The sequence below is a fragment of the Musca vetustissima genome, unplaced genomic scaffold (genome assembly GCF_032173495.1).
Source record: "Musca vetustissima isolate MV318-11 ecotype Yass unplaced genomic scaffold, APGP_CSIRO_Mvet_v1 utg66675, whole genome shotgun sequence".
NCBI lineage: Eukaryota > Metazoa > Arthropoda > Insecta > Diptera > Muscidae > Musca > Musca vetustissima.
In genome coordinates, this window is record NW_026877686.1 from 110,505 (window position 1) to 182,593 (window position 72,089).

Below are 72,089 nucleotides of genomic sequence, written 5' to 3' on the forward strand. Positions count from 1 at the left end.
TTAATTTAAAATTTATTAATTTTTTAAATTTATTTTTGTTGTTGTTGTTGGTTTCTTCATTTTTTTCTTTTCTCTTGAATATTTTTTTGTTTTTTGTTTAAAACTTACAGACTACAGGTAGAGAAGACGCTAACTAAACACAAAAGGAAATAAAAAAGATTTGCAGTAGAAAAAATTAAAACATTAAATAAAAATATTTCGTATTTTTATTTACTTAAAAACAACAAAAAGAAAGAATTTAATTAATTATAATTATAATAATAATAATTTTAGGCTAAACAAAAAAGCTATAATAGATAGGAAAAAATTAATGTACAAAAGTATAGTAATATATATAGGATAATTTTTTAAAGAGTATAATTAGGTTTTACACAAATTAGAATTTTGTTCATTAAGTTTTTTTTATGATAATAAAATTCCATTAAATATCAACAGTATACGAGAAGTATCATCCTTTTTTTATGTGGGAGGGGTGTTGTTTTTTGAGATTTTGTAATTTATTTATAACATTTATATTAAAACTAATAAAAAAAATTAAAAAAAATAATAATAATATTAAACTTAATAAAAATTAAAAAATAAAAATTAACTAAAAATTAATTTGCACAGGTTTTGTTTTACTTATTATTGTTGTTTGTATTTTTTAAATTACGTATATATTTACTCTTAAACTATAGCAACTATTTATAAAGGCATGTAATATGCCTAATATTGTTTTTAGGGTTTTTTCTGTTTTTTTTTTGTTTTTGTAAAAATAATAATAAATTAATTTAAAGCAAACAAAAATTGCAATTAAGTTGAGAGTTTGAGTTTCTTTTTTTACGCTTAAGTTTCTGTTCATTTTTTATAAACTTTTTTTCGTTTCTTTTTTGTTTTTGTTTAAGTATACAATATAGTATCATTTTGTTTAGATTTTAAGATTAAACCTAAAGAGAAGATTTGTTTTTGTTTTACTTGCTTCTTTGTAAGATCAATTAAAATGAGTAAGTAGTAGGTATGGGTGTCTTGTTGTGTGTGTTGGTGTGTGTGAGAGAGTAAGTGTGTGTGATTGAGTTAGTTCTCAGTAACAACAAATGCAAATGGCGAATATCCTTTCACTGGGCCTTCTGGGGGGTTTTTGTTTTTGGAGGGGTAGGATTCTTATCAGTTATGGGTGGGACTTGAAATGTGAATTTCTTTACATTTTGTATTTGGAGTTCATAGAGACGAGTTTGGTATGATAATGCTGTTAATAAAAAAATATATAATTTTTGGTTAATAACTAATTTAAATGATTTCTTTTTTTTTAAGAAAAGCTTACCATTTGTTTTCCAATTTGTACAGCCTTCAAACATTTTATGGCTGGCTGTTTGATGAAAATTCTATTTGCTGCTGATGATCACTGACATTTGTGGGCTTGTTGTTGCTGATCACCACACTTCTACTGCTGCTGCTGCGGCCGCGACCACCACCACCCATTACTATAACATTTATGCTCCTCATCTCCTCTAGTATTGTTATTGTTATTATTTGTAATATTATTATTATTATCATTATGCTGCATACTATAATTATAATAATAATTTAGAATTTTTTCCTAATTTTATTCGCCTAAATGTTGTGCTGCCGCCGCCGCTGCTGCCGCCTTCTGGGCTTGAGCCTGTTTCTCTTGTTCGTTCAATTCTTTGATGGCCTGGATTTCTTTTTTCAATTTCATTCGTCGATTCTGGAACCAGATTTTTATTTGTCTTTCTGTCAGGCAGAGGGCATGTGCCATTTCAATTCTTCGTCGGCGGGTTAGATAGTGATTGGTGTGGAATTCTTTCTCTAATTCGAGTGTTTGATAGCGGGTATATGTTTGGCGACCACGTCTTCGTAGACCATTTGTACCTGGAAGAAATGTGGATCACACGGGAAATGGAATGTAAATATTAGAATGTTCAAACAATGTGTATAAATTTTTGAATATAATTAAATACATACTTCAAAATTGAAGCTGCACGGTTAATTTTTTTTTAATTTAATTTTTTTTGTTTTTGTAATTTTTTTGTTAATTAAAATGAAAATCGTTTAACATAACCTCATTAATAATGTAACGTTAGTAATAACAATTTCTAGAAAATTAAAATAATTATTTCTATTTCATTCACTAAATTTATAACTAAGTTAATTTTCGTAAAAAAAACATTATGTGGGAATGACCCCGCTCTCGAAATGGCAATTAAAATTTAATAGAATCCTCACAATTCATAATGGTGAGGGTATAACTAATTTTTGGTTTTAAAAACCGAGTATATATTACAAATAATTGATCAGGGTGAGATCCTCCCTGTATTACACGATATTTGATATGAATGGCGTTGTTAATTACGAGAGGTGGTTCAAAATGTGTTTATATATTATTATTATTTTTTTTTGAAAACGTTTTTAAAAAATCCCAAAATATCCGCTATTTTTAATGGAGCTTTTATACAAAATTTTTCATTTTTAATGAGCTTTTTGTGTTCTTAACATTTCTAAAAGATGGCGTTATTTTTAGATCGTTCTTGAAACCAAGAGAAGATTTAAAGCCAATATCACAGATGAAACAAACGAAGAGCTTTTATGTGGTCACACTGAGAGAAAGTATGGGGAGATTATCTACTCAATACGAACCCAAAATACTATTATTATAACCAATTTGATAAAAACGTGCCCAAACTGCCGAATATTGAAGGTAGCGTTATGTGGGACTATACCAATCAAAGCTATATATATACTATATCAAAGCTATATCTTTAATATGGCGAGTTACGTCGTTATTTCAACAGACAGACGGACCTGGCTAAATCGAGATAGGATTGTATTTTGAACAATAATATAAAACGGAATGATAATATACACCTTACCATAAAGTGGAGGGTAACAAATTCGAAGGTTAGAGGTCTTATGCTGATTTTTAAGAAACAAATCGGCATAAATTATATTTAAGATTTCAGTGTAGAATTATTAAATCTTAGCCCATTATATTCCATTTGTTATTTAAAAAAACTATTTTGATTTCGTTTGCCATGATTTAAATTTAGATTTAATTTCCCTTTAGGCACAAAATCAATTTTGAGGCTATAACAAATTGATGTTTACAGGTTATACTGATTTTGGAGAAAAACAATTCGGTGTTATATTTTGTTTAAGATTTCTGATAAATTATATATTATAGTACGTTTACATTTAACTGGATTTCGTTAACCCAATGGGTTTCAATTGTCAATCCCTTTGCATATATGTCAAATAAATCCTCGTAAAGTAGGTTAACCCGGTAAAAAAGTTCTAATGTATATGCCGTTTTAGCCAAATATGTCACATTTGCATTTTTTTTAAAATATTTAGATTTCGATTTTTATGATTTAAATTTAGATTTTTTCTTCCAAGATTTGGATTTTACCCCAAGACCAAATTTTCCTTAAAGAACAACATCATTCTACTCCTTTATATTATGCTGAAATAAAATTTTTTGTCATATTCTTTGATGTATTTCTAATTGAATTTTAATACCCATTTTATTTCACATTTTTCTCTGTGTACTACAACCGCCTAATGATTTAAAGATTACTTTATCAGCGAAAACATTTTCGGAGGTTTAGCTATGAATTATGTTCGTGTATACATAATGAATGATACAGCATGGTATTTATGTACGAATGAGTATGTATGTCCGTGTGTCTCTCCTTCACCCAACCCCAACCATAGGCCGTAAAACACATCCCGTAACACATTTTGGGGCTATAACAATGTGTTTTAATGGGGTTTTATGGGAATAAATGCGTGTGTTTACGACTCAGAGAGACCCTATATGATAAATGTTCACCGCTGTTCGAAGTTGTTTTGCTTTCTCGTTCTAGCTTATATCTTCTTCACTTATTCTACGTTCATTGGCATTTGCAGTTGAATGAGTTATAATCGAGCCCAAAAAAAAAAAACACGAACAAAAAGAAAAAAGAACAACCGCCAAACGAGAATCGAGAACCAGAACAAACCCTAAAAACATAGCAGCAAAAATTGGGGCATTTTATTTTCTTGTTCTTTACGTTCCTTTCATTTGGCTGTTTGCTGGTGCCTGAAGGTAAGGCGAGAGAGCCATAAGGGGGGTTGTTATTCTCAAGCCCAGCATACCAAATTATATATTTCAAGAAATTAGACACACACGCACATAGCTGCTGGCAGCCAGTTAGCCCACTATTCAAGTAACGGTGTGTCACACTATAAAGATGTAAAATAGCAAATGATGATGATTTCCATCGTTCTGCCCACATAAATTATTTAATATTTCTTATCAACAGCAACAACAAGAAGATGAGAGACCGAAAATAAATATGAAAGAATGGAGAAAAAAACTGTGAACGAAATAAATAAGAAATTTTTGCTGATAAGGAAATTATGATTTCTTTCGGGTATTTCTATTTCTATTTTTTTCTTGAGTGGTAAATGTTTATTGAGATAATAATGGTTTCATATAGCCAATAGAAATTGTATGAATGTTTTTGATTTATGACAGAAGCCTAGATTCTTGTTTTTTTAATCAATGCATTTGGGAGGATGAGGAGTAGTATTTTTAAAGTTGTGGGGTCGGGGTAGAATTATTCGAGAGGCTCGCAAGGTGGACCATTGTGAATGTATGTTTAATTTTTGTTTTACTTAGAGGTGTTTTGCTTCATCATAGATTTTGTGTCAAAATTGTTGAGAACCATGGCATCTACATAGCCCTGGAGATTTTGAATTTAGTCTGTGTCGATTATTATCTGCTTTAGAGCAAACTACCCCTTGACGATTCTTGGATTCATGATTATTGCAGAAAAAAATCCAAAATTGTAAAAGAAGAACATTTCGGCCGAATGAAAGGTTTTTACTCAGAGAATTCTTCGCTAGCTTTACCATTGTAAATCATGCCTTCTGGCCAATGGCTTTAATGGTCAATTAACATTGTTGCCCATAACTTATTTCCCAGAAATATTGAACAAAGATTAATTTTAAAACATCTTAATTCCTTTGAGTGCGAAGAATCAAAATTTAATTAAAATGTTCATTTGGTTATTGTTTAGAACATGTCATCCATTTTTTGGCATAGAGTTTATTTCTGGATCTGGAAATTTCACAGCTGAATGATTTTATTTAATATTTGTATTTCGTGTTGTTATTTCAATTTGTAAATTTTTCACAAAAAACAGAAGGATGTTATTTTTTAAAAATGTGTTAGGCATTGTATTTTTGTAAAAAAGTGTATATGTGTTAGATATTTGTTTTTATCGGTATTTTCAATTTTATAAAATTTTTTCATTTTGCCTTTTTATCTTCCTTCGTATTTTTGTGTATTTTGTGAGAAATCAGGATTTTTCTCTTTAACAAACGTTTAACAGCAAATAAAGGTCATTGTAATGTTGTCTATGTAATCTTTAAGTACAGTGGTGTTGAAAAGTAATTGTAATTTTTTTTTTTAATTTCAAAATTTTTGAATAATAATTTGAATAACTGATTTTAAAAATTGGAATAAATTTTACATAAAATTTGAAATATACAAAATTTAATATTTTTTCTTTTTTGGAAAAAAGGGGTGGAATGTAGAAAACATGAAATATTTTGGTGAAAAAAAAAAAAAACAGAGAAGGAAAACAAACAATAACGAAAAATATTTGAAGCATGCCAAAACATTCAAAAGTCTTTTGGCTTAGAAAACCTTAAAACAACTCATGTAAAAATTTCAAGTTCGGCCGGGACGAACCCTACATCGTGAAGTGGTCATTTAAAATACATCAAAAATCGATAGAGTTTCTTATATAAAGGCCACGCTATAGACAATTTTTCATTTTAAATCAAAGCCAATTCAACGTACCAAAATTACGGAATAATGGGGTGGGATACTATTATTTTGTAGAGATGAGTAAAGATCCGAAGTCCAAATTATCACATGTCGCTGACTGTTTTTTTTTTGTCTCTCCCGTACAATTTTAAAATATGCACTTATTGCCTTTACATGATAAGGCAATAAACTTTATAGGGTCTCAGGTGAATATTTCGCGATGTTTCAAATGGAATTATATTTAAATTGTCGGAAGTCAAAATTTCTATTTCTATTTGAATTCTCGAAAAATATTCGAGTTTCAAAGTCATGCACTCTCATTTATTATGAAATTTCTTTCAGGTTAAAAATTTTCACTACAATTTAAAAAAAATAATTTTTTATTATGTCTTATAAATTCTTTCCTACATTCCTCATACCTACACTTTTCTGCCTTACTGTACCGCAAAAAATGTTGGCATTTAGTTACACACACATTTAGTACACAAAATTCATGCATATTAATCAAAAACAATATCCTGCGTAAAAAGGTGTGTTGGGTTTGATCTGAATTGTTTTTTTTTCCTCTTTTTTTTCATATTCCCTTTGCCCCGCCAGCAAAAATATTTGGCACTACTTTTTAGCAGAGTGTGTTTATGTGCTACAAAAAATCTTATATATACAAACATATAAACTTCACATGTATGTATAAATGTAGTGTGTTTGTATGAATTGTTTTTAACAGAGAAAACACATAAATCAAATAAAATTTATACGCTTTCATCTGCTGAATTTGCAAAAAATTGGCTTTTATGTAAATCCTTTACAAAGTCCTTTTTGCTGCTGAACACACACAACAATAATAACAAAGAGCGGCAGTTGTTGTAAAACGCTATGACCGCCCACCCATAGGCCATGATTCACAGTTTCGATGGCATCCCTTGAAAAGTTGTTAGCCGTTTTATTTTTTGTTGTTGCTGTTGTTGTTGGTTAATGGCAGCCAGCATTGAAAGGTTTGTTAGGTGGTTGGTTGTTTGCTTAAATGGTTATAAATGCCTTAACATCGAAAAAATTTTTGGTAACTGGGTAATTGTGCTATTTTTGTATATATAAAGGAATGTATAGATGTACATAAAGACGGCAGGAATAAAATGGCCAAATACAATACACGAGAAAAAAAATCAATAACTGGGCCGCATTTCTTCTTCTTTGGGTAATTCACAAAAGAAGGCCATAACAAATTATATATGGCATTTACTTTCAGGGCCGTTCAAAAAAGAAGAAAAATCGAGCCGAACTTGGAACAGTGGAAAAGAAGTATTAAGTGATAACACCACAGCAGCTAATGATTTAAGGACATATATTTTTCTGCTGACATCTAACGTGGGCTGGGGGTAAGAGAACATTTGGTGAAAGTTTCCAAATGCTTCGTTGCTCTCTTTTGTTGTATTTCCCTTTAATTGGTTGGCTACCTTTCGAAGGAAGATGAAAGTGTGTGGCGTGTATATACAAACATACACTTTTTGGGGAGTTAAAACTACTTAAAGGCGTATAAAAGTGTTAATTGCTGGGGGGCTTAAGTTGTACTTTTGGTGTTGGGTTGGTTGATGGTATAGTTTATACCTTTTAATTGCTTTGTTTCCTTTGGAATTAATTTGTTTGTTTCTTTTTGTAGGTTAGCTGTTGTAATATAGCAATATGTAGGCTATACACACACAATTAAAGTAAAAGTTTGCTTGAAGTCATTAACACTGGGTTGCAATAGCTGTTTGATGTGCCCAATTAACAACCTTGCCTCTTTTCATGATAATCTCATGGACCCAGACTTTTGTATGAAAAGTAGCAAATTTTACATTCTACGACGTATATATTTACTTCTGAAGAACATCGAACCGAGAAGTTGATAGTATTTTCAGGAGGAATGGTTGACCTTTTAATTGATATTAATTCTATTGTACTCAGATGTGGGAGTTATACGAAAATATTTACTGGTGTGTACGTATTTTGATATTGTTTAGAGAGAAGCTGCTGGCCTCCAACCGGTCAAAAGGGTGCAAACATCGCGAAATATTGTCCAGGCTCGGAATATAGATCCGCAGAAAGTTCGAGTTCCATGGTAGTTGTGTAGGGTGTCATATGGTCGGCCCCGTCCAACTTTATTTCTCCGCTCATTATAATATCCGAAAATTACAAATTCTATTTAAAACTCATCAATCAACACCCTTTAGGTGTTTAAACAGGAAAAACTTTTAATTTTAATTTGTATACTTTTCACCATTAAGGGGAGTGTAAATTAAATATGTCTTTCCATTTGCAAACCCTCAATAGAATTCTATGTCGGTTTATCCATGTCCATGTCCCTTGAAAATTTGCACATACATTGTTACGTCTCCTTGGGTTTATTTTTCTATTCTGGGTATTCTATTTTTGCTTTCCAACTTGATTTTGTCATGATTTTACATGTTTTTGTAGATGATCATTTTTCGAAGTCCATTATTTCAGACCACAGACTTTCTTTTAATATTGGAAAAAATATTTAGCAATTTTTTTTTTGATGAAATTGCAAAATTTTCAATTCGCTCATGGGAAACTCATTTCTGCTACCCTTTTTTTGTAATGCCTTAACGGCAATATCCCCTTTTTAATAAATTAGCTCTGCAACCCCCGCAAAACACTAAATCTTCCGTAACACTTTAAGGAAACCCGGAAGGGAGATTCAACCCCTATTAAAATCAACAACAAACAATAAAGGCAATTTTTGTTGATGTTCAAAAAAATAAACACACACGAAATAAATTGATTAAATTCTATTTGCTAAAAATGTACCATGATGGGCCACCCTAAAATCAATAATTTAATGCCAAATAAAGACATGGACAGACAAGACAAAACCGCACACACACATATGATACAGTGGTGAGCAAAAGGAAAGGAGAAATGTTCATTTCTTCAAGAAAAGAGATTGACAAAAATCTCTCGTTTTTTCTCTATTTTGGTAGATCGAAGGTTGGATGGCTGGTTGAAAAGCCTTACAAAATTTATTACTTTGATTTTATTTATTTTTTCCAAATGTAAATGAGAAAGTTTACTAAGCAATTTTTTAATTTGTTTCAACCGATTTTTTTCTTACTGGCTTTTGTGGTTTCTATGAGCTCAATAATTTACTGTCCATGTACTAATAGATGCCATTTTCCAGGATTTTCCATTTATGTATATCGATATATGCCAGCTAGGCTATTCATTGTTAATAAGTATAAAATCATCATAAATTTATTTTATTTGTCGTTTTTACGTTTTTTGGGATATACTCGTGTGTAGGCCTGCTGAGGAAGTACAAATGAATTGGCTGGGAAAATAAATTGCCTTGGGTTTGCAAAAGACAGTTTTATTATTCTTATTTTGAATGAATTATATTTTAGTGTTGCAAAGCAAAGCCTGAGATATAAAATGAAATTTTTGTAAAAAAAATATTTTTTCTGACATTTTTCTACAATAGAGTTTTGATTTAATAAATTTACAAGAATATGAATTTTTCTTTCTTTCTTCCTTTCCATAATTCTGTTGAATTGTTTATTCGACACGCACACACAAAGAGTAGTATAACAAGTGCGAAAGTTTTCCGGCGGAAATCGAGAAACAGTTTTTCAATTTTATTATTTATTACTACATGTTTACAACAATTTATATTTGTGTAATTGTTGTTATTATTATATGTGTGTTGTTATTATTATATGTGTGTTATGTTGTTGTTTTTGTTTTGTTTTCGTCTTTCATTCATTCGTCAGGAAGTCATTAAAAAGCAACAAATTTGTTTTTGTATGTAAATGCCCCTGTGATAAATATGAATTATGATTGGTAATATATATCCGAAAAAAAAACGTGTAGAGATGTCTGTATAGACAGTTTATGAGTTGGCCTTTGGCAACAGAAATAGAAATCACACAATTCATTCTTCATTTGGCCAAGAGAAGACGAAGATTTATTGATTTTTTCTTTTATGAATATTTAAAAATTATGAATATTTAAAAACTGTTTGTCATTATTTTCATATGAAGTAATTTCAATCTGGCGTATAATTGTAGTTATTCAGTTAACACTTTATTTTAAGCATAGTTACAATGTTTTATTTTTCTTTACTGAAATTTTAATTACAACAAATCATAACATTTTGATTTACAAAGTGTGAACATGTTTTGTTTTGAATTATATATATGTTTGTATTTATATATATGATATATTATAACTATTTGCACTCAATGTTTGTTTAATGCTGTAATGCATGTAACTTAATTTAGTATATCTATGGTCGCACAGTGGGACTTGTGGGAGTTCAAAGTAAAACAAAAATATTTTTTTTGTTTAACGACATAAATGTAGCATAAATGTGGACAGTGTGCTATATAAAAGATTTCCATAATATGAAGGCCTATCTAAAAAATTTATGAAAGTAAAAATATTTCTCCATAGTAAAAATATTTCTTATATCCTTCACCATATTATTTAAAAATTTCCTTTTGTTTCCAGCATTTCTATATAGTCATCGGAGCCCCCTAAAGTCTATGACAGTCTGTTTAAACCCTGCACATACTTTCATACCACTCCTAGGAAGCTCAGTATTGAAAATGGGGTATATCATAAAAAGTTTTCACATAGCTTCCATATAATGATATATTGGATATTTTGTTCATATTGAAATTTGAACCGATTTAAACAAAGTTTGTCAAACGTCATTCTAGGTTAATTTCGAAGTTTATGTCAATCGGGCAAAACTGAACCGATTGCAATTCTAGTTTCAATACGGCAATCCATGCCAATCGGAGAAATGTTGAATGTTTGGTTCACCACTTCTTTAAAATCAGACAAAAATGTATCAATAATTTCAAAATGATTTAGTTTTGATGCTAAAATTACACGACCTTGGCCAAGATCACCCATATCTGTCCCAAGAGGTTAACAAGTGGCAAAGAATCTTGGGTTTAAGTTTTGAAAAGGGTGTTGCCCGATTTGTTTTAATTCATTTTTTTTCAGTCCTTTGAAATTATAGAAAATTTCCCATTTTTTATTACATTGCCCCACTGTATACCACACACACACACACACAAATTGTTGCAAGGAAATACAAATGCATGCGTGAAAATAGTTACACTGTTAAACTTGCAACAGTGTAGCAGCGAATAACAAAAAAAAAAAAAAAAAAAACGAAAAAGAAAAACAAGATTTTTTTTTATATATTTGTTACTCGTATTTAATATTTTTTTATATGTTGCGTGTCAATGTAACATCAAATATAAGTATGTATGTATATAAATAAGTAATTGTATTATGGATTTGAATGGAAGTGTTTTGTTTTTGGTTTGTTAGTTACAATACAATAATACATAGCGGATAATTCACCGTGTGTGAAAATGAAAATTTGCTATATATGTCTTAATAACATTGAAAATATATGCGGAATTTATGTACACCTATTTAAAAAGGGGGTGGAAGGGATATATAATTATGTTGGAAGTTATGGAACATGCACATGCTGCTTGGTTTTTTATTTTTTTGGAAAATTCTCTTGGATATATCATTATGGGCATATTTTCTAAATATTATTAAGAAAAAGAATAGGGAATTAAAATCACAACATCTATCACAAGACATTCATTTACATTCTGGTTTACCTCCTTTCTGTTTAGCTCACTTGGATAGCTTACACGCTCTCCCTTCTCTGGCTAATATCCTCACATGTTCGAGACTTGATATTGGTTTAAATAAATTAAAATTTGTTTAAACTTTGTAACAAAATTATACAAAAATGAAAATCATATTGTTATTGTTTTTTCTTTCGAAAAAAATACCACAGGGGATTATTTTTTCCAAAAACAATAACCACAAAAATCAAAAGTTGGGGAGTTTCATGGGGGAATTTCCATACAAAAAGCTCTTCTAAAAAATTGCCAATTTAATTTTAGGAATATTTCTTTTTTAACAAGGCGGGGAATATTTTTTTTTTTCAAAATCAAAATCCTTTTTCTAGTTTCTTTTTCGGCCAATTAATTTTCATATATTTTTTTCAAAAACTAATACTAGTTACACACAATTATTAGCAACTTAAATACAAAAATTTGGGGGTTACAAAAAACAAAACCAAAAAATAAAACTTATCAAAAATAAAATACAAAAAACTTAAATGTAAAAAATTATATATAAAAACAAAAAACATAATTTGTTTTGTGTACTTACCTAACCAATCTGGTAGTAATGAGCCCGCAAGAGATTCTGAGTATCTCTTACCTGTAACAAAAGAAGACAGAAATAACAAATTGGTTAATTATTTTTGTAAAAAAAAACATTTCAAATATATAATTAAGGATGCTATTAGTAAGACATATAACATTACACCATTTATAGGAGAAACAACTCCTCCTTTCAAAACCTCTTTGCCCTATTTAACTGCCAAACTAACTGTTCGAAATTTGGAAACCAAAAGAAACAATACTTACTGGGATCAATTATGGAGTTCCTTTTTTCATTCAGCCCATTCATATTTCCATCAGTTTGTCCATGTTTGCCTGTAATTAAAATTCAGGCCATGAGGTGATTTTTTGAAGATTTTTTTGTGGTGTGGCAAATCATAAAGCCCTACCATGGGTTTCGAAATTAATGGAAAACATAAATTCTCAAGCTAATCTAATCAATCAAAATAAATAAATTACAGGCAAAAATTCTAAACTCAAATATTAACCGGCCAATAGGAATAAATAAAAAAATTAAACTTATTGAAATAAAAATTAAAGGAAACAAAATTCAAAGGGAAAATTTTAAAATTTGAACGAAAATATTAACCAAAAAATATATATTATTTTTTAAATAATTTCAACAAAAATAAGCAAAACTATCTAAACACTGGACCATTCTTTGAAGGAGAAATATTTTGTTTTGCATTTGTACCAAATGGTATGGGTTCTCATTTTATTTTATTTCTCATATCGAGAGTAGATTTAGAATGTCGTTAATTTGAAAATTTCCATCGAAGTTATATGTGATGTATGTCTACTCCCATCAATTACCCATTTAAATTTTAAAAAATTGTTAAAACTCCCAAAAAAATAAAAATATAAATTGAGAGATTGAAACTAATTTCCTAATTCCCATGATTTATTGATAATTTATTTATTTGTTGTTTTTGGATATTCAAAAAATATGTATACAGAAAATTTGAATATATATGTGTTCATTTTTAAATATATATTATTTATTTTTAATTTGGAGTAACAGCACTTCTCCTATATGGTGTAATGTTTAGAATATTGTTATGTAAATTAAATTCGTTATAAAATAAAATAAAGAAAAATTAAAAATAAGAAAATAATAATAATAAATTAAAAGGAATGAAATTAATTGACAAAATGTTAAATATTAAACAAATAAGTAGCTAAAACATATTTCTTTTTATTCCTAAAACTAAAAAAATACAAAATATTGATTTTTATTTTCCACAAAAAGAATTTATTATTTTTTACTATTTTATTTTTTTTTTTTTGTATTATTTTATGGAATAAAAAATATTTTTTTTAAGTTTTCTATTTATTAAAAAAAATATATATATATATATATATATATATATATATATATATATAATATAAAAAATTTAATTTGAATATATAGCTCAAATTAACAACCACAAAATTAATTAAATCAGACTTGACTTTTAAAAACATAATTTTTTTCTCATTTAATTTTTTTATCAAAAATAAATGTTTCATTAGGCATTAATAACAATTATTTTTGAGGAACATTTAACAGAAAAATTAAAAAATCGCAATCTTTTTCATAAAAATATTTTATAAATATTTTTGACAAACAAAATTATTTAATTTATTTTTGTGTAAAAATTAATATTTTTTGTAAAAACAAATTTTAAACAATATTTCAGATATTTAATATACAATTTTTAATCAGATTGAGTCTTTTAATTGTTAATATTTTAATTTCTTTTTAGAACAAAAATTATTTTTGTTTATTAATTTATTTTTCTTTTCAAAAAAATTTTAAAAATATTTTATATATTTAATGTTACATATAAAAATTGTTTTTGTATTTGGGAATATGTTATATGTTGCATAGAATTTTAAAATATTTTTTTTAATTTTTTCTTTACAAAAAATAAGAGTATTAATTATTTTTTTTGTTTTCTTTATATATTTTTTTAAAGTAATTATTAAAAAAATATTAAATATAAAACATAAAATAATATTTTGAGATCTTGTAATATATCAATTTCATTCCCTTCAAATAAATAAAGCATGCCAATAAATAAATTTTATAAAAAAATAATATTAGTAAATTTTGCAATGAAAAAATGAAAACCAAATAAAAATTGTTGAGGTTATTAACACAATTTGGAAAAATACACATTAATATGTCAAGCAATTTTTGTTTTGCTAATTAACAAAAAATGCATAAACTTAGGGCATATAAAAATTAAACAATATGTTATTGAATTTATTGTATGTATATTTTTAGAAAATAAACACAAATAGTTATGCCGAGCAAAATATTATTTGACAATAAAAGACACATAAACACATATAAAAATATTGTAAATATATTTTAAGAAATTTTCCACTTTAATAAAATGAAAATAATTTTTTTTGTTAGCAACAAAAATATATGAAAATTTAGTAAAAATATTGTATTGTTTTTTATTTATTATATATGAATTTTATTAAATAAAATATTGTTTTTTTTTTTTTGTATGATTTTGGTTTAAGTATTGTTTTTTTTTATTTATTACATATGCATTTGATTTATAAGAATATATGTTTTTTAATATAAATGATTTTTGTTGAGTTTTCTTTCTATTGTACAAGCTTACCATCTGTTATCGTTAACCGAACAAAAGTATCAATGCAATTGGAGGTTGTAAATAAAAAAATACAACAAAAACTCAAAAGAGAGGGTTGGACTTAACTTGCACTTAGCAATAACAAAATAATAAATACATCCCCTCATTCGCATTTACTCACATACATAAATTCTCAAACCAAAAAAAAAAAACATATGTTGTATTCGCAAATACTCACACTCACATACATATCTCACATACATTTGAACAGAACAATTGTATATAAAAATACGTGACATTAAGAGTGATTGTTATTGTTGATATTTTGTCAAATGAAAACAGATAAATATACAATTACACACTTAAGTGATTCTGCGGCTCGTAAATGTAAACATATTTACACAACTCACACTTGTATTGGTCAGAAAAAGAATAAAACACCAACAAAGTGTACAAATGGTCATACCATGCAAACCAATTGAAGCGAGAAATAATAAAGAGCAACTAAGGCTAATAAGCTGGGGAGGTCAGGAATGGAACTGGGAAAAAGTGCAATATTAGCACTAATATATAATTGAGAAATATTGGCGGGAATAAAAAATCGAAATGGTATACAAATATATAGACCGTGGAACCTCCATTATAATAAGTGTCAAGGACCAAAGGGAAGTTTTTGAGTCAAGGGATAGGAATTATGTACAAATTAGGGAGTTTAAAAAGATTTCAAATAATTTTGAAAATTAAAAATTTAATTAGGTACCTCAAAACAATTTTGAGATTTTTTAAGAATATTAAAATGACCAGCATTTTTTAACTCTGGTCCTAAATAACAAATTTCCTTGAATGTGTTAATGCTTTAGAACTACATCAATCCGTATCCTTTTGTGCCCTTTAAAAATACTTTTGCTGGGTTATGATGATATACCTTAAAAATCCAACAACAAATAAAGCTCCACTTCAACACCCAAATGACATATGGATGTTGAGTGGGCAAAGTCCAGAAAAACGGGATATAAATATACCATGTTGTTGTACATTGTTATCCTTAGTGTTATTTGTTTGTTTTCAAAAAGGATTTGCCATATATTGCAAATGTTTGTCTCTGTATGTGTGTATGTGTGTGATCCAACATATGTATGTCCATTTACAGTTGATGTTAAAACCCTGGTGAATGAATGCATGAATATATCCATATAATAAAAATAAAATGAATAAATACATTTTATTTTATTTGTTTATCCTTTAACAAGGGACCATTCTCTATACCCTGGACATCAAAAGTCATTGATATACCAGAAGGAGATTCATTATGCTGTCGATAAACATAAATTGCTTTTAGTTTATAATAAATTTCAATTCATGGAGCTTGAAAAACAAAAACAAATGCTGAAAACAAAACAGAGCCAATGAAATTAGTATTCGATTTGGTATGAAAGGGTATGTTGTGTGTGGTGGTGTTGGGAGGATTTAATGGATCTCAACAACCCCTTTTACTGTGACAAACATACACATAAACACATGTGTTATACTAGGGAATATGTGTTATCCTCCTGCTGCCCTTTTGTGTTTTTGGAGAACTTTTACACTTTTAAACACGTTCTTGTTGTTGTATTTAATTTCAGTTTTTCGTATTGTTATTGTTGTACAGGTTCATTTGTTGTTGTTTTTGTGTGCATAGAGCCCGGGTATTACTTTAATTTATTTATTGGCCTTTCATTGGCGGATTTATTTACACACATGCACAAACATACACACACTCTGCTACACCGAAAAAACTAAAGCTTGCGTATGCCCATAGCCGCCGCTTACCATTCAGGCGATAAATTTAGTTAAAATGTGAAAATTGTGCATTTTCACACAGCATGCCTTTCACGCTGATAAAACAAAATGGATGAGTTTTTGGTATTATTCAGGGCCGTATATACACACATTGACAGTCGGCGAGAAAAGAAAAAAAGATATATTGCAGTATGCCACTGCAGTGCAGTGGAAAACAATAACAACAAAAAGGGATTTTCATTATAAAATATCACACGGCAGCAATATGGATGACATGCCAGGCTCAATTCGTAATATATCCTAGGAAAATTTATAACAAAAAAATCAGGATTTTTGCACTCAGCCTCACAATTTTCTCTTCAAATACAATATAAAAAAAATTGCCAATGAAAAAAAAATAAATTAAAATAACTTTGCAAACAAAAAAATTTTGCCACTGCATCATTTTGCAGCAGCCCGAAAAAAACACACACACAAACTCTTCATGACAAATAGTGTGAGCCTTAATATATGAGACTGCATGCATTCACATGAATCTGTTTTATTTGCCATTCGAGTCGGCTATTTTTTCATCTTTTTTTTTTTTTGCTGTCGCAGCTACCGTGCAAGTGTATTTATAAGCCAACATACTGCCAGAAAAAATTTTTTAAGTGCACATACACACGTTTATACATATATATTTATGTATGTTTATATTCGCAGCATACATGAAATGCTTTTTTTGATAGGCCTATGTTTGAATTGTGCGACTTATGGCTGTACAATAAAGATTTATGCGATTACAAATGGCAGAGCACTTTAAAATAAAATTATCAAAAAATTAAACAAAAAATTTAAAATATATAAAAAGGCGTAGAGAAAAGGAAAACATGGAAACATTTCAAGGAATTTAAAAAAAAGTCACAAAGTACCACAGCGTGTTGAAGGATATACTATATGAAAAATGAAATAAAAAGGGATAAAGAAGAAGAAAACAATATACTTATGTGTCAAATTATTTATTATTTATTAATTTTTCCTTGTTTTTCTATGTTTTGTTTTTATTCATTTATTTTTTTAATTACTAATCAATCAAAAAATTTATATCCTAAACATCCTGTCAACTATTTTCTTCCCGAAGTTTTCATTCTTAAAGAACTTTTACGCATGCAAACATAATTTGTCTTCTAAACAATGGCTAACATTATGTTTTTACATGAAATTTATGTAAATTTTACATGTTTTACTTAAGACCATAAAAAATTCCCTCAACACAGAAATATCTCAAAGTGGTAGGGAAAACGTGGTTACAAAATGCGTGGTGTGAGAAAAAATCCCTATACAAGAAGATTTGTGGAAAAGTTTTCTCCTGAAGAACAGAAGGAGAATGGTGCTAAAAGAAAACTGCGCCAATAAAGCATATTATTTAAAACTTTATAAAATGTGCACACCTGACGCACATTTACGTTGTTGAGAGTGATGCACCAAAAAAACAAAAAAAAATGCCATAAAGTACTATATCATATGCCATGGTTGTCCAGGTGTGTGTATGGAGGAGAAGATGAAGATGATGGTGTTGGTGTTGGAATGTCTTACGTGGCTACAAAACTGCTACTGATGTTGTTTACCAAAGGTTTTTTTTGCATTTTTTTCTCATGGTATGGGGTGTAGTATTTCCCTTCGGATTTCTTTAAATATATTCTCCTACCTTATCACCCATACTTGCGATTTGAGTCTGTGTGTGTTAGTGGAGTTGTGCGTTTTAACGTGTATAGCGTTTAATGCAAATAAATCCTCTGACATTTTAAAAGTTATTAGATTAGCATTATAATATATGAGTGTGTATGTCTGTGTGTTTGTGTGTAGGTGTTGGCATATATTAGGTGTGGGTGTTTTTTCCTCAATCTCTCAACAATTTACATCTTAAGCACTTCAAGTGCCATACACCCTAGAACGCTTTCCATAGATCTTTTTTGTGCAATAACGACTTGATTTAAATATTTTCGTTTTTCTATGAGCGTAAATCTTCTCAGTGGATTGATGCTAGCTAGCGTGTCGTATGTCGATTTTTTTTTTTTTGTTTGTTGGTTGGTTTAGCTAAGCGAACATATGTTGCATTGCAAACCATTGAATTTGATTTATTATTCTTGTTCTTGTTGAAATTTACATAAATTTTGTTAAATTTGCATTTTATAAATGGTGGCAGTTGTGGTGGAAATAAGAAACAAGAGAAGGGAAAGGGAAGGTAAAATAAAAAAATTGAGTTGGGGGTATAAATAAATTCCATATAATCTCTAAGGAATTTAAAGGTGCAGTTTTTTTCAAAAAGTATAAATAAAGTATTTAATCCCAGAGGGAATTAAATTGATTGATAGAAGAAAATGTATGTGAAGTTTTTTTTTATAAAGGAGTGTATTTTCTATGGGGCTCACAAAGGAATTAATTTGAAATATTATTGAAATGTATATTTAATACATTACTAAAATAATAATTGTTGGCATTATGAAGCCAATTACAATGACCTAATAGTCCAATTGAAATCAATCACAATGACCCAATAGTCCCTTTGAATAATGATGCTATAAGGCATTTTTATACAAAAAAGGTAGTATAAAAATGTCTTATATGTATCATTATTCAAAGGGACTATCAGGTCATTGTAATTGACTTCATAATGTCAACAATTATTTTAGGGTATTTTATCCACTATGATTCGCCTTAAAATATGTATTTTCTAAAAAAAATCACTGATCCTCTATGTCCGCAAATTTAGTCATATTTGCGCCCAATAAAACCCTTTTTCTAACAGACCCACTAGGAATTTCTCTCACTTCCTTTCATACCCTGCCTCTCACATGCAACGCATAAAAATATGTGCACTTCCAGTACCATTTTCAAATCGAATATTTGTGTGCAGTTAGTTATACGTACGTACAGCATTGTTTACTTTTTGACCTTAACGGTATTATCTAGATAAAATAAAAATGACACACAGCTATACATACTCACACATTTAAACCCGGCCAATTCATCTGTATTTGTATATTTGTGTTTGGACAATCCATTCAAACCCGAGACATCTCCTGGCTGTATTATCGTCGTCGATGTTGATGTTGTTATTGTTGGTATCCCAACTCAAATGTACATAAATACATAGAAAACTCTACACATTGACAGTTAATTTTGCAATTGTATTTCAATAACAATAAATTTCAAGCATTCGACATAAAATACGAGTCTACAGACTCGCACATACACAGAACACTGGGTTACATACATAGATATATGTATGGATGGACTTGCACATTGAACAGAACGGTAGTACATGAATCGAGTGGTAGTTGTAGTAGTTGAGAATAAATGCATTGCAGTATTGGCAATGTTTAGGTATTTTGTTGTTGTTTTTTTGCCGGTCTGTCATCCATTCAGTTACAATGGAAAAGGGGCCCTAAATGGTTTGACTGCTACGAAAACGTATTTAGTTATGTGCCACAGTGTAAAAGGAAGTGAAATCAGTCGGGGGAAAAAAGACTAAATGAGACAGGAGAGAAAGTTGTTCTTGGAAATAGGGAGAGATTTCTCTCTCCTATTATGAATCTAAGCAAGAACAAAATAAAACCTGTCTTTTATTTTCGAAAATAATCTTAATCTCAATCAATTTTATAAATTCGGAAATATTTTGAATGGGGAAGAAAATTCTCCTCAATAAAAAATTTTGAATAAGAAATAAATACAAAAAATTATTATTTTGGATGAAAATGTCCAAGAAAATCTTTGTCATTTTTAATTCCAGATCAATAAAATTTCGAGGCAGCGGTTGGCAATTATAAAATATTAGACAGTGAGATTTTGGTAATGGAAATAAATATAGGTGTCTCTAGTCCACGTTCAAGTTCGTCAGACCAACGGAAGAACCATAATTGGTATCATGAGCATATCCTTGGAAATAATAAAATTATAACTTCGAGCCTGGCCTAATTTCTATATATTTTACCAGGAAAACTGTATAATGTATTTATTATATCCACCATGAAAAACCATGTTGAAAACTCCAATGGTGGATTTCCTGATTCTTGAAGCATTATAAACCTCTTCATAAGCCGAATAAAAACATATTTTTATATATTTGAATTGATGATCATTTAAATTATAATTTTTTTTTTTTTAAGGGAACCCCACCCATTCTCGATTTTAATTTTTCAAGATTTTCAATGGGCTGGTAAATCAATACCAATGCTAGTTAAGGTTTGTAACTTTGCACATATATATTTGAAGATTTAAAAAAGATGAAAAGTAATTTACAAAAAATGTTTGTTATTGCTTTGTTGTTGTTTTTTGTAATTAAAGAAAAGCCCTTATTTTTGATGGCGGGCATGAAACTCCTCACTGGAACATCGGAATCCGAAAATTCCAACGGTGTTAGAAAGAGTACATGTCTGGCTCTCGTATGAACTAGGATTATTGACTTCGCTCTAAAATTAACAAAATGGTGGACCTTTGAAAAAATATTTTTGGAAAATCGCGGATTTTTTACCAAAACCCGAGTTAAAAAATAAAGAAGATATTCACCGATTAGCCTTATCCTAGTTCATACGATAGCTATACACTCACTGAGAAACGTGTAAAAATTTTAAATCGATTGGGTTATTAGTTTTTGAGTTATCGTGCCCGCCATTCGCAAAAAAATGTTTAGAGAAAAACGCGTTTAAAATTTGAGAAGCCCTTCAGCCGTCACTTGATGCTGGCACAATAAATCGGCTATATCTTCAAGAGTTCTTGAGATTTTCATTTGGAATTTTGTAGGGACATTTTTTAATTAGTGTAGATTCGAATTATGTCACCACAAATTTTGACCCCGAGAATGGGGGGGTCCCCTTAAGTCAGTTTTTTCTCTTTCGATTTTATTATATATTTTATTAAAAAATATACCCATCAACATTTTTTTCTCCCAACCTGATCACACCTCCGCTCGTCCAATGTTTGACTATTTTTGTGTGAAAAATATATGTACGTACATATATATTTGTATATCTTTAGATATATTGCAACAACATAGCTATAGTATTACAAATGGATAACGAATAGCATAGAAGGAGGGAAAGGGGAGAATGGCGTGGAACATTTCGGCAACATTGCAAATGTGTGATTGTGAGTGTGTGTGTGTGTGTAAAAGCCAAAAGTGCAATTGAACACACAATAAAACCAAGTTATAGTACGTAAATATAAATATTAAATAAACATTCTTACACTCTTACACTCCATATTATCTTGAAGCCAACACTCTTTCTCTGGAAACGAACTTAAAACCTATACACATTCCTACAAACATATGTAGGTATGTATGTGTGTGCGTGTTTAAAAATGTCTATTGGTTATATGAAACCATATGTATGTTAAGTAAATTGTAATTAAATTTTAGCAATGGGGTTTTAAATAAACATTTATTTATTTGCTTTTCCGTACAACAACAGCAACAACAACATCATGTTAACCTATTTGAATATGTAACCCCTTTCTATTAGACATTTCATTGGGGAGAGGGGATTTTAAGCCATGGGGGATATCTGTCTCTCGGGTGGTTTGTTTGTTTGTTTACTCTAGACTTTATAACTTCGCAGTGCTATGCAAATACATTGATCAATTAACAAGCAATATTTTCATTTGTCAAAGTGTTACTTTATGGCAAAGATTTAAATTGCCATTTATAAATCTTAATAGCCGTCGGCATTTTTTTCGATTCTCAATATCCCCATTAACACTTTCCTAGTGAGAATGTATACACAGAAAAAAATCATTGCTTGATCAGCAGCCATCATAACTCAAGATCCAATCAAATGATGGAATTATAATTATAATGGATGTCGGCCAAGCAAACAACAACTATGGCCGACAGGTGCAGCCATAATGCATCATACCGTCCGGCCATTATTATGAGCAGAGAAAGAGAAAAAAATGTGTTGTAAACAACAACAAGAGCGATGTTTAAAATTTTAGGGGATGATGGCGTTGTTGTTATTATGGCTGAAAGAAAGTAGTAAAACATGTTTTAATGCGTGACAAGAAGGCGCTGGAAGAAAAGTGGTGTGTTGTAAAAGGGGGTGGGTTAAATTGCGAAATTTGTCACAAATTTTAATGAATGGGGTTGTAGGTGTGTGCGTGTGTGTGTCCATGTATGAACATCTGGGACAAGGCATAAATCACGTGGACGAAAAATTGGCGAAGTTATTTTTTCACATGGAAAAATTTGGAAAAATTAGAACATTGGAAAAACAAATCTCTAATGCAAAAAAGTCGTATATTGGAAAAAATCCATAAATTTGTAGTACTTAATTTACATTTGATTTTGGCTACCATTTTTGACCCTCTGAAATTATTCCCTTTTATTTAACTCTTTGTGGTTTTCTTGGCAATCAGGTTGAGTACCAAGTTCAAAAGCCATCAATGTGGCATCATAATGATGTCAAACCATATTGCATTAAATATTTACAATAACTGGACAGTTAATTGTGCATACAAAATATTCACTTAAATGTACATTAAACACCTCATTAACGGGTTTTCTGGTTGATGCGGAAAACATATCAAGGACTCAATGCAATAAAGTACAGTATGAGGTTCATAAAAGCATTTGAGGGAAATTACGTTTTTTTAAATGTAAGAAATAAAGGTTAAAATGAAAAATCGAAAAAACTTTCATCAATTAAAAAAACTAGATGAAATATTATTCCGAAATAAGACTCTAAGTCAAATAAGGATATTTTTTTATTATTAATTTTAGCAATTATCAAAAGTTAATCCTTGTTTAGAGACTCCCTTTAATAAAAAATACTATTTTTGAAAATTAGAGAAAATATATATGTTTTGTATATGACTTTACCACTATTTTAAATTATTTAATTTTTTTTAAAATGAAAAGTCATTAAAAAGTAGCCACTAGATAAATAGAACATCTGTGTTTCATTTTTTAGTATTAATTTTAGCAAATGTTAAATATTATTTCTATTTTTAGAGAACACGTGAAATTTAAAATACTGTTTTTAAAAATTAAATTATTATATTTTTATTTTTTCATTTAAAAATAATTATAGACAATTTACTATAGAAATATAAAAATTTTAATATACTATTGCTTTATAAAAAAATAATAAAACAATTTTATTTTTTTTTTTCATCTTTTTGAAAATATTTTTCCCATTGCATTGCATTTATCAATCTCATACTATAGCACAATAAATATATGGTTCAACAACAACAAAAACGCCATTTTATTGCTCTTATAGAAACATTTAAATTACTGCTGCTAGTACTACCAAATTCCCTACCACGTACAACACATTATTAAATATCCACACCCCCACTACCCTTACCGGTGGGCTTCCCACATCTCATCATCATTTTTTTTAATCTGTAGTTAATGACAAAGTAATGGTCCGCAACAGAATCTGAGTCAAAAGAACCAGCAATGCAAAACAAAAAACAACATAAATTGCATTGCAGCCAAAAATCCATCCATCCAATACGTGGCAAGCAAGCAAACAACAACAACCAAACCATTGTCAACAACCACAAACCATGCAACGACGATGACGACTAGAGTATGTATGTAGTTGTGCCAGCAGTAGTATGTCGTAAGAACGTCATCAGGAGCAACATGAACATTGGTGTGACAGCAGCAGCAGCTTGATTGTTGTATGTTTGTTGGCAACATGTTTTTAGCATTGAGAATAAGCTTCAATGTCATATTGTATGTGTATGTATGGATGTATGTTATCATTATGATAACAATGATGATGATTCAGATTTTACAAACACCAACACAATTATTATTATGAGGATTATCATTCTCGTCATCATCATCACATGTTACAGCTTGCAAGTTCATCGTTATTTCGTTCTGATTTTTTTCGGTGCAGTTGTTGTTTTTATCTGCCAGCCTGTTTTTACTTAATAATGCAACAATTTGTAGGCGTTACACGTTCATGGCTAAATGGACAGACATACAAATTTAACCCACAAAATGACGATGATGATGAGCATCAGTTTTGATTTGCATTAATGCAGGACATGTTCACATACACACACAAACTGATCAAGTGCAGCAGTTTGCTACTGAGGATGCTGATAGAGTTCAGATAATTTAGCTGATATATATATTTAAATACAAAGAGAATACAATATCCTTAGGATTTTATAGCCATTCATATAGGCTTTCAAAATTGAAACATTGAAAGCATTTCAACATTTTATGATTCCAAAAATATTTTTTTTATTAAAAATTTTTTTAAAATTTTTCAATTTTTGCATTTTTTTGTTATTTTTTTCTAACAAAACCACTGTTCACAACCAAACCATTACTTACAACAAAAATACATTTTCATATTCACCATCGTTTTTATCGTCAGCTCATTAATAACTTTATCTTTAGTCTTTAGTAATCGAAATGATGGCTTTCATTTATTATCACATCACTTGGCTGTTTTTTCACTTTTTTACTATTTCCTTTTTCTTTGCAATATAGCTTATTACAACAACAAATGTGCACACAAAGTTTGCAAATTTTTTATGCAAGTGGTGACCAGCAATGTCAGCCATCGCCAGCAGCAGCTGAGCTGCACTACTGCTGCAGCAGTGGACACACAACGAACAAACAGACCAGAAACTTGAAAAGCGAAACTAAACAATTTTGAACTAGCGCCTACTTAACGTGATATATTATGAAGTTATCTTTAACGAATAGAGGCGTTTAACATTTTGACGTGCGTTGCATGATAAATATAAAGCATTAAAAACAAATGTCTTATTTACTTTACACGAATTGTGTATCTCTGTGTATCTTTTCCAATGCATACCCTGCTGCACACCACTGCTGCGTAGTTTTTTCTACACACAGAAAAAAGTAACTATATAATAAAAAAAGACGAAAAGAAAAACAAAACATCGCACAGGTAAAAACAATGCAGGCAAAAAAACGACAAAAACAAGGAAGAAAAAACATCGGAGAATTGCACTGACTGACTTCTTAACACAAAACATTCTGCAGAGTTTTCGACTTTGCCTTTTTTTCTCGCCATTTAATTCGCCAGGTTTCGCACAAATATGCAAACGAAGAAAGGCAGCAAAAATGTGTGTATCAAAAATATATGAGAAATGACTACAACTGGCTAGTTCGGAGAGTAAACGTGCAAAAATATTCTAAAGCATTGTTTGTGGTCATAACTGCAGGATAGGACGGCAATTTTAATATACCTGCATTTTAACGTATTTTATTTTTTATTCCTACTTTTCATTGATTTCATTGTTGTTTGGATTGCTGCAATTGTTTGTATGTAGCTGCCTCTCTGTGATTTCTCAAAACAAGTGACAGTTTATGTCATTTTAATGTTGTGGCCCAATAAAGTTGTTTTCTCTCTCTCCCAACAAGTCTGTTTGTCTGCCTATCCCGTCGTCTATTACAAAATCCGCATTTTATGTCGCTGTAACAAAATGTCATTTTCTTGAATGTTGTCATGCCACATATATTGACAGCTGTCATTCGTGTTTTTTTTTCTGCTTCATGTCGAAAAGGATTGTTGTGTGCAAAAAACGCAAAAAAGGGAGTAGTAACTAGATTAGAATGTTGTATCAATTGTTGTTGTTCGTTTTATTAATAATATTTATCCGTATACTAGTATCAATCAAATGCTGACAATAGAAGTTGACAATTTGCTTTTGAAAATGTTGGTGGCAATGCCAAAAGGTAGTTTAAATAATAGTTGTTGTTTACTTGTTAAAGATATTAGAGGGACAGTGGGGCAAAAAAAATAGTGTAAAAATATATTTAATTAGAGATATAAATAGAGTTCGAATAGGTTTTAATCACCAGTATGTTTCATTAATCACAATTCTCTCAAAAGTAAATAATTTAAAAAAATTAAAAAAAAAAAAAATTGAAGATCACAAATATGTGATAATTTATTTTAGTTTAAATATAAAATAAATATTTTATTTAAGATAAAAAATATATTTTTATTGTAAATACCAAAATTTGGTTTAACTGCCATGATTAAAGAAGTCAATAAGTTTTAAAGTTTTTAATTCTGAGGTTTTTTTTAACTTTAAATTAGACAATGGTGGATAAATGATTTCATTTTGTAAACTAAGATCTATTACTTTGAATTTTCCTTCGAAATATTTTGATTTTCTTTTTATATGCACAGATTTTTATCAAAAAGAAACTTCTTATCACAAAAAGAAAATGGTTTTCCTTTTTAATCGTTTACCAAACAAAAATGAAATATAACGTGACTACTTTTTCGTTACATTGACACTTTTCGGTTACCCTCGCTATGCACCAGAAGTAGTAACAATCTACAATATGATCCCAAAAAAGGGCCACCACCACCACCAATACCATTGCAATCAAAAGAAAACAACAACAGCAAACGATTACAACGACGACAACACTCCATTATAACTTATAGGATTTTGTGCATGTATGGGAGATGGTAATAAATCTTATTTTAACATGCCACTATGCCCATAAACTACTAAAGACTGTCATCCAGGCAGCACTGCCTGCCTGGCTGGTTAACGCTCTATAGCTAGACGGTCACATAGGGTATAACACATATGCTGTATGTCTGCCTAGCAAAGGAGGAGGAAAAAAAGTAGCCATCAGTATTTGGGAGAATGGTTGATAGAAGCTATGACCAACAACCACCACCACCATTACCATTACATTTCTACCACTGGCAGTGTGTAATGGTGACACAAAAGGGTGACAATAACATGGATTGGTATCTACCAATACCAAGACAATGTGTAAGTGTGCCGCCGCACATAGGAAAAAGGAGATGCAACTATGAAGAAACTAAACAAGTGCGTGTTTTGCCACAAGAAAACAGCAGCAACAACAACAATTCATTGCTCACATAGTTATGGAGTGCAGGGGCAATTCCATAAAAAAACGAAAATATTTCGACAGTGAGAAGTTTTTTCTCGGTTTGGTTTTGGAGACCCCTTCGAAAGTAAAGTGTGAAATTCTGAAAATACCTAAGTGACAATGATATGAATGAATGAAATATTCATTGGTTTCATTGGAAATTCAAAGATAATAAATCTTGAAAAATGTCCTTCCCAAAAGGTTACAAACACACTCTGAACAGGAGTATTTTTTTGTATGTTTTGGTATATGGACGCCCATCACCATCATCATCCTCGACAAAGTAAAAGTGATAAGAATGTAAATCATTTCTGAAACAAAGTTTCGTTGCCCCCATCCCATGCCACAAAACCTGTTCGAACATGGCAAAGAACAAAATATTCAACATTCAATGACAACACATTTTTTTCAAATATTATCAGTTTTTTAGTGTTTTGGAATAAAAAATAAAAATATTTGGGCGTGTATTATTTTAGTTGTGTTTGTTTTTAGTTTCTTAATTCAGAACATGACTGGCTTTGGAACAGTATGAGGTTTTTGTTTTGAATTTTTTCTCGTTTTTTTTTTTTCTCTTTTTTGAATTAAATGGACAGCTCAACATGACATTTGTTTATAAATCTTCGTAACATGACACTTTTGGCAATGAAATTAAAAAATATTATGGTAACATTTTTATTGTTTGAATATGTGTTGCTTTACTTTAAGAAAAGAAGATTAAATTAAAAATATTTGAAATAAGTAAAATAAAACTTAATAGAAAAAAATAAAAAAATAAATAAACATAAATTATTACATTTAAATTCATTTTATCTTTTTTTAATGAAATAAAACATTAAAAAAAATATATATTTAATTTGTCAAAGCAGAGAAGAATTTATATTTTTAGATTTTTTCATTTCAATTACCAAATAAAAAATTAATAATTTTTTAAAATAAAAAATTGATCATTTTTTAAAACAAAAAAAATTAATCATTTTTAAAAAGAAATATAAATTTTATTTTTGAATAAAAATAAATATGAATGATATAAAAATATTCTGATTTCTTGGAAAAGAAATGTTTTAACTTAATAACAAAAAAATAATAATAATAAATATTTTCAATATATTTTTTACATTGCCAAAAAGTCAACATATTTATATTTTATTTTAGTATAAATATATATTTATATATATATTTATATTTTTTATATTATATTTTTTTTTTTTTTAAAACAAATATTCCAATATATATATATATATATATATATATATATTATTTTTATTATTTTTTATTAGAAATTAAATAATTTTTTTATTTTATTTTTAATTAATTAAAAAATATATATATATATATATATATTTTTTTTTCAAAGGAAAATATATATTTCTTTTGTTTTTCCATTATTAAAAAAGTCTCCAACAAAGCAAGATTTAAGCCACTTATTTTTATTTTTTATTTTTAATTCTCAAAAGCGAGGAATTATATTTTTTCTATTTTTTTTAATGAAATAAAACTTAACTTGTAAGTCATATGCTTGTCAAAAAAAAAAAAAACTGTGTATTATTTCATAGTGTTATTGTCGGCGACCAGCATATGTGACAGTGTCTATTAACCGGCACATGTCCAGGGGGGATTTTCACATATATACAATTTTTTACAGATTGTTTTCCATTTTTTCACTTCGCGCCATAAATGACGCTACTTGCTTTAGACATGTTATTTGCAAAGAAGTCTGACACTGAAAACACGCAAAAGAACGTACGAAGAACAGATCCGCACAGAAACAAAAATTATCTTAAGTGACATGCTAGCTGTAAGCCCAAACAACAATAATAAAGCATAAAGAAATACTTATGAAAGTAACAAGGATGATTGTTCGTTAACAAAGGGAAATGGATTAAGTCAAAAAATGTAAAAAATACAATATTTTTTTTGTGGCCGATTTTAGATCAGTAAACTGAGGTGATAAAAAGTGCAAAGGTTTACAACATTACAAAATGTAATCCATTTTTAAAAATATTTAATTTTTTTCTTCGAAATTTTAATTACAAAATAATAATTATTATTTTAATTTTAATTTATTACATTTTTATAATTTTTTTGACTTAATCCCTTTCACCTTGTAACCACAATCATTTAAACACATTTTTGTGCTGTCTCTTCTTGTTGAACACACAGCAAAGTGACACCCTTTTCAGTTACTTAAGAAATTCTTCTTCTTCGTCTTCTGTTTTTTTTTCACTTCACGGCTATATCTTTAACTGTTTACCCTTCCAAATACTCCCTCCATGTTTTGCTAGAATCTGGTGTTTGACATGGATGACCAACAAAGAACATTTTGTTTAAAGGAATTCTTGTGCGTGGTTAAATCTCTGTTAAAAATCTGCATAAACGCATATAAAACTGTTAACTAACTCAATTTTGTTGCTGTCACTTTTTGTTTAGCCCCGGTTGTGATGGTGTATTGTGTTGTAGAGTGGTGGTGTGGTGTGGCATGGTGTTGTGTCCTCTCAAATTTTCAAAAAAAAATTGTTACCCGCAAACACCTCACAAGCTTTTGCGAAAATAAAAAAAAAGCTTTGAAATTGTGGCAGGCGGCAGTGGCATTCATTTGAATGTTGAGTTTGGAATGACCATCACACTACACTACAACCATGTTGCTTGCAATCCAATGAATGTGTAGCGTATATTTTTTTTAAATATATATTTTTTCATTTAGTTTTAATTTTGTCCATTTTTTGCCTTTGCCATGTCGTCGTCATCATCCTCATCAACCGGGATGGGACTGTTTTTTTCTTTCTGTTGTCCAACTTGCTTAATGCCAAGTGTGATGGTATTGTTGTGGTTTAGTTGTCAGAGAATATTGTTGTAGATCTTTTTTGTGTGTAATATGATCAAGGTCTGACTGGCCACATGGAAAGAAAATATGAATGGTTTGATAACGAGTCACCAAAAGATTCTCTCTCTGTGGCCGCCACACAACCATAGGAATTTGAACCCTATATGTAACAAAAGAGCTCTGAGACAGGGCGGGGGCAGGCATGGCATCCACCATGGACATTTTTCTGGGTTTGCTTGGCAGACAAACTGTGATACAGACAGCCAGAGTTCATGTTAAGGTTAATGAGACTTTATAATGTGGTTGATAGGCAGATTTTTGTTGGTTGGTGGTGTGTTTTTTTCCTTTGAATTTAATATGAAAAATTATAACAAATGTTTTGTCTAAACATGGTGTCATAAAAGGGGTTAAGAGAAAGCTTGAAAAGTAATTTTGTTTTGAAACTAGAAATGAACAATGGCTAGCTTATATAGACATGAAAAATGTGGGTATTTTAAATCTTGTGCTGACATCTTTTAATAAAAAATCGCGCTTTTTGAATCTTTGAAAAAAATATGTTTCAAAAAATCCACGCTTTTTGAATCTTTGAAAAAATATGTTTCAAAAAATCCACGCTTCTTAACTACAAAGTTTAATTTCAAAGTTATTTTTCTATTTTTATAATCTGTTTAAAATAATAATAATTGTTGCATAGTGTAATTTTGTATTTTTTAATATATTTAGCTGATAATTTTTTCCATAAATGTAGTTTGTGAGAAATGTTGTGGCCTTGTGTAATTCGGAAAATATTATCTAATAAAAAATTCTAACTAGTCCGCTTTAATTTATTTTATTACTTTCTATATTTGTTACAATAAAATTTGTTGTCTAGTGTAAATCTATGCAATCTTAAAAGAATTCCATGAAATATTTCCTTTTTAGAAAATTCGCATTCAATTTGGCAATTGTTCTCATATTATTCTAATAAGATTAATAATTTCATAATTTCAAAGAGAATTTTAAATTAAACATCTTCTAAAAAAAAATATGATTCTTCTTAAAGAAAACCTTTAAGATTCAAATCATAACTCAAAACAGAATCCAATTAGATTTGATCTCGTCCAATATCGTATACGATCTCACAGGTGTGTTGAAGTTACCTTTAGGAAAACAAATTCACCTTTCAGAGTTGAGAATACCTCAAAACTCCATGTTTCAAAAGAGAGTAACTTTTTAGAGAGCTACCAAAATGGAGAGGATCTCACAAGGGTTGTAGAGAGAGAGCCATTAACACTTGAGTGTTTGTTGTTTTCTTAGCTACCTGATGTGTTGGGTAATTTTTCAAAACTGAGACAGAAAAATGTATCTGTCAAATACTATCTTGTGGTGTAGCAGCCATGTGCGCACACACACATTTTATGGCTGATGGTGTTACCTGTCAAAACATAATTCAAAATGGGAATCACATTTTTTGCGTAAGCATTATGAGCATAAAATTCAGTAGTGTTGTAGTTACGCTCTTGCTCTCTTGTGATTTTAGCTCTCTGGTTTCATTGAATGCCACAAAATCAGCTGTTTGCTGTTCGTCTTTATCTTTCTTTAATGGCTGCTCGAAGCCTATAATTAATCATTTTTATTGCAGTAAAAAAAAACAAAAACGAAGAAGAAGAAAAGCCGCACAGCCCAGATCTGGCTATCAAATCCTTTGCATCGAGATAAAAACATGTCTGCCAGTCATCATGATCATCATCATCATCATAATTTATTGAAAATGTGATAACCCAGTTTTGGGTGAATGTTAGCGCCACCACAAGCCGACAAGAAAAAAATCAGAAAACTACACTTCCGTTGCTTTGATTTCTATTACTTGTGGATATATAAAAATAAAAAAGAAATTCAACGGGAAATGGAAATTTCTATATGTATGTTTTATTTGATACAATGTTTGATATTTGAATATTAATAATTTAAGATTTCCCATCATATTTTGTGTATTCTACTTTCAGATTGAGGAAAATACCAAATCTCCATAATTTAACATCATTGAGCAACACCATGAGAATCACCAGAAGAAAACCCAAGTTAAAGTCGTTTCTTTTTATTCTTGTTGCTGTCCGCTTCTGTGTGTTGCAAGAAACTAAATTTTACCGCCGGCATTTTGTTACGCTGAATTAAAATATAAAAAACGAATAAAGAAATGAAAAAAAAAACTGCGGCGGTGAATGATCGATACCTCCAAAACAATTGACCTGGTGGCGAACTCCCAAAAAGCAAAAGAGAACACCAAAGATTGCGTTTGTTGGTCTTGAAAAAAAAACCGAAGAAGAACAAATTTCAAAATATTCAGCCAAAATGTGATGCAAAATAATATATTTGTAAGTGTGGTTGTTTGTATTGGTATTTTTTGAGTTGGGTTCTTGGATTTGTTGCGTTGCTGTTTTTTTATTAATGAAAAATGAAAAGACAACGACAACATCAGCGACAGCAAAGAGCATCGAACACAGCACAACTGTTGGTGAACAACATATTTTTGGCAGTTAATAAATTTTCAAATAAATTGACTAATTGCATACCTACAGCACAGCACACAATGATGACCGTTAAAGAAAAAAAAACAAATTACACTGTGAAAAAATTAATGAAAAATTAAAAAAATATTTAAAACAAATATAAGAAGTTATAAAAATATGCTGAGGTGACAGTCGTTGCCCGCATGAGACTCATGTCGTTTGAGATTGTCGACCCCTGTGCCGAGGAAACGATTTATGCGGGTTATTTTGCTTGGGCGCCATTTGGGTTGTCTTTAATCTTTGTGCGAAAATTTCTCAATTTCGACCAAAAACCTCGACGGTTTAAAATTGAAATATCCAAATAAAAAATATTTAGGTGGAGCAGGAGATCCTTGTAAAATATTCTAATAAAAAATATTGAAGAGGAGCACAAAGTGTCGTTTGTCTTCATAAGCCGGATGGTAGTGGTATTATACCATTGCCGCGTTCATTATAATTGGGCGCCATTTGAGAACGAAATCGCATTTCTTTGACATTGCGCGGTAACGGTAACTTTTTATGTGACTTTTATAAAAATTATATTTTTTTCTGAAATTTCCCAAATAGTTTTACAACATGTTTAGATTCATTCAACTTATCCACATAATATGAACAATATTGAAATGAAACAACAACAACAGTGGTGGCAAGCATTTTTATATTAAAAGAAGAATTATTTTAAAATATTATCCAAATAGTTGACAACGAATTTGTGTTTTATATTAAAAATACCAAGTAATGAATTTTATAAAAAAAATATTTGTTGTTTAACTTTTATTTAAAATTATAGAATATATTTTTCAATTTTAAAATAAGTTTATTTAATTTCAAAGGAATTTTATGGCTCCTACTTCTACAATATTTTATATACTTTTTATAAAAATAATAAAATATATATATTACATATATTTATATATTTGTATTTAAAATTAATTGTTTTATTTAAAAATGTTTAATTTTTACACTATCTTTTTAAAATATATTGAAATTTTAAAATATATTTAAATTTTAATATATAAAATTTAATATCCAATATTTTGTCCCCCACTGTATGTAGGATGGCCAAGCTTAGAGTGTTATTGCAGTATATGTATGCATGTGTTGCTGCTGCTGCTACTGTTGTTGTTGCATTTCATGTTAGACGACAATCAAACGGCCGATAAACATCAGCACTGTTGCATTGTGGGTTATTAGTCTTTAAAAATTAAAATTTATGATTTACTAAATGTTAAAATCAATTAGTGCAATGTGCTGCAGAAGCAACAACAGCAGCAGTGGTATGGCAAATACGGTTTTGTTTTTTTTCCACTACACTATTGGCAGTTATTTATTTTTTTATATTATTTTAATGTGGATATTTGCGTGTTCGAGCACTGATTTAAAAATAAATAATTTTGAGGTAATGTTGCAAAATAAAAATAGGCAAATATTTTTTTTGTATAAAATTGTTTTCAACATTTAATTAAAAATTAAGAAATTAAGTAAAAATAAATACATTTTTATGAATATATTTTTTCGCATTTCATATCCTTACCAACTCATTGTGAATGGATATACACATTAAAAAATATAATTGACTACATTTTATTAAAAATCCATTTCCCAAAAATATTCTTTAAAATGTTACCCCAAAATAAAGGTTTCCAATTGAAAAAAAAACTGCCAACAAAACTTCAACACCATCCCCACCATTTGTTCTGCGAATAAACAGTGTTGCGTTGTCCTGTGAACCTCCACCCTGCACCCCCCTTAAATGAATATAAGCTCTTATATTTATTAATATGGACAGAGACTTACGGATGGATGAACGGACCCAACAGACGGACATGTGGGGTTTCCAATGTATGTATGTACGAGTGTGTGCATGTATGTACGTATGAATGAATGAGTGAGTGAGTGCAGTAACGTAATGTTAGTCTACTATATACATATATGAACATTTTATGAGCTGTTAAGACCACTTAAAATACAAAATGCTCCCCAGTTAACCATTGTGGAGTGTGTAAAATCAAATAAGTGTCCGGTTTATTGCTGTGTAGTTTGTTGGTGCTGTTGTTGTTGGAATGTTTTTTTTTCAATTTTACCATGCGTCCCTTTGAAGATGATGTTGCTGCTGTGAATATATTTTTTGCTTATTGTACTTATTTGTGCGGGTACCTTTATTCTGATGGAATATAATTTTCTGTTAACTGTTCTTCCATTTAGATTATTAGTTGTGGCCTCTAAATTAGTTAACTGTTTGTATTTTAGGGCTTCTGGAGTTTGTTAGGTATAATAATTTGACTAGTTTGTGCAGAAAGGAACAGGTGTGATTTGGGGTCTTCGGGGATAATTAAGGGAGTTGTGGTTATGAATGGTTAATTATTTAGGCATGAAGTTAAGAAAATAGATTTTTGATGTTTTGAAAAGAATTCAAATAAAAATTTATTAATATATATGGGGACTTATATCCATCACAACCACGAAATTTTCAAGATCAGCTAACAATCGTTAATTGAATCCTTAAGAGCTTTTTTAAAAATGTGTATAGAATATGTTTGTGTTATATTTTTTTATTTAAATACAATTTATTCTCTTTTTGAGCGGGTTTCAAAATATTCTTAGTTATAACTTAGAGCTGAGAGCAGCTAAAATACTGACTTTTGTAAAGAAGAAACATATATCCACAAATTTCCCCTGCGATCTAAATAAAACATTATTTAATTTTTTAGTTTATAAAAAAAAACAATAATTTTGTTAAATCAAACCTACAATATTTTTTATTTTATTCCTAATTAAATAAAGTTCTTTAAACAAAGGCATAGATTATATGGCCTATTTAAAAAATCCCTTATTCTATTATTCACAATACTCAACTAAGCCTTATTTGAAACTAACAAATATGCCCCTCCCCTAGCCACTCTTGGTGAAATTAAATACAATCCAAATGTATTTTGTCGCATTTGCAACAAAACATTGTTGGTTGGATGATTGTCCAGGAGTTCAGTTTTTTTCATTTTTGAGCATAGAAATTTTTGTCGTATTGCAGGTGCTTTCTGTTTGGTTTGGTCATGTTGTAGTAGTTGGTTGTTAGCCTTTTTTCTTGGTCACTTCTATACTTTTTCCCCCATATATGCATGTGTCCCTTTTATGACATTCACGTCGCAATGTCGGTATGTTTGTTTGTTGGCCGCACCACATGTCCACATATTCTAGCGGCAGTGTCCTTACACAGCATTGCTGTGAAAAAACGGAAAACCACCACAACCTTTTTCATTTTGATGATGATTTTTTTATGTGTAGGTCTGTTTGTTCGTTCAGTCAGTCGATCGGTCGGTTGGTCTGTTGTTTGCTCAAACCACGTGTGCTTTCCATATGAATATGAATTATGGAAATTATAGACGGAAACAACACTTATAAAATCTGCTATGGCAACAAATTTCATTTCATATACATTTTTTCAGAGTCTATTTTGTCCACTTAGCTTTTTTGTTGTTTTGTCACCATCAAATAACAACAATACTATAAAAAAGGGTTCACATATACCCAGGGCAAGGGTTCGTTTTTGGTGTGTATTTTTTGCTAAAGGGCGGTTAACTAATGGTGGTTATTTGTTAAACACCCAGTTCATCATTTTGCCAAAGGAGAAAGAAATCCATGGGGTTCATTGTTAAGTATTGTGTGTGTGTGCGAAGAATATATTTCAGAGCTTAAGACCCATTAAAAAATCGTAAAAATTTTATTTCGGTGTGTGTGCAATGCAAACGCGTGTGTTTTTGGCAAATTATATCACTACTGACCTGATTTCAATATTGTGTATATTAATGTGGGAATTTTTTTGGGCTGGTGGGAAACGCTTTATATTTGTGTGCAATTTTGAAAGGGGGAGAAGAATTTTAATGAATGAATTTAAAATATGAGACTTTTTTAAAATATGAGACTACTTATAAGGACATTTATTGGGAAATATACTCTGGTAAATTTTAAGGTTATGTGGCGAGGTCCTATAGTCTTTCCTGAATATCCCTATGGTATACTTTCTTCAATATAAGCCTGGCAGGTTCGAAATACTGAAAATTTAATAACAAAATAAGCCTGACTATTTGGAAATATCAAAATTTTAATAATTTAGAAAAGCAGGAATCAAAATTTCCATCTAAAATTCCATGACGATCGGTCCATGCATAAATGAATAGATTCTGTTCCTTAAAATATACCAATATCAAAATGATCGGTCCATATTTGTGCCCCGTACTTAGTTTTTTTTGGTATTTCAAATATCTGGGTCAAAAAATTGACCTCTATCGCCCTCCTTTAATGCACAAAAAATTCCATTACTGCCATTTAAAAAGTTCATGTACTAAATATAATTGATTTATTTATTTTTTTTATTACCTTGCTACCAAATGTCACACACAAATTTACATACAGGTTATTTTTACAACAACAACAATTTTTAGGATTATTTTTTTGTAATTCATTTCCATAGATACCAAAGGTGTTGTTATAATTATAGCTTTAAGCTATTGTATCGGATCCACCCATTTCTTTGCATTAGCCGATAACTACTGTCAGCACACAATCAGCTGAGTGCAGGCATAGCGCTGTGACGTCTGTACATACGTACGTTACATATCGGCACGGATGTAAATAGCGTTGCACCACTCAATGAATGGTAAGTTTACAATAATATTCAATTAACAATTTGAATATAAATGTATAAGAGTTACGTGCTTTTTTTCCTACTACAACTACTTCTACTATGACTAGAATCACTTGGGGAGGTAGAAACGCATTTTTTTTGTTTAATGTGGGAAATAAAATGCAAAGTGGACTAAGTAATAAAAATGAAAATTAAAAAAGTCAGTCAAAAAAGAAATTAGGTTTTATACTAGGCCAGAAATCGATTGTTTGAATCTATATAATATCCACTACATATCTCATATATCTTTTCAGGAATGTATTTGGGAGTTATATGGTTCATCTCATACCAAAGAGTGTTGTGAAACCTTCTTCTAATGTCTTGTTTTACTACTAAGTCCCTAAGGATCAATCAATATGGACTGAATGGAAAATGGCTTAACTAATATAAAATCATGACATTAAGATGCAATAGTCAGCATGTTGTACATTGCAAAATAATATTTTATATGTAATAATATTTATATTTTCTGTTTTATTTTAAGGGCCTCTTTTATACACCCTTTCAAAATCAATTGAAATAAATTTAAATTTATTTTATTTAGTAAATTAAGTTATTTATCGTTTGATATCAAACTGCCAATCTAGCGGCACTTTTACAATAATAACTTGTGTGGTTAGTTCAGATAAGAAAAAATATGCCACCGAAATATTAGCTACATACATACTCTACTCTATATTAACAACAAGTGGTATTTTGGTTAAGTGAATTTTCCAAACGGGTGGGGGTTAACGGTCATTGGTACTACACAAAAAAAACATATATTTATACGTATGTATAAATATGTATTTTGACATTGCATGTCGTGTTAGCCAGTCAGCCACCATCATCATCATCCTCCACTGTTATCGGTTATTCCCTTTTTGGCATATGGATTTTTTTCTGATGTTTTTTTTTTTTGTATTTTTTGTTCAACGATAATATGCGAAACCTTTTGCTGTTATATTTTGGAATGAAAAAAAAAAAAAAAAAACACACACATGCTAAAGCTTAGCTCTTCAAACATGCAGGAAAACGGAAGTTAATTAGTTGTTGTCGGTCACCTAATAACAATGCTGTAACTCTATATCATTTTTTTTATAAAAAAAGAACAACAACAGATAAACAGTTATTATTATATCAGACAGGTAAAAATAATAATGATAAATATCATATCAAAATCGATTACAGTAGGTTTTTTATATAGCGGATCATAAGAGACTTTGAAGGCCATTTATTGTAATTGAAATGAAAAAAAGTTCTTCAGACTACATTTAAATATTGACTTAAAATTTTAAAAATTAGAAAAGGTGCAAAATATAGTAATCAAAGGATTACTATATTAGGATTTGACAAATAATTGTCAAAAAATCTGTAACACAGTTTTCCTACAAACATACTTTTAGGAAATCTTAAAAATTAAACCCGCCACCGTTCTCCTTTTTTATATAATCGAAATTGTCTTATTGAAACATGTTATCATGTTTAACGTAACAACGTAAAGCTACTGTATAATAGCAATAATGACAACAACAGCAACAACCAAAACAAAATCGTTGTAATAGTTTTGTTAACTTCGATTAACGTATATTAAATTGTCGTTTTTATACGTATGGCAAAGAGATATGGTCATACAGATTTGTTTTTGTGTGTGGCAATTAAAACTTAAGTTTATTATTTAAGCACCGAACCGAGTAGAGACCATAAAGTTCAGAACGACGATGATTCCTCTCTTGTAACACCAAAAGAAAAAAAACACCACTAAAACAGGCTAGTGGCTAGTATCTGGTCTGTCTGTTGGTTGGATTTAAACAGCCTTAACCCATTGACTTGGTTTAAAGTGTTTTGTTTTTATATGTTATTGACTATGTGTGGCCTGTAAAGATCAGGTGTCGATTTGTTGTTGCCTTTTGTATTTTAAAAATTGTTTAGGTAGAGGCTAAACTTTGATTACAAGAAGAGAGTTTTTGTTGTAGTTATGTGTGGTATTTTAACCTTTTCTTGAATATTAATTTTGGTGGATGGATCGTTATGTGGCCTATATTCGATATAGGCAACTCAATAATTACGAGACATTCCCACATAACTTTGTTGACATATGAAATAAAACCCTGCTCCTGGAGTAGGAACTTCAAAATACCATAAATACCCTATATACACTATATAAGGGACCAGTTTTAGTACCAAACCGAAAAAGGGGCTGGGCCTTTCTATGGCTGCTATGTCAAAACATGGACATTTATTGCAATTTTCAAATATTTTTTATACCTATTCTGAGTCACGAAAGGCACTCCTCTCTCTATCCTCACACATCTTTTATTTTTTTTTATAATGATTTTATTAATATTATTTTATTTCTAGGCTCCCCTTCCGCTCACGTATCATTTTCTTTCAATGCCGTGTGAACCCATCTATATAACATTCCTTGTACAGAACAAACTATTGTTATTAAATAAATTTTCCCCTTAGATTATAACAAATAAAAAAAAAACTGTTCGCATCATTTAGCATTAGCAACAATGTGTAAAATACTTAATTTGCTAACAACAAATTGTAAATACTCATACAGAACCGCAATTCACAATATAATTTATTCCAAACATTCATTCATTCACATATCAAAATGATTGATAACCTACGACGTTTAAAGGCAAACGGCGGGTTCTTTAAAAATAATATAGAAAAAAGTAAAATATTATGGACAAGGCATCATGATACAGATAGGCCGACAACAGGCATACAAACAAACACACGTTTGGGTATATTTTTCAAAAAGTAAATAAATCTGGCCACCTTAATTGTATTATCAGCTAAACGTATAAACACACTTTAAATCACTTTTTGTTTTACTAAATAATACGAAGAATAATCAGCTTCCATATTCTTGGCAAGTAAAATCCAAAAAAAAGAAAGAAAACCTGAAGAATATCAGCGAAAAATCGGCATAGTTCTAAAGCTCAAGTGTTAAGAAGGAAGCTAGTAGATACAAACAGCAACGGAATACAGAACAAAAATCAATCATTTCCACACTTATACGGTGAGGCTAAAGACCAGAAAAAAATCGAAGAAAAAAATCTGCAAAGTCCATGTGGTCATATGGCTGCCAGTACAAGTAGTAGCCGGCACCAAGATAATGCCAATAACAAGGCTTAAATAGTTGACTATGACTATGCTGCCTCCACCGTCGTTTAAGACCGTGTTAACAACAAGTTAATATTCTTGTTGTTGTTCTTGCTGTAATACATTAATAGCGTTAAGGCACAAGGAAAAAACATCTTCTGCCAGCTATAATTTTATGTTATGCTTAGTTTTAACTAAAGCGTAAGAGATTACCAAGCTCTTGAAGACATAATCGCTATGCTGTATTCTTTGTGTTTATTCGTATTGAAATGATCAGCTGCATAGTTTGGTTATAGTCTTAGCGAACTGTTAATTTTCCATGAAACCACCCAGGTTGTTATAAGCAAGAAATAGAATAAAAAAATGTATTTGTGGGATGTTTTTCAAAACTGCTGTTTATGGTTATGTTGTTAAAGAAATACCGTTTTTTATGCTGGTTACAGTGTTAAAAAATCGAAAATTAAATTCGCACATTTTGAATTAAAAACTTACACGATTTCTGTGAACTATTTTGTTTTAATTATTTTATTGGGAATTTTCATTATCGAATTGTGTTTCCAATATTTTCAGTATTTATACGCTAAACAACTACACAGGGTATTATAGTTCTGTGTGGCCCCAAGTGTTTTTAACACTGATTTTTTTTTTTTTGTGGTCGCTCTAGAGGCCATAATTATGACCCGAACACCACTAAATTTTACACAGAGAAAGTGGTCTGACCGTAGAATAATCGTGAATGTTTTGATGGACCCATTAAACTACTCCTGAATATATATATATATATATATATATATATAAAGGAGTTGTTGATCGGTTTAATGTGGGAGTTAATATTTAGGAGATGAAAAACAGGTGTCTACGTATTTTAAATTGGTTACTACTACCGTTACCTCACTAGAAGGCGTAAAAGGCGCGCCGATCGCTATGAAATTTTAAATATCATCCGATCATCACCAAAATTTGTAAGTGGAACACCACAAGTCATTTTACACGGGGAAAGGATCTGGCCAACTATTTATATAACGTCAAATGAAACAAGACATTTGGGTGTTAAATAATATAATTTGAGTCTTATGATTAGGAAAATATGTCAGGGTAAAAAGATGCCTCTAATCGATTAGGAGGGTGCAAATATCTCAAGGAATCGCCCAGGCTCGAAAAATAGATCTGGAGAAAATTAGAGTTCGGTGGTAGTTGTGTAGGGTATTAAATGATCGGCCTCTCTCGACTATACTGCTCCGCTCACTGGTTTAAATTGCAATGGATTCAAATGTGTTATCCGGTATTTTTTTCTTTTGGAGTGAAATATTTTTTCCTCTAAAATATCATGTTTTTCTTTGTAAAGATTTCATTATAAAAGTAGTATATGTTTTCATTTGTGCTCTGAATTAAATTCTATTTTTTAGTTTGTAATATTCCCTAATTTTTTTATTTGTTTTCATTTTTTCTTTCCAGAATGTCCTTACAAAGGATCAACTACTACTCAATGGGTTAGTTTTCTACGACTTAAACATAAAATTTTGAAACGAAAAAAATGTGGAAAATTTCTTACCCATGTCTGGTGATATGCCGCCGTATTGTGTTAGATCAGATCTTATCTTACCTAGAAAAGAGAAAAGAAACAAATTCAATTTTAATAAAGTAATTTATGAATTTCAAATTTAAAAAATATTTATTTTTATACAAATAATAAAGAATTAAATCATTAATTATAAAATAAATATATAATGTTATATAAAAATTATAATATTATATAGAAAATATAAATCGATCTTATTTTATTTTCCACCACTGTAAATGCCGCCAAACCGGGAGAGGTTCTGGTTTACTTTACTCTATATAATGAAATTTCCTTATATAAAAAGTGCATGGATCGTCGTAAAATTTGTTCTTTTTTAAATGGTTTCCAGTGAGCTGTTCTTAATTACCATTTTTAAATAATACTTCAAAGGAACCATTTTGGCTTGGGTTTTTCAAAATCTTCTGGAGGTCATTATAACCGATTTCAAATCATGGTTTCTAGAATTTTATAATTTTATAAGCATTTTTTAGAACATTCCAAAGAATAATATTCCAATTGTTTTTTTTTTGTCATAATCAAACAAATATTCATTCATTTTAAAAATCACAAATGCGATCGGATCAGAGCCAACTTCTTAAAAGAAGTTTAACAAATTCTGAATATAGGGCATTTTGGTAACATATCGAAACGTGTATTTCAGAAATATATGTATGAGAAACAAGGTCCCCTCTCTCTAATTTGGTGACGTTTTTTGTTTCTTATAATGAAACACAAAATATGCAACCACCTGTCTCCGCTATAACAATGTTTTGTTTTATGACCCTTTTATGTAAATTATAATTTTGGTTTTTATTATTTGTTGTTTTTGTTCAGTTCTTGTTGTTTTATCTTTTCTCCATTTATTATTTGTTTATTTTGATTTAATTTTCATTATGTTTTTCTTTGGTTTGTCTATGAGCTGTATTTGTTTTTCTTTTGGTTTTAAGTATGAGGTCTGCATCGACGTCTAAGTGGATTTTCTACACTTTTTATAATTTGTTTATTTAATTTCTTTTTTTCATATTTTTTCTGTTGTTGGATTTTGCTACCGCCAAAACGTTTTTACAATTTTCATCGCAGTGTGTTTATAAATAATAAAACAAATGAAGAAGAAGCGCACGAGAAAAAAAACCAAACAAAAAGGCAAAATCCGCAAAATGTAAACAATCAAAATAACAACACCGGTAACAAACGAGCAGCCACACAACAACAAACAAGCGTTGTTGCAGAAACTGCTGGCAAAACAAGCAAGAAAGAAAGAAGTTTTTTTTTCAGTGAAAAAAACATTGATGTTGCAAGGTGCGACTGTTTCGACATGAAAGTCTAGGCTCAGAATAACGGCAACAAGATATAACCGAACATCCAAGAATAAAAAATATGATTTAATGTCAGCGATAAACCACGTGTGTATTTAAAAATGCGCACAAGGCCCGGGTCTGGCGCCTGAGTAAACGTAATTTGTAGTGGCAAATATAAATACACACACACACACTGTGTTATGCAGTTACCTTTGTGTGAAGGTGTACTTTTTTGGGGGGTTTATTATTAAATATAATGTTTTATCAAGGAAAAACTAATAGAAAATATTAACAACAAATTTGATAGAATTTTTTTCTGTTACGAATGGAAAAAAAATCTGAACAGGAACTACTCCCTGAATTTATGGATTTTTAAATACCTTTTGCACGATGGCGGCAAATATTTTTTGTTTGCCATTCTATACTTCATATGCATAAAATACCCATTAAGTTTATAGTGTTTTTCGTTTTAATCTTGTTGTGGCTGTCTTAACATTTGATTTGTGTGAATCGCATCACCATCTTCCCAGATTCATACCAGCAAAAAAATCACCCCTCTCATCACGCCTTGCTTTCATTCTGTTCCTTGAGTACATAAGCTATCTATTTTCCTATTTTGTGTGCTCCAAACAATAATGATGAGATTTTAGAGTTTATAATCAAATATTATTTCCGGTATCTTTACAACCATAAAAATAACTATAAAAATGATTATTTGTTTGTTTTGGGTTGTTGTTGCTTTTCTTTTTTTCGCGTGGGTGCTATGAAAATAATCAGTGCTGTTTTTACCCATTAATGCCTTGTTAGACCACCGGTTTTGTTGGCTTTTGGATTGCCTGCTCGTCTGTTGATTGTCGCTTGGATATTGAAGCAAACTGCTGATACGTGTAAAAGCTAAGATAATGATCTAAATTGTTATCCCAAAACTAAATGCAAATCATGCTTTTGAGATATACATATTTTTTAATAATAATATATGCATAAAATTAAAATAATTAACATCTAAAAGGGGGAGTTGGGTTTGAAAAAAATTATTAGATACAAGTTTTTAGAACACGTCAGTGGATTAACAATGCCAGATGAGTGATAAGCTGATGAGGGTAAATTAGATTCTGTAAAAATAATCTTCTAATCGCAACATGAACATTTAAAAAAAAAATAAAAACTTATTGAGGACGAAAAGTAAAGGTGGAAGACGGGGTTAAGGTAGACATATATTTCTATGCAATGTTTCACTGACCATCAACATGCAATCCCAACTTGTCGGGGTTTTTAAAAAATATTTTTAACCATCAAGTCAATAATACAAGATTTTTAAGAACATTTTTTCAACGAACAGTAGGACAAAAAATATTTTTTTTAAACCTGAATTGATTTGTTAATAGATTATTAAACAATATTTTAAAAGTAATGAATTTTGAAGAGTATAATTTTTAAAAAATATTTTTTTAAACCGGAATTATGTCCGAAAACCTGAATGTTTGAAAAACTTTTTTAATAGTAATTCTATTTTTAGTAACAATTAAAAATTAAAACCAGTGAACGAAGCTTTATAGTCGGACAGTGCCGACCATTTGATACCCCACACAATTACCATTCTGAGCGGTTCTATATTCAGAGCCTGGCAATTTTTCGCAATATTTGCACCCACTTGACCGATTAAAGGTCAAAAGCTCCATCTTGGAACCCTGATATATTTTCCAAATCTTGTTTTCCGGTGGTGAATATTTACGCCATAAAATAAAAAATTTTCACTTTAATTTTTGAGTGATTTAACCTTCGGACCAATCATCAAAACAGCCGTTCTAAGTTGTCGGCATATAATAATGACCCCTACGACGACTAGAAAATGTAACAAAAATATAGTTTTCGGTTCATTGCACCTAAATATGATCTTAACATCACCAAAATGTACAGGTGTCGTCCTTGACCATAATTGGAACCTAATGTAAAATTTCGAAGCGATCAGCACAATATTTCCGTCCTCTAGTGGGATAATAGTAATACTAAACAATATCATAACACATCTTTAAAAATTTACCAATAACTCCCACAATTGGTAATTTAAAGATCAACCACTCCACTTGGAGAACTACTCGATTCTCTGTCCTTCAGGAATAAATATATTTGCCATTGAGATCGAGTCAGCTAGTCGAGATAAGACTATCGGTATATTCAAAGGACTAGGACCAATTTTTCGCGGTGTTACAAACTCTTGGGGCTGCACAAAGCTATAATACCCTGATAACATAGTTGTGAAGGGTATACAAGTTAAAATCAACATAGGTTACCAAGTTGCGTAGATTATTTTGAAATCCAACAGGACATCCCTTTAATTCTTGAAATGTCACTTGAAATTTATAATTAAAAATTTCATACACCAAGTGGCACGTGATTCGAACAGTTTGCATTTCATATCACTACGAGTAAAGTTGCAAATTTTGAGGAATTATTGATGTGCCGTCGTATACGGGCGAACCAACATAATTTGCTTTAAAAAGATGAGCAACAATTCCAATAATTATTTATAAATTTGCACATTCTTATTTTTATATTTGTACAATTTTTTTCTAAATTTCTTAAAAAAATAAATAAATACAAAACGTATGGTATCATCATCTGGACTCTATAAACTTAACGATTATCATCACAGTCTCTGTTCTTTAAAGACAAATTATAATTTATGGCTAGCATTTTAAAGATTTATTTCTGCTAATACCTAAACAAACGTGTTGAATTGGCAAACAATTTTTATTCCTGGCGCGGTTTTAGTGGTCAGGGGTAAAACATAGCCATGAAACAAGAAAAAATCAACTCGAAAGACAAAAACAGGCAGCAGCAGCAACCGCCAAAACCAAACAAAAAAAGAAGAACATCCAAAAAAACTTGGTCATAGTAATCAACAATATGTTGTTGATGTTGTTATTGTTTATTATAAAACAACAAATCATTATTGCCACTTGTGAACAAACGAGCTTCTTAACACTGAAACAACAACAGCAATAATAACAAAATATCAATATATAATATGTATATTTTTTGTTGATAATTTACTAGAATTTATGATTTTCGATTGTCGATCGAAGAGTGGCGATGTGGAGTGGGGGACACCGTGAAATGAAAAGTAAAATATGCATAATTTTGCTTTTCTGTTGTTCATAACGATTTATGTATTATTAATAATTCATTATATTCCCGCCAAAGTGGGGAAAAGCCGCCATTAGCCATGTGACGCCACGCCACTGAGGTTACCCCTCACTCAGAGTAATCAATGTTTAGGAATATATAAATAAAACATTTTTTGTTTCAATGATGAATGAATGCATTTTGTTGGTGTGATTAAAAGTATAATTTTCCGTTGTTGGAGAAATTGGGTTAAAATTCCGCAAATGATTTTTGGTAGAAAATAGAACATAATAAATATTAAATAAAAGAAATAAAGTCATAATGCACTAGTTGGAATAATAATTTGTGAAGTATAGTTGTCATAAGCCTTGTTTTTATCATTACTAATGAAAATGTTTAAAAGTACAGATTGTCAATCTTTAACAAACGTAAACATTTGATTTATTACCTAAATTATAATTATGGTTAGTGAACTTAACAAGAAAAAGAAGTGTTGTTTTTCACAAATATTATTGTTGTTTAAAAAGCAATCTAGTTAATTAACTACAAAAACGTATAACTATCTACTCCCCCATGTAAATACAAACATTCAGAAGATACACTTCAGTCACCGTGGTTACCACAGTGGTATGTATACAATAATTAAGTAAGTCGGTCATGCATTGACATGTGTAATATATGGGTTTGGGTTATGCAATCTAGTTACTACTGTAGAACCTACAAATATGATTGTTATATAGATTGCTGAGGGTGGTAATAATTAAGGGCATAAAGATTTTATATTTTTGAACCCCTTTCCCTTTATTCATGTATTATTTTAGATCCAATTTTTCCCTACATAATTTATCCTCCCTCTTAAATTTTCGTTTTTTTTAAAAAAGGGCACATATTTACAACCCTTTTTACCTACCTCCATTCTTTCAGTTATGGACCTACGCCTCCGCGTCTCTGTTTTCAATTAAATTTAATAATAATAAAAAATAATTTGCATACAATCCATGTTCTTTGCACACTTCAGCATAAGTGTTGGAGTTTTTTCGTTCTCCCCTCGCCCTCCCTCTCTCTCTTTCGGCTGTACTCCTGGCTTGCATTTAATTTACCCACTGACCAAATGTCTAGAGTGCAAAATAACAAAACAAAATAAAAAATATGCTGGACTCTCCAGCCATACCCCATCATCATAATCATACACAGTGGGCAGATGCTCACAACAGAACAAACAAACATAAAAAACACGCGTTAAACATGAACACAAAACAAGAAAAAAACAACTCACAAAAATATGCCACAAAATTGAAATTGTTTTTGGTATGCAGCACAAAAAAACTGCAACTGCACAAAAATTAAACAAACAGGTCGTCGTCGTCATCTTTATCGTTATCATATGTGTATGTAATTCTCACATGCATATATGCAACAGTTGATGGCTGTTGCAACATTGTTGCATGGTCATCACTTATGTTGAAGTACTTGCTAAATTGACCAACTATCAATTAGTGAGCTTGAAAAAATCACAAAGACGAAGTAGCTTCCCTTAAGGTTGAAGTTACAGCCAAGTTCGAATTCTACCTTTGCCTGATTTTTATCTAAATTGATGAGAATACAAACCCACTAGCTGATTTGTCTCATCTGTCAATTTTTTAGTGAAGATAAGAAATATTGTGTAGATTTATGTTATTATTAAAATATAATAATAAGGTTGAACTATAACGGAATATTCGGTGTTAAAAAATGTGAAGGACATTTAAAAAATATTATAAGTTATACTCTCTTAAGATGAGCTGGAGAGACTCCATTCAGACGAGCTTGAGAGAGTCTTTTCAAACAGGCTGGAGAGAGACTATTCAGAAAGGCTGGAGAGAGTCTTTCCAGGCGGGCTATAGGGTAACTTTATAGACTAGCTGGAGGGAGTCTTTATAGATGAGGTGGAGAATGTCCCTTCAGACGAGCTGTAGAGAGTCTCTTCAGACAAGCTGAAAAGATTATTTTCAAGCTGGAAATATCCTCTATAGACGAGCTGAAGTTAGTCTTTATAGACAGACGACCCGAATGGAGTCTTTATAGACAAGCTAAAGGGATTCTGTATATATGAGGTGGAGAGTCTCTCTTTAGACAAGCTGAACAAATTCTTTTCAGACGAGCTGAAGAGAGTCTTTTCAGACGGAGGAGGAGTTTTCATAGACGAGAGAGAGAATATTAATGTACGGAATAGAAGAAGTGTTTATGGGCGATTTGAAGGGAGTTTCTATATATTTTTTATAGCCAGAGGGAGGTTAGGTTAGTTAGCTAGGCTAGAGAGAGTACTTAGGTTCGGTTAGAGGGAGTATTTTTAGACAAGTTTCTTAAGACGATCTAAAGGTTGCTGGTGGTGGACAACCTGAAGGTGGAGCATGTCTTTGCTGAATTTTTTTGTGGGCACACAAGTATAAATGGCGTTCTGGATGGTCGATTAAGGTGATTATTCTAAAATGTCAAAAAATCTCAGATGAAAAAATGTAATGCATCAAATAATTTAAAATTTTCATAAATTTGTCGAATAAGTCAGTGCCAATTTTCTATATCCACACCAAAAACAATTTTAAGGAATTGTCGACAATGTAACAAATGTTAAATCTATCAGACAGGTCTAATATATAATATCGGAAACAAGGATGATACAAATTAATTTAATACCTTTAGAAGGTGTACCTCGTGCATTCTGTCAACAAAATCAAAAATTTTGAAAAATTATGTCATTTTTACACCCAGAAAAAAATTGTGTTAATAACTTTCTTACTCAATATTATGCAATTTATGGTCTCCGAAGGTTCAGCCACTCAAGGTCATTTTCATTCTATTCTTCAGTCCCATTTATGTTACAATTACGTGAAAACGTGATGAACCACACAAATCATATTTTTCTTTTCAAATATTGTTTGCATTTGCTTTTCAGTCCAAAATTTTGGTCTTGGTTTTCAAATTTTATTGCTTTTTATGCAGAATTTCCGTTTTGAAAACAAAAGAAATCCCACTCATCATTATTAACATCATTAGGCAGGCTGGCTGAATGACTTCACAACAGGTTTCGTTTGCAGACACAACCTCAGTCTAACAGTGCAGCAGTGGTGGTTTAGCCATAAATTTTGAATTTTTACCTAAAAATTGTTGTAGCTACTAATACCAATATAACTCTACAAATACACACCAGAACAACAACAACAAGATCTTCGGTCATATCTATAACCAGATCATCATAAGCCGCCGCATTAGTGACGCAACCATTAGTCAGTTAGTTAGTTAGTCAAGCCCAAAAACACAATACGACTAAGAAGAGGAAGAACCTTCACACACACAAACACACAGCGAACTCATACACTTGATGGTGTGAAATATTGAAAATTATGATTATTTTTAGTATGTGCAAAAATATGAAATGCGAGACCAATATTAGTTTCAAGGTCATTTTCGTTTGAAAAAAAAAATAAATATGGAAATAGTTTTAAAATGCTTACACATTATTTTCATTAATTGTTTTTTCATTGCCTAATTTTGAAATGTGTGTTTTTTACACTCTAATGTGCCAATGTGTTGAAGACATATTTTTTTTTTTTTTTTGAGAAAGGTCTTCTTTTTGGGATTTTGTCGTCGCCCTCCACACCATAAGTCAAATCGTCATGCAAAACACAACAAAATATTTTGAGAATTTATGTTGAAATCTAACGATAATGACTTAAAAGCCTTCAGGACATGATTTAAGACCTTAACAAAACAAATTTTTGAACAAATTTAGGCATCGCAGCAAGTCATACGAATGTTATCGCCAGAAATAAGTGAAAACAACGATCTCAATGTGTTGAATAAAAAACCAAAATCTGCCGAAGGAAGATTATTTTCAAGTATTAAGAAGAGAATGCGTGTGGCCACAGTGTTGCGAGGGCAATATTTTAAAAATATATTTTGAAAACCAAATTAACTAAAAATTCGAAATATAAGTATTATGAATTTGGAATAAATCTGAATTGCTCGGGAGATGAGGCATTCATAGTTCGGGAAGGCGTAGATCGGGTTTAGGTATTGGGTGTGGGAATGTCATGCGTTTCAAAGCTCAATGGTAGAAAATATAGAAACAAGTGAGTAAAGATCCAGGTTTAAGAATTTGCTCACAACTGCAGGATCAAAAATCGGAAAAGGGCGGCAGGTTCGATGGAATGTAAAGTCTGGCAAGTCTGGGAATTTTGGAAGATCAAAGCCCTACTTTTGCACAATGAAACGTTCCTACTCTCGCATCGTTAACAGCATCGATTTTTTGGCAAAAATAGTTTTGGAAATAACTGTTTCGAAAGAAGAGAGGAACTGGATCACAAAAATTTGTTTCCTTCGCTTTTGGGGATTAGAAAAATCGAATATTTTTGTTTATCTAAATTTTTAATTTATTAATTTTTTCATTTGATGATTGATCCGAAACACTGTGCCTTTTCTGCAAAAATTCTCCCAAAAGAAAAACTGTCAAAGTGTTCATGATCAATGTGTTACCCCTGGGTAAATCACACATCTCCGCCAAAAATATTTTTAATTTAAACAAATAAAAAACATAATAAAATTATATTTAAATAAATAATTAAAATTTTTACGTATTTCACTTTTCTATGGTAATATTTTATAAGTTAACAAAGCAACATTAAATAAAACAAAAAGAACCAGCCACCCAACTAAAACTGAAAATAAAACACAAAAGTGAGGTACCGCCACCACGGCAGCATTGTTGATATTAATCTGAAAACAAAATCAAAGTATCAGTGAAACTAATAAATTTTAAAATTCTCACATTAATAACACTATCCAAGTGGTTGGTGGCTGACTGGCTGGCGGACTGGTCGGTTGTTTGGATGGGTTATTTGCTTGGTTGGCGGCCAGACTGGCATACTACTACTTGGTTTGGATGAGCAGTTGGTCAGTTCGTTTTTTTGGTATAAATATGTATGTACCCAGGCAGATATTGAATGTATGTTTATGTATCAGGGAAAAAGGTAAGTGTATTAGGTCGGCTTACGAAAGATAAAGGGAAATTGTTAAAACAATTTCTTAATTATAGAAATAGATTTTGTGGGAGCAAGTAAAAATTAGAAGAAAAAAATATTGGAGGCACGATATATATTAATAATTTAAAAATTAATAATTTAATCCTTATAAAAAAGGAATAAAATAGTGAAAACAAGATACATTCTAAAATAAAAAATATATATTATTTCGGTCCAATGAAAATAAAACCTAAGAAGTGATCGAAATTGCCCTGCAATTTATTTACAGTCTGTTTCTGTTAAATTTCGACCGATCGAATTTCATTTAATATTTTAAATATTATTTCTGTTCCTCCTAAAGTTTTTTTAATAAAATATATAAAATATAGATTTTTTAAATTATTAAAATATTAAGCCGGTCTAATAAAAATTTTATTATGCGTTTGCTTATGGAATCTCTTAACTCTGTAAAAGAGAAATATATGAAAGATTTCAAGTAATTTAAAGCAGCATCACACAATGAACGGAAATTCACTACGTAGTCTACATTTTATGTTAATACAAATTTTTTATTTATTATTATTTCTTGAATCCTCCTGGAAAGTATTCAAAAAAAATTTCCAAAAAAAATTTTTGCATAATTTACAATTTTAATAAAACTATGAATTTCTTTAAGTGTTGCTACCACACATTTATTATTCACAAAATTGGTTATTTATAAGACCAACCTACCCATCCACCATCAACACCGATCAAATGAATATTCAAAATAGAAAAAATTAAAATAAAAGCAGAAGACCAGTGAATTTTATTAAAAATTATCTTGCAAATATATGTATACGAAAAATATCAATAAATAAAATATTTTATTATTCTAACAAGACACTTGAGTAAATTTTTTGTTGAGAGAGAATAGCCGATGTTCTAATTTTATACGAAAAAAATTAAAGCAAACATATTTTCTATTTTCTGGTTTTTGGCGGTCAAGATAGTCATCACACAAATATTTAATTTTAAATATTTTTTTATTGGATTTAAATGATTTCAATATTGAAATATTTTTGAGTACTAAATTATTGTTTTATATTAAAAAAACATGCAATACTCAACTATATAAAATTCAATTAAACATTTATTTTAGACCAATATCCCATATATATATATATATATATATATATTAAACAAATATTTGGTTCTGAATTTTAATAAGTTAGTTTTCAAATATTTTTTTAATTCTAAATTCAATTAAAAAACTCCAAACCAGCCAAGATGATAATAAATATAACACAATAAATAATATATCCGATTCCGACAACAATTAAATATTGTCATGGAGCAGAAGCCAAGTTATTTGGACATTTCCGAGGATTTTTTTTTTCCTCACATGCGATAACCACCAATCAATGGTTCTCCACCAGTTATGGTACTGTGGAACATATCATGATCGTCGCGGACTGAGTCCAACACATTTTTAATCGAAATGCATCCGGTGGCACCACTCTGTCGTTTTTGAGTTGTCCCAAATTTTCATGAAAATCCAATCACTCGGCTTATTTAACCTCCACCAGAGAAAAATTTAAAGGCAATTCGGATCTCCCAAAGGAAAAATTAAAATGAGTTGCAACCAAAAGAAATCGAATGGCTTCGCATCAAAATAAGGCTTGAAAATGCGAAAGAGATGCTTTTCGAGGTTCATACTGTCATCTCATCATCTACCATCAAACGAAAGCATAACCCAGAGATGTAATATTCCAATCTATTTTTCTATCAAATATATTCCAGTATTGATGTCAAGTTTGACAGGATATTATTTCTCCACAAATTATTCCAAGACAGTTCGATTGTCAAAAAAGTGATAGGAAACCCCGATCTCTTGTTTATGGTAACCTACATCGTGATAAAATTGTTAAGGCAGTCCCGGATAGACTATATTCAAAAAATTCTGCCAAGTATTCACTTCTTCATCAGAGTCTTATTTTGGATACTGCACCGATGAAATGTATCATTTTTCAATTAACTTTTCAAGACAGATATGTTCCTTGTTATATCCCGCCGCTCTGCACCCTTATGTCTAAGAAGATGTGTGCAAAATGAAGTCTCCGAGCTAACTAAATTTGTGAATATTACCCGCCCTGACATGTGTCATGGTGGTGGGTATCTTACACCATGTTACGATATTTCATTCAGGTAGTCAGCCATCTTAAGATGTCTCATAAGAACCCAAAATGCCAAAAGGCCATCTAGCGTTGGAATTAGAAATTAACAAGACAGGTAAGAATATTTTCTGATAATTTGGAAGATAGCTGTCATAATTGGCAAATAAAATATGATTTTGTTTCCAATTAGAATCTTAAGATTTTAATCTTACAAAATAATTAGCAAGAAATATTAAAAGTCCTATTAGAATCCAAACTAAATTCCAAGATATTTTTCTTCTAAGTGGATACATTTATAAAAATTTCTTTTTAAAGATCTTAATTTTTTTCCGTAGCGCCTGAATAGATATTTATTTATTTGTATTTTCAAAAATTTGTAAAAATCGAAATGTGTAGGTGCGGTGTTTTCTTTTGTAAATTTCTTTGAAATAAATAAAAATATTTCTATGAGAAAAGAGCAATGTATTGCCACTTTCGCCATAAATTGTCTATATATATATATATGTATATACACACAGTATATATACATATATATATATATACATATATATATATAGTATATACACACGGTTGGTTGGTTGGGCATGGTGAAAGACTAGACGCACACAATTTATGATGATGATAACATGTTTTCTTTAATTTAAAAGATTTTAAAAATAAATAAATTATTTCGATTCTTCAAAAATGAAAAAGAGAATTCTTTCTATAAAACGTAAAAATATTATATATAGGAACTACACGTTTTTTTGTAGTTTGAAATAAATAATTAATAATGGACAAAAATAATAAATTATAATTAAGCAATGAAAATAATTAAATAAAGCTAATTGTTTGCAAAAAAATAAATTTTATGCATTTGGGTGATTTATTGTTTTTAAATTAATTATAGCAACTTGATTTTGTTGCATAGGGAGTTTAGAAATACCTGAAACAAATCAGGCTATTTAAATTAAGCAATAAAATTAATAAATCTTTTTTCAAATAATATGTCATTTGGTTTTTGGGGAAATACTATATTTTTGGAATTAGTGGTTGAGAGGCTATTCAAAGCAATAACCCAAGCAACGATTGGGGAGATAAAAATTGGGAGAATAAGGTGAACAAGATCTCAAAAGGAAATATTTTTTAATTTAATAGTTCGAAATAAAACGGTGTAGAAATAAAATTGAATTATAATCTCCAGGACCATTTGTCGAATAAATATTAGAATTAAAATTTCTTGGATCTTAAATGCTTATAAAAATTTTCAATTGTGTGGGACCTTCAAGTCTTATTTTAATGTAATTTAAGTCAATTTTTTTCTAATAATAAGATATTTATAGGTTTGATTTGCAAAAATTTTATGTGGCTTTGTGCCCTTAAACATAAAAATACGTAAAATGTTGAATTTATATTTTTTACTTTATAATATACAACACATATTTTTCAGTTATTTAGAAATTTCTTTTATTATTTTAAAATATATTTCAAATGAAAATAAATCAGTTTTTAGAATTTTGACTTCATTCAATAGGAATCAATTTTTATAAAATGAAAAATATTTTGTTTTATTTATTTATTTGAGTTTTGCCTGTTAGGCAATGAAAAAAAACATTTTTATACTGTAAGAATACTTCATTCAATAGGAATCAAATTTCATAAAATGAAAAATATTTGTTTTATTTATTTGAGTTTTTTAGGCCAAAAAATATTTGTTAGGTTAAAAAATTGATTAGTGTATTTGAGATTTTTTGTAAAAATAATTTCAAACAAGTAGTAAAAGTGTGTATCAACACTATGAGCTCTACTTTATCGCTACAATAATTAATTACTGTTTCGATTTTTTAATTTATTTATTATTAATTATTATTTATAAGGAAGTACTTCTTCATAAAGACTTCTTATACTGATTTTTTACATTGTCCTAAAATATAATTAATAAAAATTCACATTTTTATAATTTATATTACATTAATTCAATGGAAAGTTCTACATAACAAATATTATATGTCTACGCCATAGATTCTGTCACCATATGTCATGACTGGAATTTTTTCTTCCAATTTTTTATCAGTAGAAATTATATTTTAGTGATCTTTAAGGGTCATCTAATGGCTTACAATATATATGGCGATTACTAGCAGCAGCAACAACAACAAAAATCATAAACATTTTTAATGAGCAATTAACACATGTATTAGAGTTTGTTGTATTACTTACAAAAATAAGATTTTCAGAAAATAAAAAAATAAAAACAACATGTCGTACATAAAACAAAATGGCGTAAAAAATGTTCTTCCATGGTTGAGATTTTAAATTCTATGGAATCCATAGACACACAATACCATCAACAAAAATAAAAAAACGGTTTTAATATGTGTGACACTCTATGCCATTGTGGGAAAAAATAGAAATATTTTTTTAACCCAAATCTCAAGCATTTAATTTCATTATTTAAAAAAAAGAATTGTAGTTGTTCTTTCTGTAAGACTGTGAAATGGCCACATGGTGTGGGTGGCTGCTTGAGTTTGCGGTGGTTGTATTGAATTTGATTTCAAAGAGTTTGAACTGCTTATCCTTTACATTAGGTATTTGATTTCATAAAAAAAGAAGAAGTCATCCCAACTCTTGCTGTGTCCTCTAATGCCCTGGCATTTTTGAAGAGCTTGTAACAACGACATCAATTGTTGTTGTTGTTGGTAGTGTTGTAAATGTAATAATTACATAATTGTGTACTGCGGTGCTCACAGTATTTAGTAGAGGACTTTTCTTTTTTGTCGAACTACAACTCCGAGACACATGTGGCGTTGGCGTTGACACGGCAACGTGCCCGTTAACTAAACTCTAACATGTCTTAACTCTACCGGTTATACCACATTCGCGCTGGCTGGATGGCGGTCGCCTGCCTGGTTCCGTTTTTCTGTACAGATGTTGATGCTATTGCAATTGTTGCTAACAACGAAATAAACTAACTAACAAACAAGCAAAAATGCTTTATTATGTCGCACTCCAGAAGCAAGGTAGCCTTGCCTGGTTTGTTGCCAGTTGCAAGGTAAAGACAGGCCCATAGAGTGCAAAGGACCAGAAAAACAAAAAACACGAGTTCATAGAGTGCGAAAAAATTGTATTTTTTAAACGGTTTGTTGATGTTCTCAAATTAAAAGGATTGTTTCACACCGTTTTTACACGTTGTTGCTGTTGTATTTCTATTTTTGCTTCTTTCTTTTCCTCGGCACAAAAAGGTTAGCAGCAGTTTTTCTCTATCCTTTCTGCAGACATCATAGAGTGAAAAGTTAACTCTAGGGTTACTTTATTCGCTTGGTTGGATATCAGCTAAACTATATGATGCTGGAAGTCATAATTTTTGATTTTTTCTTCGTTTTTCTTGTTTTTGCAAAAAAAGCGAAACTCCAAAGGTGACAAATTATGTGACAAATTGTGCAATTAACATTTATTGTCACGGTTTCTTGTTGTTTGTCATGGCGTTTCGTATAAAATTTATTTATTAAAGGTGTTTTTGTTTTCGAATAAAGTTATTATTTATAATTTGTATAAATTTTCTTTCTTTATCTCTTTTTACCCACAAAAACATTTCCAAGTAAAAACCAAACATCATTATAATAAAATGCCACTATTAAATCAAAAAGCAAAAATATCAAATCGTATGAGGAAATAATTGATTTCGAATTGTAGCAGCGTCCGTCCACTCATTCAAATACCGGTTAAAATACACACACAATAACCCAAAGAATAACCCCCAAAGCAAACGTAATCATATATGCCATGAAATTCAAACTATTATTATATCACTCACGGGGTTATGTGTAAGTCGATAATGAAGAAGAAGTAGGAGAAGTCGAAGAAGAAGGTAAAACAAAACTGAAATTGGCCTCAAACATTCAACGTACTGCATATTGAATTCAATCACACATAATAATAATAACAAGTGCATAAAAATGACGAATGATTATGGCAGCTGATTTCATCTCACGATATAAGGCACAGGGCTTGTTTAACTTAAATTGGAGCCTAGCTATATGCGGGCTTAAAATGAAAGAGAAGGGTGGGAGGAGTGCAAAAAATACGTTTTTAGGTATTGTTATTGGGACCGAACGATTTTAGAGAATATTCTGTGCCAATCCTGGGGGTGTTTGTACTACAAAAATCTTTGAAGGAAATATGAATTTGGGAGTAAAGAAATAATGAATATTGGGGGGATTGACATTCAAAATCTAAAGGAAAAAATGAGGAATAAATATTTAGAAATCAATGCAAAAAAATCATATAAAATGTTAAAGTTCGTACCAAGTTTTATTATAAATCTGAGGTCTTCATCACCTGAAATCTTCTATGGCTGTCAAAATTTGTATTTTAAAGAAAAAATTAATAAAAAATAAATAAAGCGGGAATAAGGTATGATTTTACCACTTGATAGAATTTTTAATTGGGACATAGTTCGGAGTAAGTAAAATTTGTAAAAAATTGCCGTTTTAAGGACTAGCAGAGCATATATATTTTTTTATTTTTTCGAGTACCAACAGAGCGTAGTTTTTGTTAAGGAATATTTTTTCAAGGACCAACAGAGTCTCTATACTCTGAATATTTTTTCAAGAACCAATATATCATAGATTTTTAAAGAATATTTTTTAAGGATCAACACTATGTAGAGTTTTTAATATTTCAATGCTCTGCTGATATATTTTTTCGAAGAATATTTCCTTAAGGACCAGCACATGCTTGATTTTTTAAGACTACTATTAAATATTCTGTAATGTCATGGGGTATTGACAATTATAATTTATTTAATCCAAAAAACTTTTAATTTCCGATTCAAAGGGTTTTAAAATTCCCACACTTTAAAGATGCTGCATTTATAAACACCAGTCATATGGAGAAATCGGAATCTGTTTATTAAAGTAAATAATTAAGGAATTTTCTAAAATATCCAAGGTATTTCTTGAAAAAAAATCTCTCCGGTTTTTGGACAGTGACTATTAAAATTGATATGAAGAAATCTGAGAAATACTGTTAACAAATCTTTTAGCACTAAAGTTTGATGCGAAAAAGTTAATTCTAAAAATTAAGACTAAATTTTGATGTCATACCATTTTTATTTTCAGCCTTTTTTAAATTTGAGTTGATATTTTGGGTGTAGATTTTTGTAATGTTCACTATATTCTCCAAAATACACATGCATTGAAATTACAGGATTTAAAATTTGTGTCTGCTTCTTTTATAATTTTTCCAATAATCCAATATTTTTAAAATTATTGCAGTTTGACTTTAAATTTTTTAATTTAATATTTTTTAAAACCGATTTTAGTCTAAAAAAATTAAAAATCGAGACTGAATATAATAGGAAATCAATATATTTTTAAAGCATTAGAAAAAAATAAAACTTCGGTACTGAGAACACAACAAAATTACCATGTTTTGAAAATCTGGACAGTTTTTAATAAATATTTTATTGGAAACCTATCTCCTGAATAGTTGCTACATTTGAATGGGAGGGTTAATTTTTTACCAATAAAAATTAATTTTTAAAGCAACAAAAATTAATTTTTAAAGCAATAAAAATTAATTTTTATATCAAAAAAACATTATTTGTATTGGATTTTATAATCAATTAATCTCAAACCTGATCTGCTTCAAAATTAATTTTCGTACTACTCTTACTTTTTATAATGATATCATATTTAATTTTTTAATACTCCTAAAATCTACTATACAAATCCCCATTTGAAATATCGGATTTAATTTTAAAGACCATTTCAATTTAATCCGTTCGTTTATCTGCATGATAACTAAGTTGTCAATCGATTTATAAATTCAAAGGAAATTTTTCTTCATATTTTTCAATAATTTTCAATAATTTAAAATATTGACCCACAGGTCTATTTTCTTCAATACACCTAAAAATTCTATACAAATCTCCATATTTCCTGGCTTTTCTCACTTTGTATTTATGTTCAAAATTAATTCTAACCCACTTTTTTAAGTATTAAGTATATTAATATAAACATTTTCAAAAAACTCACCTGCGATAGCCATCCAGGGATAGAATGTGTGATTGCTGGCCTGGTGTAAACTACTTGCTGTTTGTGCGGCGGCGGCTCCTGAAATTGTACAATTCGCATTCCAAGCCGTTGCCCCACCTACACCGCCAGCACCACCCACATTACCACTCTGACCGCTTTGGCCAACACCGGTACCGGCACCGCCGACAACACCGGCACTACCGCCACGATGGCTAACCGGACTACCGCCCGATGTGTCCAAGTAGCCACCAACTCGTGAATCCGGTGTACATGCCGAGGGTCTAACCGGCATACCACCATTACCGCCACCGGCTCCACCACCACCGCCTGCTGCATTTTGTCCCCCGTTAGCCGTGTTATTTGCACCATTTGCCGAATTGGCTGAACCGCCACCACCACCACCAGTACCGCCGCCGCCACCAGCTCCGCCCCCATTCGCTGTTGTATTCCATATATCTTTATAGCCGTTAATTGTATCCGATTTGATGTTGAGGCAATCCTGTTTGTAGGCATTGCCATCACCGTAGATTTTATTACAGGCGGCGGTAATACTGGCATCATAGGGGGAATCCTGGGTCGAACGCTGCAGATGATGATTTGTGTAGGGGGTCATGCCCAGCGATAGGGGGAAACCTCTGTAGGCAGCTGCTGCGGCGGTGGCTGACTGATCATGATGGCCAGCGGTGCCCATGGACATGCCAGTGGCCTGATGTGGATGGCCATAAAAGCCAGAAGCTTGTTCAAAATATGAATTCATACTGTTGGCGGTAAGAATTTTGGCGGTTTAAAATGTGTCGAGATGGTTTGTAAGGAAGTTTTGTATATTTTTGAAGTTTGTTTATTTATTTTTATTATTATTATTTTTTTATAAATAACTTTTTTTGTATTGCACTGTTATCTTGTAGGGTGTCTTAATTTTTATTTTTTTTATAAATAATTATTGTTAAAATTGTTGTCTTAAATATTTTGTATTTTTTTAAATATGTGTCTTAAATATTTGTATTTTATTTTTTTTTCAAAAAATCGTATACTTTAATTCCAGTTTAAATTTGCACTTTATTATTTTTATTTTTAATTTTTTTAATTTATTTAAAAATTACTGTTTTATTTATTTCACATTTTCTGTTTATTTGTATTTTTTGTTGTTGCTGCTTGGCTTCTCTTTTTAAAATATTAGAAAAACAAAAACTGAACAAAATAATTTATTGAAATTTGAAATTTATTATTTTTGTGTCACTTGTTGTAGCAACAATAAACATTATCATTATAATAACAATAGTGTGTTGCTGTTTCTATTTTGTTGTTACTTTAGCCGCTTCTTTCGTTTTTGTTGAATTTTATTTGGTGTTTAGTTGTTGTAATCATAACAATAATAATAATTACTTTTATTGTATATTTTTACGATTATTATTTGTTTTTATTGTTATTAGTATTATTATTATTATTTTGTTATAGTTGTAGTGTTGTTGGTAATAGGAATACGACTTGTATTTGTGATACAAGTTGTCTTTGTATTTTTGTTGTTGCTATTGCTGATTAAGTGATGTATTCTCATTACGACCGTCGTAGACAAACTGACTGAATGTCCAAAATAATCATAAAGATTTTCTTTCAAGTGCGCGGTGCATTTGGGTGATGATGATATCGCCCAACATGAACAGGCAGCGAACGACTACGGCGACGACGACAACGTCAGCAGCACAAAGCTCTGCTGTATCCACGACACTGACAACGACGAAGTAACCAAAAGACGTTAGGACGGGCGGAAAAACTCACTGATTATGAGTGGAGCGGCGCACACGAGCGAACGAGCCACTAGTTGTTGGTTCTTTATTAGTCTTATCAAATTTTTTGGGGGGAAACGGGTAGTAGTTATGTTAAAATGACGACGGCATTATTTTCCAAAAAATGAGATTGTTTTAGATTTTAGTATTTTCTTTTTTTGTTGTTTTTGGGTTCTTAACACTTTTGTTTTGACGTCGAGTTTAGCGCCCCAGAATTGTTCAAATAACCATAAAATAATTGGCGATAAAATTTTGTAATAAAAGAAAGCGCGCGCCTGTTAACCAAACCGTTGCCATCGAACGAATAATCCAACGTTTTACTGTTGGTTGTGTTATGACTGAAGAATGTTGTGTTGTTGGTTGTTGTAGCGGACGACGTATTGCTCTGGCTGGCTGGATGGATGGTTGTTTTGTGTGGTTGTTCGTTTGGTTCGGTTTGGCTCTCTGCCTACGGTTGTTGAGTGTGTGTTTGTTGGCTGGATGGCTGGCTGGTTGGATGGATGGTGTTGTGCTCTGAGCTTGGTGCTCAGACCTCTTTAGTTGATGATGACAATGATTGCGATAGCGCACAACCAGAGTTTTACCCAGTAGTCCATACGCGTATATCAGTAGTAGGTAGTGCTGCAGTAGCAGCAGAAAGAGGAACACCAGCCCTAAAAACACCCCCCACTTTAGCAGGCTTTGCAATGCAAACCAAAGAGCTCCCCTTTTACACAAAAATGGTTTTATGCTCAGCAAAGAGCGAGCAGCAAATCACAAAAGAGCATCAAACAATTTCAGAACAAAGCTTAAAAACTGAGCGCAAAACATTCAAACAACGAACTTGTTTTTCATTTACGGCTCCTCAAAATCAAAGAGCCAAAACACTTTTTTCTACGCTTGGAAAACTCTTAAAATATGCTCTGAACACAGACACACACACGAAACACATTAGCAGCTTTTAATTAGATAATAACTTTAAAAAAATAATTCACAAACATTTCTAATTTTTATTTGCACTCCCCATCAACTCAACACTTGTTTTAGCGACGGCATGTTTGTTTAACACCAAGGACGGAATCAATCGATTATTATATGAATTATTTAATTTTATTTTTTTTACAATAAATTTCATTTCATAGATTTTTGTTAGCTATAAAAATGATTTAAATGTGGCACGTATTAGGCGAACACTAAAGCAAACATCATAAAAACCATACAACAAAAGGCCCCTAAAAATCGAATAACAAAATTGGGTGAGAGCGAGCGAGAGTTCATGGGGCTTATTGGAATGAACCCCAACAGTGTGAGCCAAAGAGACAACACAGCCCGAGATTGGAACCTCCCCATGCCATAACACAACACAGGCAAATCCACTCAAAACATAACACAACACAAGAAAATGAACACCAAGGTTCATCCAAAAGAGCCCCACTCCCATACAAACTCGGCGGCCAGTGAACACCATCAAACATGTTTGATACTCTTGCCATAATTTGAAATAAATACTCAATTCGGTAATACATCATTATATGCACTCCAAGCAGCCAACCGAACCGCCATACACATTCATTTGATTTGTTTGCTCCGATATATTTCACTCAAACCCATTATAGAGTGAGTGTTAAGTGATGTATTAGTGTGCGGTGGTTGTTATGCCAGCATGTGTGTTTGAGTTGTGTGTGGTGTGGAGCGGTGTGTTGTGTTGCTATATTTCCATTTAATTTCTCAGATGAGGAAAATTCATCATGGTGGTTAGGGCGGCGAAATTTTCTTATAGGCCAAATGCATGCCTTTTTTCCTTCATAGAAGTGAGTGTGTGTGCGTGTTTGATTGCTCTAACTCTGCATATATAGTTGAATGAGATTTTCATCGTTCTTTTTGTTGTTGCTTTGAATTGTGCGATACTGGCACTGCTACTGCTGCGTATGTGTTCCCTTTTGTGGTAATCTCTCATTTTAATGTGAGTTTGCAAAAAAGCAAGACATTTTTCCGATGTTGTTTGTTGTGTGTCGGCTGAATGAAAATTTTCTCTGTTTATTGTTTGAATTTTCTTCTTTTTTGCATTTCGTTCGTTTTTTTTTTGTGCGACTGTTTTGTTGGTTTTTCTTATTATATGACCATAAAATATAACATCATTTCAAATTTCTTGTTTTTTTTTTCTGGTCATATTCATCATGTTTTTTTGTTATTCGTGGCGTTTGTATTATTTGTTTACAAAAAAATAAAATGTTATGCTTTTATGGTATATTCTGCGGTCAATCTGATTGGTATTGATTTAAGTTGAAGACAATAATATTTAATATAGCGTTGAAGTGAGATAAAATTTAAAATAAATTATGGTTTTATGAAATAAAGTTTAATTATTGTGGTACTTTCAGTTATGGAGAAAACAAGTGGTTATCAAGATTTGAAACAAAAAATGCGTTGGCATGTGAGCAGATTTTTATAAAATAATTTTTTTTTTTAATTTTTAAAACAACAAAAACAGGGATTAAACTTGCTTAATTAAATATAAAAGAAGTGAACACATATCCCGATAAACAAATGCCTAACTGAAATAAATAAATATACGATTTTTTTAAAAGTGACAAATTATTATAAACTGAAAATCTATGACAACTTGCATTTGTCGTTACCCTTTGTAAGTTGTCAATGAAACAAATTTTAGTAAAAAAACACTCAATATGTTTTTGATAAAAAATCAAACAAATTGTCAACAAGTTTACAACAGAATGTACAACGTTGACTTAAATTTAGTGGGTATAATTTTTAAAATATAGAAATTCCACATTTTTTAATTTAGAATACAATGAAGTATTTATGTTTGGATATGATATCAAGTTAAAACTTATTGACTTTTTGCTGAAAAATCCGTGAGAGAATACCACATTATTTAAATGTAATACTAAACAATTTTAATTATAAAATCAACATGAGTATAAGATGTGACCAAAAAATGTTGAAGCATTCATTATTTTGTAGCTGCTTGTCGATTCATACATTTAAATGCTCAACAACAAATTTAAAGAAAAAATGTTAATAGATACTGTTTGACTATTTTTATTATATATGCCAATCGATGTCATGATGTATAAAGATAATATAACAGATAATTACGTTATAAGTAAAGGTAGTTCGTTATAGCCCATCTTCTAACTTGATTCGAAAGCACATACAAATGTCATCACACTATCGATATTATTTTGAAAGATAGCCTTATTTTACAGAGATACACCGTTTTAACCGTGTTAAAATTTTAAATATTCCTTTAAAAAATTATTTATTTTTGGAGTAGTTATAATGTAAGTTTATGTTAGGTTTAAGAGGATTTTAAATAATTGTTGTATTGTGTTAATATCAATGACTTTGTTGAAAAATGTGAAATAAATTAAATTACAACTAGAATCTAAATATTGTAGTTTTTCTTTAATTTTAGTAGAATTTCACCGAAAATTTTCATTTGTAAAAATAATGGTTTCTTGTGTATACTTTTCCATAGCACATACACTTGGTTCGTTGTATACATTAAAAAATACATCGACCTATATAAATTTCATTACGTTCCATTAAGAACCATGCACAATTTTTTGTATAAATCATCCCATTCTCAGTTAAAAAAATCCATGTTTTATTTAAGATTTTAAATGGGCTGGTAAATGAATACCAATGCATATTAAGGTTTGTAACTTTGCACATATATATTTGAAGATTTAAAAAGGAGAAAAATAATTTACAAAAATTTTTTCTGGTTGTATTGTTGTTGTTTTTGTTATCAAAGAAATGTCCTTATTTTTGATGGCGGGCATGATAACTCCTCACTGGAACATCCGAATCCGAAAATTCGTATGAACTAGGACTATTGACTTCGCACAACAATTAAAAAATGGCGGAACTTTGAAAAAAAAAATTTTTTTGAAAAATCACCTATTTTTTGACCACAAACTAAGTTAAAAAATAAGGAAGATCTTCACCGATTGGCTTTATCCTAGTTCATACGATAACTATACACTCACAGAAAAACGTCCCAAAATTTGAAATTTGAAATCAAACGATGTTTGGAGAAAAACGCGTTTAAAGTTTGAGAAGCCCTCTTTAAAGTTTGAGAAGCCCTTCAAAAATTGTTGAGATTTTCATTTGAAAATTTATAGGGACATTCTTGAATTAGTGTTGGTTCAAATTTAATCAAAATAAAAAATTAAATTGTTTGAAACCGAGAATGGGTGGGGTCCCCTTAATTCAAATTGAACTAATTAAGCTATGTCTGCTTAAAATTGAAAGTAAAAAATCTCAAAAAATGCAGGTAATATAGCCGATTTATTAAGCGACGGCAATAGTGCATCACAAAGTTTGAAATCGAGAAAGCAAAAACATAAAATCCTTGTCGGGTTCTTCATTAAGATGGAAATGATTTATAGAAAACAAAATTAAATGCGCGATATTTTCGAAGACGACGTAACAAGACTAATGGATTGCGAAAATCCATCAGATATAAACATTTACTATGGTTTATTTTAGAAATTTGATGCCACAAAATTTACGCCTTTGGATGAATATTACTGTGAAGCTGTGCTGTGCATTGAGGTCGCCGAAATATCCAATATTGGGGAGTACCGTTATATGGGGGCTACCCTGAAACGTAGGCCAATATAGGGGCACATTCGGCACTTTTTTTAGAGATCTATATCTTAGTACTTATTCAACAAATATAAAAACTTTATGGCTGGCTATAGTCGTCTGATACTTAATTATAAAAATTAGTACCAAAAACATATATATTCCTTCGGCATTTGATGGGACACATTCGACACGATAGCCATAGCCTGATAATTATCGCCGCTATCAGTCTGGTTTAAATTCAGATCCTCCTTGTTTTAACATGTTTGACTTTTAAGGCTATATTTTCTAGCGGCGGACGTTGACTTCTCAAGGCCACACACACCATCAGAAATAGCTTTTTTCCTATCGCATTTTCGTCAATACAAGCACATTGGTCTTATGTGTGTAATTTTGAACCATTTTAAATGAATATTTTTTAAGACAAACTCAAAAACATTTTAAGGAAATAATATTGCACTATCTGTATATGGCCGAATGTGCCCAACTTTTAAATGCCGAATAATTTTTTCTATCAATCTTCTAAAACATTATATTTTTTTATAAGAAAATACATTGTAATTAACTACTTTTTAATAATACTAACTTGAACTTTGAAAAGTTTTATGCAAGAAAAACTTACGAAATGGAATAAAAACATCACAAAAACATCTGTAAAAATACAACAAATTGTGCATCTAAATAAGTTTATTAGCTAGACATTTCAAACAGTTATTTATTTTGATATTGGTACATATGGATCAATGATCAAGCGATGTTCATTGAGATATTCATATCTAACTGTGCCCCGATGCCGATGCCAGCCCCTCCTATATATATATAAATTATTTTTTAGGTGTAAATAATTTAATGTTAAATACTGATCTACTATAGCGTAAAACTAGTCTAACCTCACTTAATGGGATTTTAAAAATATATATGAGCCAAATAACACGAACAAAAAGCCAATCGGATAAATTCTTGAGGTAACACATGTTTCTCTAACTTATACTTCAATTCTGTTCAAATCACCTATCGTCTTGGTCTACTTCAGACGATCTATCGCCTCTAAATCCTGCGACAGATTTATCTTGTTAGAATGTGGACCAAGATCCTTGCGCAAACTTTGCGTGGACGATACCAAATTCTTTTGAATATTGTGGAATAGCCCAATTTGGATTCTTTGCTCTATTTTTCTAGTGCTTTAGGGATCACAATTTATGGCTAAACACCACGAAATTTGGGTTGGTGAAAGTTGTCTGAGCAAAGGATAAGCTTCGCTGTTGAAATGCAGCCCTATTTAAAGATGTGATTATATTTTTACAAAAATGTTGGGCACAAGTTCGAATATTAGCCTAGTTTCCTTAGTGTCTTCCAATCGGTTTGACTGGAATTTAACTAAATGGTTTAGTTAAATTTAAAATTTGGTTTGGCGTGGATAAAACAATGAAAAACCAATCATGGATTTTTGAATAGATAAACCTATTTTTGATCAGACTATATAATTAATAAATGGAATATTACTCCGTGTTTCCATATATATATATATATATATATATATATGAATTTAAAAACAAGCTGTATTAAAGGCATTACATATTTTCAAAAAAATTATAACGTTTTTTTAACGTATAAACATCTTTAAGTATCACCGGGTGAAATTTTCATACACCCGCCAGGTCGATTGATACCTTTGTTTGAGGGCTATGGTAAAACATAGACAACACATTGTAAATTTTTTGCCAACTAGAACTTGGAACGCCTATTTCCAATTCGTAAATTACATCTCGTGGTAAAAAACACTATATATAAATATATAATAATAACTAACTGCAATAACAATGAACATTCACTAAATGCTATTAAACAATTTTCTATTAGTCATGCAATTTAATTTTTTTTTGGCATCCAAAATAAAAATCCTCTTTTTTCAAATAAAATAATCCCACAACAATGGCAAATAAATTATTTACTATGCGCATCTATTTGTCAAACTTAGCCCATTTTTAATGAAGTAACTTCCGACTTAGAACAAATAATAAACCATCAACTAAACAAACTGAAAACTTTGCTGCCGCAAGTGTTTTCCGACGACAATTGACGCTATAAAAATTACTAAAATTTACTTTGGGATCTCCCACCCTAACAACAAATCCAAACAGCTTTGTCAAGCACACATATGAACTCCAAGAACAAATAAAGAAATGCACAAATATCAACAACATCCTTAAGTCAGATGAACAATAATGAGAAGGAATAAAAGAAGTCGAAGCATAGGAAGAGAAGAACGCTCACCACAAAAATGTAAACTTTATTTCAATGAAACGCATCACAAAAGAAAAAATCATACCACGAAGAAAGAAGAAATGAATTTTGAAAATATGTACAAGTTTTAGTTCTTTTGTATTTGTATTTCAAATTGTTGCAAGTTTTGCCAGTACATTCTCACACGAGTATGTATTATGGCTCGGTTTTTGTATCCTTGGTGACAAAGCTAAAGAAGAAGAAAAATATGACGACGAACACGACATATCCCACAGCAAGACAAATTTCTCTCACACAAAGGCCGCTGCTGTTTGGCAAAGAGTTTCATTAACAACAGCAATACTGGTTGGTTGAAAAGCAGTCTCACTTCCCTCCATCTTCAGTACGAATACAAAGGGCTAAAGTTTTGTAAGAGATGATGAAAGATTTTGAAAAATTATATGGAGACTAAGTCGACCGTAATTTACCATTTCAATCACATTATACATATATGTAGTCGAATTTATTGTAAATAAGCGAATTTATTATAACTACAGATATTTTCCAGAAAGAGTTTTGTGCGTATAATTTTTGTGTTAAACGTTCTTATTTTATGAATGTAGTAGTAACATAAATATTTAAAAATCCATCTATCATTTGTGGCTTTGATCTGTTCATAATCGGACAGACAAAAGCTCTATAATTATATTGATTCCAAAAATCTATATCAAATTTATAGTTAATCCTAAAGAGTATACAGACCGAAATATTTATACCCTTCACCAAACTGAGGTACAGAGTATTATGTCTTTGTGCATATGTTTGTAACAGGCAAAAGGAAACGAGATAGACACAGGGTTACTTGTGAGAATATACATAGAATCACTTTTTAAGTCGATTTATGCATGTCCGTCCGTCCGTCCATGTATTTTTGTTAACAAAGTACTGGTCGCATTTGTGATCCGATTTGGATGAAATTTGGCACAGTTCACTTATTTGGCCCAAGGACGAACCCTATTGAAATTGGGAAAAATCGGTTCGGATTTAGATAAAGCTCCCATTTAATGTAAATGGTGTACCAAAGTCCCTATATATCTTTCGATTTGCACGAAATTTGGCACAGCGCACTGAATTGAGTCTAGAACGATGTGTGTTAAATTTCGTGAAAATCGGTTAAGATTTAGATATAGCTTCCATATATATTTTCGTCCGATTTTGGGTAAATAGTGCACCAAAGTCCCTATATATCCTTCGATTTCCACGAAATTCGGCTTAGCATTCCAAATTAAGCCTAGAACGATGTGTGTTAAATTTCGTGAAAATCGGTTCAGAGTTAGATATAGCACCCATATATATTTTCGTCCGAGTTTAGTTAAATATATCCTTCGATTTGCACGAAATTTGGCACAGTGTACAGAATTAAGTCTAGAAAGATGTGTGTTAAATTTCGTGAAATTCGGATTTAGATATAGCTCCCATATATATGTTCGACCGATTTAATGTAAATGGTGTACCAAAGTCCCTATATAACTTTCGATTTGCACAACATTTGTCATAGCATACTGAATTGAGTCTAGAATGGAGTGTTCTAATATTCGTGAAAATCGGTTCAGTTTTAGATATAGCTCCCATATATATATATATATATATATATTCGCCTAATGTAATTTAAATGGTGTACCAAAGTCCCTATATATCCTTCGATTTGCACGAAATTTGACATAGCGTACTGGATTAAGTCTAGAAAGATGTGTTGTAAATTTCGTGAAAATCGGTTCAGATTTAGATATAGCTCCCATATATATTTTCGTCAGTTTTTGTGTAAATGGTGCACCAAAGTCCCTATATATCCTTCCATTTGCACGAAATTTGGATTTATAAGTAAATGAAGAACTCAAAATGTTGCAGAACATGTGAAAAGTTTCGATGAAATCGGTTTCGATTTCGATATTTTGCTTAAAATGTATTTATTTAATTTTGTCCCATTGTAAGAAGCAACCTTATATCTGACCAAAATTTAGTATAGGTTTGCAGAATGACATGTTTAATTTCATTTTAATGGTCCTTCAAAATGCGACGTCTGTTAGGATCCCATCTGTTGAATATACCCAAAGTGGTGAAGGGTATCATATAGTCGGCCCCGTCCGACTTTACCATTTTCCTTACTGGTTTTAAGGTTATATTTTTGTGAAATCAACTATTGTTTGATTACAATACGTTCAGATTTAGATATAGCTCCCATATCTGATATATGGGATTGAAAAAAATTACACAGTGCCCTGAATTAAGTAGAGATTTATGTACGATTCAGATTTAGATATAGCTCCCATATATAATTTCGTCAGAGTTTATGTAAACGGTTCATCAAATTGCCAAAAATTTGTTCGATTGAGACAAAATTTTGTACAGCGTACTGAATTAAGTACAGATTGGCGTATGTGAAGTTTTGTTGAAATCGTTTCAGATTAAGATATAGCTACCGTATACACTTTGGTCCGATTTTATTTAACTGATGCGCCAAACTGCCTAGATCTGCCCTAGTGAGATAAAATTTTGCATCCGATTTGGATGAAATTTGGCACAGTTCACTTATTTGGCCCAAGGACGAACCCTATTGAAATTGGGAAAAATCGGTTCGGATTTAGATAAAGCTCCCATTTAATGTAAATGGTGTACCAAAGTCCCTATATATCTATCGATTTGCACGAAATTTGGCACAGCGCACTGAATTGAGTCTAGAACGATGTGTGTTAAATTTCGTGAAAATCGGTTAAGATTTAGATATAGCTTCCATATATATTTTCGTCCGATTTTGGGTAAATAGTGCACCAAAGTCCCTATATATCCTTCGATTTCCACGAAATTCGGCTTAGCATTCCAAATTAAGCCTAGAACGATGTGTGTTAAATTTCGTGAAAATCGGTTCAGAGTTAGATATAGCACCCTGAATTAAGTAGAGATTTATGTACGATTCAGATTTAGATATAGCTCCCATATATAATTTCGTCAGAGTTTATGTAAACGGTTCATCAAATTGCCAAAAATTTGTTCGATTGAGACAAAATTTTGTACAGCGTACTGAATTAAGTACAGATTGGCGTATGTGAAGTTTTGTTGAAATCGTTTCAGATTAAGATATAGCTACCGTATACACTTTGGTCCGATTTTATTTAACTGATGCGCCAAACTGCCTAGATCTGCCCTAGTGAGATAAAATTTTGCACAGATTGACCTTTGTTAAGTTGTTTTGAAATTGGTTAATAATTTATATATCATCCGATTTCATGTAAATGGTCAACCGATCTGCCTAGATTTGTTTGATTGAGACAACATTTTGCAAAGCGCACTGAACACATTGAGGTGGTACCTAAGGTTTCGCTTAAATGGTTTCAGATTTAGATATATCTCCTACATTAATTTTCATTCGGATTTATGTAAATGGCGCATAAAACTTCAAAAGTTTGTCTGATTCAGACAAATTACATATTTCATTTCGTCCGTTGCCGTGGTCCTTCAAAAATACTACGTCTGTTACAATAAAAGTCTTATAGTATAGTAATAGTCGGTCCCTTCCAACTTTTCTACTTTCTTCGCTGGTTTCCTATTCTCATTGGGTGGAAAATCTTCATATTAAGAATTATAAATATCGGTCCATTTTTAGGTATATTCCATGGAAATGCCCGTCGTGGTTGATCTAAGGATTTCCCATATTTCTTGACTCAGGAATTACCGCGAAAAATGTTCAAATTTCCAGCGAACATCGGAATACGAATAAAATATGTGTTCCATATTCACGTTAAATGAATAAAAATAGGAGTGAACCGATTAGACCCTACATCTAGCTGGAAAAAAATAATACTACAAAAAATTGGGTATTCCATTAGCTTAAAATTGGACTT

The 72,089-nt window shown here is 30.5% G+C and overlaps 1 protein-coding gene across 4 annotated transcripts; it reads right to left on the minus strand.

Annotated features, from left to right (window-relative positions):
- Nucleotides 1-1,515: 1,515 nt before the first annotated feature.
- Nucleotides 1,516-60,370, minus strand: LOC133322368 (homeotic protein ultrabithorax). Of its 4 annotated transcripts, XM_061531366.1 has the most exons (5): nucleotides 59,588-60,370; nucleotides 41,985-42,035; nucleotides 12,280-12,348; nucleotides 12,020-12,070; nucleotides 1,516-1,869 (listed from the first exon to the last, which is right to left on the minus strand). In XM_061531366.1, exons 1-5 carry the CDS (start codon nucleotides 60,342-60,344, stop codon nucleotides 1,583-1,585), a joined length of 1,215 nt encoding a protein of 404 aa, XP_061387350.1. In that variant the 5' UTR covers nucleotides 60,345-60,370; the 3' UTR covers nucleotides 1,516-1,582. The 4 variants fall into 4 exon arrangements, with proteins under 4 accessions (XP_061387350.1, XP_061387351.1, XP_061387353.1 ...); XM_061531367.1 differs by lacking the exon at nucleotides 41,985-42,035; XM_061531369.1 differs by lacking the exon at nucleotides 12,280-12,348.
- Between the last annotated feature and the right edge of the window lie 11,719 nt (nucleotides 60,371-72,089).

Coding starts and splice junctions, on each gene's coding strand:
- LOC133322368 (XM_061531366.1), bottom strand. CDS start 60,344: ATGAATTCATATTTTGAACAAGCTTCTGGCTTTTATGGCCATCCACAT. Junction 42,036..59,587: donor TCCCTGGATGGCTATCGCAG/GTGAGTTTTTTG, acceptor TCTCTTTTCTAG/GTAAGATAAGATCTGATCTA. Junction 12,349..41,984: donor CGGCATATCACCAGACATGG/GTAAGAAATTTT, acceptor TTTTAATTACAG/GCAAACATGGACAAACTGAT.